This window comes from Schistocerca gregaria, chromosome 3 (genome assembly GCF_023897955.1).
Source record: "Schistocerca gregaria isolate iqSchGreg1 chromosome 3, iqSchGreg1.2, whole genome shotgun sequence".
NCBI lineage: Eukaryota > Metazoa > Arthropoda > Insecta > Orthoptera > Acrididae > Schistocerca > Schistocerca gregaria.
The window spans coordinates 408648873-408720961 of record NC_064922.1 but is presented as its reverse complement, the minus strand read 5'-3'; the positions used below and the strand labels follow the sequence as shown (position 1 = coordinate 408720961).

Below are 72089 nucleotides of genomic sequence, written 5' to 3'. Positions count from 1 at the left end.
AGTAGAAGATTCTCTACGACGTTGCCCCTTTGTAGGACGTAACAGTTCCCGGAATTCTTGAGAGCGTAATCGTAGGAGGTCGAGACCAAGCACACAGTATACCAAACAGAACGTTCTGTCGTTCCGTTAAATTTTCCGCTCCTGCAGTTTGACGGAGAAATGTATCTTTATTTTTGTTTTCCCGTAAAATTTGACGTAAAGCAACCAATAATTTATATTTTGTATGACTCCAAGAGTCAGTAGGTGCCTGGAGAAAATCTCCATTGACAGACGCGAGGCATGCTTGGGTAGCTCTGACGCCGGTACTGTCACTCAGCGTGTTCGGTCAGAGAACTGGCTGGCCTCGGAAAAAAAAAGAAACTGAGTGCAGGGATCAACAACGAACTTCAACCGATGTCGTGTGACTTCCGATACGACCACATGCGACGAACAGTAACGAACAAAATGGAAAAAAAGACGGTAGAGCATTTGCCTGCGAAAGGCAAAGGTCGCGAGTTCGAGCCTCGGTGCTGCACACAGTTTTAATCCGCTAGCAGGTTTCATATCAGCACACACTTCGCTGCAGAGTGAAAATCTCATTCTGGAAAGTCTCCATTGTGAATAATGGTATAATCGTTACAGTGCGAAAGCGCTGTAACAAGTGAAAAGGGCCAGCGAAGAATCGCCGTTAGGAGGTTATCTTCGCGGTCGGTTCCCATTTGAGCTGGGAACTTGGGGTAAAATGTTTTTACTTCAGCCCGAACCAGCTGCCTTTCGTATAGCCATCCCGATATACATATTTCTGTAGCTGTGTTTTACAGTATATTAAACAAAGGTTCGAGCAACCAACCGGAATTGGCGCTAAGGCAGTTCATGCGAGTCTATTAATTTCTTTTGCAAAAGAGGTTAATTGGGGAAAAATAATGCTCAGTTAATGGCACCATTTTTATATGCGCCGTTTGGATATTATGCCCTCAAATAGCCACACTTTTAACTCAGGACTGGAGAGAAACCGATGGTCCATATTTGGTCTACCGGTGTATCGGACTTTGGCCTCAGAAAAGTTTTAACGGTTTGAAGAAATCATTAGTCCTTTGGATATTACGTGAAAACACAGGTTTTTCTGGGAGGTTTTTGAAGCGTGCCACTTCTATGTTTCAGACTTGTGCGAATCGTTTCAAATTTTGTTAAGATTGTAGACGAATACATGTAACTGATAGTCGGCCTGTTGTTTTGTGAAAGCCTTATCTGTTGCCATCATGTAAGCAACGCTGTTCGAAAGTCAGTAAAAAAACTATACCGGAGTCAACAAAAATCAACATCGATTGTCAAACTTTGGCTGGATAGTGAAAAAATTATGTTAAAGTGAAACTTGGGAATAAAGAATGGAAAATGCTCCTCCCATAGCACAGGAACGTCGAATATATTCTGGGCAATGTCAGGGATGTAGAAGAAGGGTACTAGCTTTTCGACTGACAAAAATGTAGTTCATGTCCTGCGACTATATGCCATAGTAACATTAGATTTCTGACAAGGTGACTGTCAGATAGTCTCTTCAACCAAACGTTCCATATCTAAGCTCCATTTCATTTACCAGATCCTTTTACGATTTTGGTTCAACAACTTGTATTATACCGGAGAATGATTATTATTAACGTTACAAGTGCGTTATCACAGCACACCACATGGATTAGACCATTATGGCACTCAACGCCTATTTGCATAATTATCCAGTTCCCCCAGGTTGCACCTGATCGTTTTAACAAAGGTGTACGAAATTCTCAACATAAGTTAAATGCTGATCTACGCCAGTGTCTCTTACTAGCTGTAAGGTTTCCATAAGTTTTCTGTCACGCCGTTTACATGGGTCTCCCAAACCGAATTTCGTAAATGGATTTCCCAATACTCCTTCTGGGCGGTCATCTAAATACTTCAAAATCGATTCTGGACATCCGCTCATTAGCCGAGCGGTCTAAGGCGTTGCAGCCATGGACTGTGCGGCTGGTCCCGGTGGAGCTTCGAGTCCTCCTTCGGGAATGAGTGTGTGTGTTTGTCCTTATTATAATTTAGGTTAAGTAGTGTGTATATTTAGGGACTGATGACCTTAGCAGGTAAGTCCCATAAGATCTCACACACGTTTGAATATTTTTTTTTTTATATCCGCTCCTGGTTACCGGTTTTCCAAATCCACAATTAGTTTTCCCTCCCATGTAAGTGCAACCGGTTTTTAAACGTGGTTGGGCTGTCAGGTCTCGTCTTGTTTTTACAAATTTTCGGCTAATATGGACGGAATGGCGTTTTGTGCAGTGAAGGATAAGTAGAAATATTAGACTGAAGCTGTTGCACCTCGTCTAATCGAAGGTAAATAGCGATTGTGCTGACAAAATCAGAAACTGTAACAGCTGTTTTCCAGGTGTCATATTTAACTGGGCTAGCAAATCCGCTTCATACCTTAAGGTGTAAACACAACAGTGAAAAATGGTTTCCGAAATTCGGTTTTTGTCTTTTGGGAAATGTGTCGCATGTTAACGTGGTGCGTCATTATAAATATTTCACCTATACTGTGATGGGACATAGATGCATGTGCACGCTGCACGAACAACGGATAAGATCTTTAACTCTGTTTTTAATGTAATCTGTGGTGCGCTTGATCGCCAGTCAGTTGTGAAGCACTAGGGAGTTCTTAGTAGCGAGCAGTTGAGTTTTTGAGAAGCTGGGAGAAGTTGTCTGGATGCCTTGTTATGGAGTTGAAAACCTGTTTGTAAAGATATTTTCTTGACTGTATGCATGGAGAAGATTTCTGGAAGAATCTTTGAAGATAACCAACGCACGTGCAAGAATTAACTATTAATTGAAGGAAGTCTTTGTCGCTTAGATAACTAATAATATTCATAATTATTATGAATTTGCTTTCCTTGTTTCAATTACGTCGTAAATAACGCAAATGGTTTAAATATCTACACTTTTTACAATGAGTGAATTTCGTGATTGTTAGTCTTCTTTTGGTGGACAGTATTCTTTGACAATAATCAGAAATTAATTTTTCAAGAACCCGTTCCCATAATTTTTAGGCACATTTAAAATATTTTGTTGTTTGTGCATTGTACCTTACGCCACACACGGCAACAAATTGTTTCTGACAAGCAAAGAAAAATTTAGTAGTGACCAGATTATTTTTCTTTAGCTGCTGCATTTGCTGATTTCAATTTCCTTTCGTGAACATCAGTACACTACACGTAATTTGGTATGTCCAACAGGAGTTAAATTACTTTACTTTTGGGTTTGATGCCATTCTGCATTCTTGTGAGCAAACAATACGTAGAATTAATTTTCAGATGTTGCGCTAAGTAAGCAGAGCAATTTACAGCGAACAGTGAAGGTAATTTCAAACAGTTATTTTCTTCAGAGCTGAGCAGTATTTTACTTTGTTAATATTTCAAGACATTGCACATCATGTTATGTAACTTTCATAATGTACTTCAGTACTGAGTTTCAGTTGAAAGCTTTCACTAAGTACACAATTAGTTTCTTTTGGGATTTTTTCCATTATTTCAAATGCATGACTTCACTAAAATGAAAATCTTCATTTGCGTGGACATGTTGTCCGTAGTTGCTTTACAATTTTGGAGGGCATTTATGTTCTGTCGTTGCAACTACAAAAATTCGTGGTTTTTTCAGCAGATACGTTTCTCTTTATTGAGGTAAAGCATCAGTGGTGGTATTTTCTCTTAATTTCTCGATTACATCGGGAAATGACGTCTGCTAGCACATCGTTTATGTTTTTCTGCTTAGGCGCTATTAGTTGTGGTCTAATTTTTAGTTGTTCTGCAGCAGTATGCGTTTCTTATGTTTTTCACACCACACTTTTTCGTACACCACTGTTTACAAACTAATTGGTATACTGTTTCTTCTAATATTTAGTTTTTCCGGATCACTATGCATTTCTTAGGTTTTCCACACCACACTTTTTCGCACATCACTGTTTGTAAACAGTAGCGTACGAAAATGAGAGGTGTGAAAAACGTAAGAAACGCATAGTGCTCCGGAACAACTAAAAATTGGACCACTACTGACAGCGCCCAAAGAAGACGAACGTAAACGATGTGCTAGCAGACGGTATTTGCCGGCATGGCTCAGGAATGTGTGATGAAACCCTTGCTGTCCATGGTTTATATTAATAACTATGAGACAGTATTAATAGTTATCTGTAATGAAATACAGTCTGACAAAATGCTGCAGAAATGTCGTCATTCCTTGATATTAAATGCAAGCGGTGCACGCTTTGACATCTCGTTTTGAATGTTCTTAAATTTAAAATTGTGCACATCACAAAAAGAAAAATACGTAGTACAGTATCCTGTGATTATAACATCCACACAAATACGAGGGGCGTACAGTACGTAATGTAACACTACCTTTTTTTTTTTGTAAAAGCACGTTGGTTTATACAGGATTCTTGTTGTGGTTGGCAGGAGAGCCAACCGTATGGTTAAAGGAGGGCGAAATACAAGCGTCTCAGCTCACGCAGGCTGGCGTGAGATCTGGAACATGACAAGGGAATTAGAATTGAGAAAAACGGACGTAGCTGGTGGAATACTTAACTTTAATCCATTAATGGAGAACGTCGCTCTTTATGGTACATGATTCACAATATGAATAGTACGGATACTGGCGCCTTGCTAGGTCGTAGCAAATAACATAGCTGAAGGCTATGCTAACTATCGTCTCGGCAAATGAGAGCGTAGAAGTCAGTGAACCATAGCTAGCAAAGTCGGCTGTACAACTGGGGCGAGTGCTAGTAAGTCTCTCTAGACCTGCCGTGTGGCGGCGCTCGGACTGCAATCACTGACAGAGGCGACACGCGGGTCCGACGTATACTACCGGACCGCGGCCGATTTAAAGGCTACCACCCAGCAAGTGTGGTGTCTGGCGGTGACACCACATTCCTCCCCCGCAAATCGGCGTACGGTTGTGGCATAAGGCTTCCGCCCGCCGTGGGGAGGACCCCATGTTGACGTATGCGACGAGGTGGGGAGCCTAACAACACGCGAGGCTGTGCCACCCGCACCCTGCCATTCGGACCGCGGGGAGCTAGGAAACGCCTGAAAACCTGCTCCAGGGTGCACGCAAATATGCGGTGTATGCGCCCGTAGAGAGACAGGAGGGGCCGAAGGGTCGACCTCCATCGGGCCGGGGCACCCGAAGGGCGAAGACGACATATGGTGCGTAGCGGGCAAGAGTTCCATGTCGGAGGACAGCTGGTCACGGGAAGCGATCGGCGGCGTTTGACCCAGGGAGGCGCCCGGCGGTTGCAGCGACGCGTCCACTGCGTTCATCGCCGGCGGAAGAACAGGCGGCGGCGGCGGCGGTGGCGGCGGCGCGTCGCCATAGGGCAAAATGGAAGGCAGCGTCGGTAACATCGGGGCTGAGGCGAGCCAGTAGATGGGTCCCCAGGGCGCTGACCGGACGGCACCGTCGCTGAAAGCAAACGGCGAGCGGCAGATCCCGTGCGACGACAGAGGAGCAGCTGATTGAGATGCCGACGCACCTCACCAGAGGCCCCCAAAACCAGATACATAGCGCTTCCGAGGCAGCGAAGAATGCCCCCTTCGAGACAACGCCGTGAACCTCGATAGTGGCGATAGTAGACAACGTCGCCTGGAGCAAAAGCAGGTGTCTGCCGCTGCACAGGAACCTGATGCGGCGGATGTAGCAAAGACATCAAGGTTCGATGAGGGCGACCGTGGAGTAACTCAGCCGGCGAGCGACCATCTCGGGGCTGAGAGCGATAGGAGGACAAAAAGAGCAATAACGCGTCCTCCCGAGAATGCGACTCTTTCAACTTCAACATCTAGGACTTGAAAGTCCTGACCAATCATTCAGCGGCACCGTTTGACTGTGGCGAAAACGGTGCGGACGTCAGATGTTGAATACCATTGGCCTTGCAGAATGACTGAAATTCTGCGGACATGAATTGTGGGCCATTGTCGGAAACAATAGTCTGTGGAAGACCTTCAATGCAGAAGATAGCGGATAACGCTTAGATGGTTGCAGATGACGTCGTGGAAGACATCCGGACAACAAAAGGAAAATTACTGAATGAATCTACCACAACCAACAATCGAGCTTTCCAGAATGGACCAGCAAAACCGATGTGTAAGCGTTGCCAAGGGGAAGTGGCAAAGAATTTCCGCGGTGGCGCTGATTGTTGTTCGGCACACGCCATGCAAGAAGAGCACATATTCATATTCGCGGGATCGATTCCGAACCAAGTACAGTGCTGACGAGCAAGTTGTTTCGTTCTCACTATACCCCAATGTCCTTGGTGAAGAAGCTGTAAGACAGAGGACTGTAACGAACGTGGCACCACGACCCTGGACTGATCATTATCAGAACGCAACAGCAAAACACCACGTCGTACAAGAAGTCTCTCCTTGTGAGCAAAAAATCGGCGAACCAACGGGTCCCCGATCCGTGACTTTGACAAGGGCCATTGCGTAGCAACAAAACGCAGAACGGGAGCAAGAACAGGGTCGGCATCTGTGTCTGTAGCTACACGACGAAAATCAATCGGAAACGATTCGACCACGTCATCGGTTTCCGCATCAATGAACATGCAAGCAAGTTCGGAGGAATCGAATGCCCTATCCTCAGCAACAGCGAATGAATTTCTGCGCTGTACGTGGAGGTACAGGCTTGGTCGGATGAAACAGCGATGTCAAAGGTTTGTCGTCTGTGATTACGGTAAAGTGACGACCATACAAGAAATCATGAAACTTTGTAACACCAAATACGAGAGCCAATGCTTCTTTTTCGATCTGTGAATAATTTCTTTGCGCAGACGAGAGCAATTTGGACGCAAAGGCAATAGGGCGATCGTGCGATCCATCTTTGTGCGCAAGCACAGCACCGATCCCGAAATCCGATGCATCCACCACCAACAAAATGTTCTTTTGGGGATCGAATGGCGTAAGGCAAGTATTGGAAAGCAACGCCGATTTCACTGGCGAAAGGCGCGTTCGCATTCCGTCGTCCAGACGAACGGAACATCCTTACGGCGTAAGCGATGAAGCGGAGCTGAAATGGAAGAGGCGTGTGGAATATATTTATGATAGTAGTTGATTTTTCCCAGCACACTCTGTAGCTGCTTCAAATTCTGCGGCGACGGCATGTCTTGTATGGCACGGAGGTGCGTTGGACTGGGATGTATGCCTTGGGCATTGAGTACATGTCCCAAATATGGCAAGTCCCGAGCAAAAAACACACATTTGTCCTTTCGCAAGCGGAGACCATTTTGTCGCAAGACCTGAAATAATGTTCTGAGATTGGCCAAATGTTTTTCTTCCGTCTTTCCAGCGATCACAATATCGTCCAGATAATTAGCTGCAGTAGGGACCGACGCACAAACAGTTTGTAGATATTGCTGAAACAATGCAGGGGCGGATGCACAACCGAATGGCAGTCGTTTGAATCGATACAAACCAAGATGCGTGTTAACCACCAAAACGCGCTGGGATTCTTCGTCCACCGGCATTTGCAAGTACGCATCTGCGAGGTCCAACTTCGAAAAATATTTACCCGGGCACAGTTTGTCAAAAAGATCTCCCGGGCGCGGTAAAGGAAAAATTGCAATCACTAGTTGTGGATTCACTGTTGCCATGAAGTATACACAAAGTCTCAACTTTCCGGAAGGTTTTGGCAAAATTACTAAGGGTGATGCCCAGAGAGAAGCCTGCACACGTTCAATTACACCTTGTGATTCCAATTCGTGCAATGTTTTTGCGACCTCATCACGCAATGCGTGGGGGACATTGCGCGCTCTGAAACATTTCGGTTGCGCGTTTACTTTCAGTTCCAAATGTGCTTTATAGTTCTTAGCGCAACCGAGGCCCGGTGCAAAAATGTCTGCAAATTCTTCACATAGACGAGAAACACTGTCTGAAGGCACAGTTTGGTTCACTGATAGGACCTGATTTACTATAGACAAGTTAAACAACTGAAATAAAGCGAAACCAAACAAGTTCACTGCAGAAGAAGAACGAAGGACGTAAAATGACATAAGTTTTGTTTGTCCTTTGTATGTTGCAAGAAGGCTGCACTGTCCTAACACAGGGATACGTTGCCCTGAATAGCTTGTTAACTGAACATTTGCGGCACGCAACGGAGGTGTGCCCAGCAGTTTGTAAGTGTCTTGAGTGATCAATGAAACTGCAGCTCCGGTATCGAGCTGGAATGGTATCACTTCGCTGTTAATGTCCAAGTCTACAAAAAGTTTATTGTCCTGCTGACGACAAGAGCGACTGTCTCGTGCAACGTGAACTGACACTGGTACATAATCACTTGCGACTTGACGGGAGTTCCGGCGATGTCGACGCACACTATTTTTGGGACGAACACAGGAACTGTTAGAGAGAGTGGCACTGGGCGGAGTGAAATGAACTACATGAATTTCCATGGGCGAAGTTTCGCGAACCTGAGTATCCTTGGTTCGATCCCGATTCCGGCGCGAAGCAAAGGGCCTGGATTGGTTCTGAGCTTCCGATCTGAGCTTTTTCTGGCAAACACTCTGAACATGTCCTTTTTTATTACAATAAAAGCAAATAGCTCACGCGAATGTCTAGTAGCACATCGCGGGCATGATTTGATCACTGCATTTGTGTACTTACGCGGTACACGTGGCTGAGAGCCTGGCGGCAGCGGCTGGGCCGGGCGCGAGGGCTGTTTAGTGCTCCGTTCAGCTCGCCCGGCAGGCCAGTTAACCTGACACACTGCTGGCGAAGTTTCAAATGATTCCTGAGCAAAGTCAAGTGCGTCCTGCCGATCCAATATGTCCATCACTTGTTGAAGGGAGGGACTGACTAGTTTCAAAATCTGTTCCCTTATACGAACATCAGAAACGTTCTGTGCAATTGCATCACGAACCATAGTATCTGAATAACGGAGTCCACATTGACACTCAAAAGCACAGTCCCTAGTAAGGCCATGCGATGTTGCAACCCACTCCCGATTAGTCTGACCTGCCGTACGTTTTGTACGAAAGAAGATAATGACTGATTCTTTGAAATATGCATCTAATGCAGACAAAATTTCTTCGTAGGACAGAGTTGTTACGTCGCGTCGGGGAAATAATTTGACTATCACACGGTACGTGGTCACACCGACCGCCGATAATAAAAAAGGCTGCCGCTCGTTACCTTGAATTCTGTAGGCGGCGAGATGGAATCCAAATTGGCGTGACCACTCCGTCCAGCTTTCCAGTGCAGCATCAAAAGGTCGAAAAGTTGGTGCAACAGCGTGTTGTGGCTGCGTTAGCGGTAAGCGGCTGCTACCGCATTGTTTTGCATCGCACGTTGACCCTGGATGAGCTGTCCAAGGGCATCCAGTAAGACCTGCTTCTGCTGATTCTGTAAGCGATAGAATTCGGACAGTACATCTGGAGATTGTGGAGAAGCCATTACACAAGTAAATCAGGGCAATATCGATACGAACGCGGTTTTGCCTCGTCGCCAATGTTGTGGTTGGCAGGAGAGCCAACCGTATGGTTAAAGGAGGCCGAGATGTACGCGTCTCAGCTCACGCAGGCTGGCGTGAGGTCTGGAATATGACAAGGGAAATAGAATTGAGAAAAACGGACGTAGCTGGTGGAATACTTAACTTTAATCCATTAATGGAGAACGTCGCTCTTTATGGTACATGATTCATAATATGAATAGTAGGGATACTGGCGCCTTGCTAGGTCGTAGCAAATAACATAGCTGAAGGCTATGCTAACTATCGTCTCGGCAAATGAGAGCGTAGAAGTCAGTAAACCATAGCTAGCAAAGTCGGCTGTTCAACTGGGGCGAGTGCTAGTAAGTCTCTCTACTGTAGACCTGCCGTGTGGCGGCGCTCGGTCTGCAATTACTGATAGTGGCGACACGCGGGTCCGACGTATACTACCGGACCGCGGCCGATTTAAAGGCTACCACCTAGCAAGTGTGGTGTCTGGCGGTGACACCACACTTCCAATACGCCATATTTTCCTCCCACTATTTTGGATACAAAACCCTACTTTTCAACATTAATTCCGTTCAGTTCGAGAGATTTACACCACCTTACTTGAAGGGCATATAGCCAGCCGCGGTGGTCGAGCAGTTCTAGGCTCTTCAATCCGGAACCGCGCGACTGCTACGGTCGCAGGTTCGAATCCTGCTTCGGGATTGGATGTGTGTAATGTCCTTAGGTTAGTTATGTTTAAGTAGTTCAATGTTCTAGGGGACTGATGACATAAGACGTTAGGTCCCATAGTGCTCAGAGCCATTTGAATCAATTTGGAGGGGCTAAATCCCCGCATGATAACACTCTAATGGTCAACGTCGGAGCAAACGTTATGCTGTATCAATAACGCCCACATCATCTACGTACTGTTTCCTGTAGACTGCGTCCTTCATTGAGCCAAATATATGAAAGCCAGGAGGTACGAGGAAGGTAGGGTGGATGAAGAATAATTCTCCAGTGAAGTTTTGTCAGCTGCTCTCGGATGCGCAGACTTGTTTAAGGCCTTGCGTTGTCATGAAAAAGGAGACGGTCGTTTGCGTTTTTGGGACGACGAATAGGCTGAAGTTGTTTTTTCAGTTCCCTGAGGGTAGCACAATCCACTTTAGAGTTGATATTTGCACGATGAGGGAGGAAAACAAACAAAATAACCCCTTCAGACTTCCGGAAGACTGTCGCCACAACTTTACCGGCTGAGAGTGCGGCTTTGAATTTTTTATTCGCAGGAGAGGTGATGTAGTGCAACTCCACGGATAACATTTTCTTTTCCTATTCGATGTGACGAGCGCATATTTCATCACCTGTGATGATTTTCGGCAAAAATTGTCGCGATCAGTCTCGTAATGCGTAAGCTACTACGCACAACTGGTCATTCTTCGAATTACTTGATACATCCACCAGCAATTTTATGAAATTAATGGACCGTATCTTTGTCGCCCTTCGTTTGTCGATATAACGTAGACAACATTCACTGAATAATATATCTTGACTAGCGGCAATGAATACATCTATGACCTTTCGAATTTGTGAGTATATTTTAGATATCATCTTCATTAATTTTTATTCCACGAAGTTGAGACGCCGTATATTACTCTCGACCAAGTAGGTCGCACATGATGGTGCGATTTTCGGTCGCAAAACCGATTGTGTGTCAATAAAGCAAGAATTTTACCAGTTTTCGGCGGAATACTTAGCATCACGCTTTTCAACAGCTGCGGATGCCCAAAATATAAAATACTTTCTCCTTTATTTTATTTTCGTTGATTTTCATCCCCTAACCTCTTTTCGAGATACTACTCAGTCCGGTGAACCGATCTTCATACTTCTTTGCCGTCTCTGATAGAAGTACAATGCCATAGACTTTTCCCAGTGTTTTTATTTCCTCTCTCTCAACTGTAAATACCCTAATTCCAAATTTTTGTTTGGTTTCCTTTTACTCTCGCTCAATATACAGGTTGAATAACATCCGGGACTATATTTACACAAACGTCACGGGATACGAGGTGCATTCAAGTTCTAAGGCCTCCGATTTTTTTCTAATTAATATACTCACCCGAAATCGACGAAACTGCCGTTACTTCTCGACGTAATCGCCCTGCAGACGTACACATTTTTCACAGCGCTGACGCCATGATTCCAAGGCAGCGGCGAAGGCTTCTTAAGGAGTCTGTTTTGATCACTGGAAAATCGCTGAGGCAATAGCAGCACGGCTGGTGAATATGCGGCCACGGAGTGTGTCTTTCTTTGTTGGAAAAAGCCAAAAGTCACTAGGAGTCAGGTCAGGTGAGTAGGGAGCATGAGGAATCACTTCAAAGTTGTTATCACGAAGAAACTGTTGCGTAACGTTAGCTCGATGTGCAGGTGCGTTGTCTTGGTGAAACAGCACACGCGCAGCCCTTCCCGGACGTTTTTGTTGCAATGCAGGGAGGAAAACATTTTCGTAGGATACACCTATTACCGTAGTGCCCTTTGGAACGCAATGGGTAAGGATTAAGCCCTCGCTGTCCCAGAACATGGACACCATCATTTTTTCAGCACTGGCGGTTACCCGAAATTTTTTTGGTGGCGGTGAATCTGTGTGCTTCCATTGAGCTGACTGGCACTTTGTTTCTGGATTGAAAAATGGGATCCACGTCTCATCCATTGTCACAACCGATGAAAAGAAAGTCCCATTCATGCTGTTGTTGCGCGTCAACATTGCTTGGCAACATGCCACACGGGCAGCCAAGTGGTCGTCCGTCAGCATTGGTGGCACCCACCTGGATGACACTTTTCGTATTTTCAGGTCGTCATGCAGGATTGTGTGCACAGAACCCACAGAAATGCCAACTCTGGAGGCGATCTGTTCAACAGCCATTCGGCGATCCCCCAAAACAATTCTCTCCACTTTCTCGATCACGTCGTCAGACTGGCTTTTGTGAGCCCGAGATTGTTTCAGTTTGTTGTCACACGATGTTCTGCCTTCATTAAACTGTCGCACCCACGAACGCACTTTCGACACATCCATAACTCCATCACCACATGTCTCCTTCAACTGTCGATGAATTTCAATTGGTTTCACACCACGCGAATCCAGAAAACGACAGATTGCACGCAGTTCAAGTAAGGAAAACGTCGCCATTTTAAGTATTTAAAACAGTTCTCATTCTCGCCGCTGGCGGTAAAAGTCCATCTGCCGTACTGTGCTGCCATCTCCGGGACGTATTGACAATGAACGCGGCCTCATTTTAAAACAATGCGCATGTTTATATCTCTTTCCAGTCCGGAGAAAAAAAATCGGAGGCCTTAGAACTTGAGTGCGCCTCGTACTTCCTAATGTCGTGTCGGTCCTCCTTTTGACCACCGCAGAACATCAGCTCGACTTGGCATGGACTCACCAACTCAGTGGAAATCCCCTGCAGAATTACTGAGCTATGCTGCCCCTATAGCCGTCCATAATTGCGAAAGTGTTGCCGGTACATGATTTTGTGCACGAACTGACCTCTCGATTAGGTCCAAACTTTTTTTTTTTTTTAATTTATCAGTCTTTCGACTGGATTGATACGGCCCGCCTCGAAACCCTCTCCTGTGCCAATCTCTTCATCTTAGAGTACCAGTTGCAACCTACGTCCTCAGTTATTTGCTTGGTGTTCTCCAGTCTCTGTCTTCCCCTACAGTTTTTGCCCTCTACAGCTCCCTCTACTACCTTGGAAGTTATCCCCTGATGTCTTAACAAATGTAGTATCACCCTACCCCTCCTTCTTGTCAGTGTTTTCCACATATTCCTTTCCTCTCCGATTGTGCGCAGAACCCCCTTGTTCCTAACATTATCAGTCCACCTAATTTTCAACATCTGTCCGTAGCACCACATCTCAAATGCTTCGATTCTCTTCTGTTCCTGTTGTCCCACAGTCCATATATCACTATCATACAATGCTGCCCTCCAAACGTACATTCTCAGAAATTTCTTCCTCAAATTAAGGCCTATGTATGATACCAGCAGACTTCTAGTGGCCAGAAATGGCGTTTTTGCCAGTGCTAATCTGCTTTTGATGTCCTCCTTGCTCCGTCTGTCATTGATTGTTTTATTGCCTACGCACCAGAATTGCCTAACTTCATCTACTTCGTGACCATCAATCCTGTTGTTAAGTTTCTGACTACATTCTTTGTCGTCCATTCTTATTATTTCGTTCTGACTTTCCCTATAGCTTACCGCTAATTTTTTTAAAATTTCGAACACCTTGCACCATTTTACATCGTCGAACGCTTTTTCCAGAAATTATTTCATTCTTCAGAAACATGTATTTATGTGTTCCTGAATTCCCTGAACATTTTTGTACTTCCTTCTTTCACCTATCAACTGAAATATTTATTCTGTTACCCTTGGTTTCTTTGCAGTTACCTTCTTTGCGCCTATATTTTTTCTTTCGAGCTTCTGTGACTGCCAGTTTGAGGTATTTCCATTTATCTTCAACTGTAACTGCTGCTAAGCTACTCCTCATGGCTGTATACATAGGCTTAGAGAACTTCAATCGTATTTCTTCATTCCTTAGTACTTCCGTATCTCACTTGCGTGTTGATTCTTTCTGACAAATCTCTTAAACTTCAGCCTACTCCTCATCACTACTAAATTGTGATATGAGTCTGTATCTGCTCCTGGTTACGTCTTACAATCCAGGGTCTGATTTCGGAATCTCTGTCTGACCATGATGTACTACAACTAAAATCTACCCGTATCTCCTGGCCTTTTCCAAGCATATCTCCTCCACTTGTTATCCCTGAACAGAGTATTTGCTATTACTAGCTCAAATTTATAACAGAACTCAAGTAGCCTTTCTCCTCTCTCGTTCCTTGTCCCAAGCCCATACTGTCCTGTACCAGTTTGTTCTACTCCTTCCCCTACAACTGGATTCCAATTCCCCTCGACTACTACAATTCCATCTCCCTTTACGTACTGTATTACCCTTTCAATATCTTCATACACATGTCTTTATTTACTTTATCTATCTCTTCATCTTCAGCTTGTGACGTCGGCATGTATACCTGAATTACCTTTGTCGGTGTTGGTTTGCTGTCGATTCTGATAAGAACAACCCTAGCACTGAACTGTTCACAGTAACACACTCTCTACCCTTCCTTACTATTCATAACGAATCATAGTCCCGTTATAACATTTTCTGCTGCTGTTGATACTACCCTATACTCATCTGGTCAGAAATCCTTGTCTTCTTACCATTTCAAATTACTGACCTTTACTGTATCTAGATTGAGCCTTTTAAGATATTCTAGCTTCTCTACCTCCTTCATGATTCCGATAGTCCACGCACCGACTAGTAGAGCGTTATCCTTTCGTTGGTTATTCAACCTTTTTCTCATGATCACCTCCTCCTTGGCAGTCCCCTCCTGGATATCCAGAGGGGGGGGGGGGGGGCTGTTCCGGAATCTTCCGGCCAATGATGTTTATTAACCAAACATTAAGCGGTGGCGGGATTCGAACTCGGGACCGAAGGCGTTTTTAGTACTAATCAAAGACGCTACCTCTAGACCACGGATAGAGACAATGTGATTCATCTCGGTTCATCTGGCCTGCCGAACCATTCACTCGAAATGTCCAGAATACTCTTCAAACCAGTCGCGAACAGTTGTGGGATTGTAGCCCGGTGGTATGGCGCATTGTCATCCATCAAGATTCCATCGTTGTTGGGAACCTGAAGCCATGAATGGCTGAAAATGGTTGCCGAACATATTTCCAGTCAGTGATAGGTACTGTCGGACGAGACGACTCAGTCCATTCCACATAAACACAGCCCATACTATTATAAAGAAACCACCACCCCTTCACTTTTCCTTCCTTGTTGACAAATTGGGTCATGGCTTCGACGGATCGGCGCCATATTCGAGCCCTACCATCAGCTCTTACCATCTGAAGTTGGAATTCATCTGATCAGGCCACAGTTTAACAGTCGTCAAGAGTCCAACCGATAGGGTCATAAACCCAGGAGAGGTTACACAAGCGTTGTTGTTGTTAGCAAAGTTGTTAGCAGTCGTGTGCTGCGATAGTCCATTAACGACACGTTTCGCCCACTGTCCTAGCATATACGTTTGTCGAACGTCCCACATTGATTTCTGCTGTTGTTTCACGCAGTGTTGCTTGTCTGGTAGCCCTGACAAAAGTAGGCAAACGCCGCTGCTCTCGGTCGTTAAGTGCGTTGTCCATGGTGAGAGATAATGCATGAAGTTTGGTAATGATATTCTCGGCACTCACTTGACACTGTGGTTCTCGGAATATTGAATTCCGTAACGATATCCGAAATGGAAAGTCGCATATGACTAGCTCCAACTACGACTCCGCCTTCAAATTCTGTTAATTCCCATCGTGTTACCGAAATCACGTCAGAAACCCCTTCACATGAGTGCAAATTACAGCTGTACCAGTGCACTGACCTTTTATACCTTGTGAACGCGATGTTACTGCCATCTGTATAAGTGCATATCGCTATCCCACGGCTTTTGTCACCTCAGTGTATTTCGTAAAATAACGTTTCCCAATCTAAGTACCAACTGAACGAATCCCAACAAATGTACAAATTCATCCAGCAACAAGTACTGTAGAACAGGAATTATGTTGTTGTTGTTGTTGTGGTCTTCAGTCCTGAGACTGGTTTGATGCAGCTCTTCATGCTACTCTATCCTGTGCAAGCTTCTTCATCTCCCAGCACCTACTGCAAACTACATCCTTCTGAGTCTGCTTAGTGTAGTCATCTCTTGGTCTCCCTCTACGATTTTTACCCTCCACGCTGCCCTCCAATACTAAATTGGTGATCCCGTGATGCCGCAGAACATGTCCTACCAACCGATCCCTTCTTCTGGTCAAGTTGTGCCACAAACTTCTCTTCTCCCCAATCCTGTTCAATACTTCCTCATTAGATATGTAGAGGAATTATAGTAGTAATAATAAAAGAAAGTTACAAAATATAAGGGAAAAACTGAAATTCGTCTCAATACGCAATATTAATCAGTTACGTGTACGAATGAAAAGAACGGCACAAGAAAGATATTACGTTCATAGATTTCTTCATTTTTACGTGCCACTAAAACTGCGTTGTCGCCTCCGATGAGAGGTATTTGGCTGTTGTGTCACGTCCCGCCGGCAGTTGACTCTACCGGCGATTAGCCGAGAGAAGCAGATAACTGCCTAGCGCATTCTGCCCTGGGCGTCTCCGCAGTGGACCAAACTTCGTCGCCGTCGGCATGCCGTTTCATCGACTGGCTACAGCGTGGTTGGTCTGCGCGCTGGCGCTGCAATCGCCAAATTCTCCGGTCCGTTTGCAGATGAATATCGAGGAGGTGAATTCCGACAAGTCACGAGATACCGGTGCTGGCCACCTCGATGAGGACCAGTCGGGTTGTGTGCGCTTCACTTATGGATATAGAAAGGAGAAGGTGCTTCGAGAGTGTTACCGACCTTGGCGAGAAAAGTCATTCGCAGACGCGGGAACCTCTGACGAAAACGGCGCGAACATTCGCCACATTAGACGGTCAATCACGGACAAGTTTCCTTGGCTCAAGAAATGTCCTGTTAATCAGAGACTCGACAGACAGCGGAAATGCAGGCCAGTGATCAGCGCTACCCGAGGTACGTAACAACAAAGATTTATCTCCTCGTGTTATTCCGTGACGCTGATACAAACTTCCACGGAGGTAAATTGTAAATGTATCAATCTAAGGTAAGAACCTCTGGTCCGGAAACACCAGAGTCGAAAGTCATAAGGGGAAACCGTTCTGATAGCTCTGATACTGGAATATACGTGCCGCTGCTGCTGCTAAGATTGTAGGGTAGCCTAGTTCCAGAGGTGGCAGTAAGGAGCAGAACAACAAAACAAGTGTAGTTAATATTGGCTTTTAAATGCATATCTTAAGAACTAGGAGCACCTGTTCAATATAAGAGACGTATCTTACAGAAGCGAAGATAAAGTGTTCATAGCTTTTGAGGTATGCATTTTAGAGCCACTGTTTACTAGATATTTTTTGATTGTTTTGATCCATATTGCCACCTCCGAAAACTGCGTACGCTACAATTTCAGCAAATACAGTAAGGGAATATTTATTCTACTCGCGGTGGATCCAGAGCGAATTTTACTTATATCTTTCGACTCGGTGGTTTTCGGACCAGGTTCTCTTGCTGCAAATTGATATATTTGCCCTTCTCCACCAATCTTGAAACTTTGTGACATCATCACTGTATCTCTCTTTATAAATGTACGATTACCAGCAGGATCATTTATTATCTTGCAACAAGTCTCCTCACAATGATTTAAATTTGACATCAATTCGAATCACATTCCTTCATTGAAAGAATCTTGCCTTTATCGTAGTGTGAAATGTTCCAGTGAACGGGACTCAGTTGTATGTTGTACGTAGACCTAAATGAAATTCACAATTTTTTGAATACTGCTATTTGGTTTTGTTTGTTGCTAAATTCATCAGACCAAAGATATTAATCACTCTCTTGAAAGAACGCCCTGGTCACTTTGACGCGTTGTATGTAAAACACGTAACAGGCAGTCACTCAACTGAACCGGTCGGGAGCTAGGAACTGCGAGTAGTAAAGTACTGAGCGGAAATAAAGTGATATTAGAAGTAAAATTATTTACGCCACAGGCTGAATTTTAATTACAGAAGCAATTAATATTGGCTCGCCACATTAAAGAAACAGATGAGACAGTCGTCTGAGTGCATACCAACAAAATTTAAAAAATTATGTACACAGCTGAAAGGACAGGCAAAAAACAATAGTTATTTAACCGGTTAGGACAGTCAGGGAAGGCAGAAATTTGAGTTTATGTCAACGTCTGTGAATCAGACTTTTACTCCAAATGAAATCAATCCTCAGATAGGAAACTTAATATTAAAGTTTTAAAACTTTATGTACTCTACTATGAAGCAGCCAAGCGGAATTGCGGTTTCGCTGATATGCATATAACATAAAATACACATTTGTGAAGAAGACTTTACACATACAACTTTAAAACAGCCTATTTCATCGATATGTGTAATCATAGAACATGAAAATTTAACATGTAGTCGCCTGTGAAGCAAACTGGGGTTTCTCTGAGTACGAGCGTCACTCCAAAAGAAGTGCACACAATTTTTTTTAATCCATCTTTTATTCTACGTGTTTGAAAGTTTTACAGTGTTTAGATACATCCTTTAGGAACAGTATTTTCATTTCTCCATATAATTTCTATCTCTCTCAACTAGCTTACACCATCTTGGAACCAGCGCCTGTATACCCGCACAGTAAAATTCTGGACCAACCTGTTGGAGCCACTGTTTGGCAGCATGCACAAGGGAGTCATCATCTTCAAACCTTGTTCCACGAAGAGAGTCTTTCAGTTTCCCAAAGAGATGATAGTCACATGGAGCCAGGTCGGGACTGTAAGGCGGGTGTTTCATTGTTATCCATCCGAGTTTTATGATCGCTTCCATGCTTTTTTGACTGACATGTGGCCGCGCTTGTCGTGCAACAGCAAAACATTCTGATTTTGCTGATGTGGTCGAACACGACTCATTCGAGTTTGAAGTTTCTTCAGTGTCGTCACATATGCATCAGAATTTATGGTGGTTGCACTAGGTGTGATGTCCACAAGGAAGAGTCCTTCGGAATTGAAAAACACTGTAGCCATAACTTTTCCAGCTGAAGGCATGGTTTTAAATTTTTTTTTCTTGGGTGAATTTACATGATGCCAATCCATAGATTGCCTCTTCGTCTCTGGTGAAAAATGATGGAGCCATGTTTCATCACCTGTCACAATTCTTCCAAGAAATTCATCTTGTACTGTTCCAAAAGTTCGCTGCATACCTTTCTTCTTGTTTTTTTGTGAGCCACTGTCAACATCCTGGAAACCCACCTGGTACAAACCTTTTTTAACGCCAACACTTTCAGTATCCTGCAAACACTTTCTTCCCTTATCCCAGCGTAGCGTGACAATTCGTTGACTGTGATGTGTCTGTCAGCAGTCACCAATTCGTTAACTCTCTGCACATTGTCTGGAGTGTGTGCAGTACGAGACCGGCCGCTGCGAGGACAATCCTCAATATTGCCGTGCCCGCTTTCATCACGTAACCTGCTTGACCACCGACTAACTGTACTGCGATCGACAGCAGCATCTACATAAACCTTTTTCAACCTCTTGTGGATGTTTCCTACGGTCTCGTTTTCACAGCACAGGAATTCTATGACAGCATGTTGCTTCTGACGAACGTCAAGTGTAGCAGCCAGCTTGAAGACATACTGTGACGGCGCCACTCATGGGAACAGGTTGAACTAAGTTTGAAAACAAGTGGGAAGGATGTATCTACACACTACAAAACTTTCACACGTGCAGAATGAAAACTGTATTTTTACAAAAATAGTGAGCATTTGTTTTGGAGTGACCCTGTAACATTTATGAACAACAAACTCTCAGGCAAACGAAGGGCTTGAGGTATATAAAGTAGGCAAATATAGTAACGTCGCGAATTCGGCTAACATCCCAGGCAGCTGCCATGTTGTTGTTGCCTTCAGTCCTGAGACTGGTTCGATGCAGCTCTCCATGCTACTCTATCCTGTGCAAGCTTCTTCATCTCCCAGTACTTACTGCAACCTACATCCTTCTGAATCTGCTTAGTGTATTCATCTCTTGGTCTCCCGCCATGATTTTTACCCTCCACGCTGCCCTCCAATGCTAAATTTGTGATCCCCTGATGCCTCAGAACATGTCCTACCAACCAGTCCCTTCTTCTAGTCAAATTGTGCCACAAACTCCTCTTCTCCCCAATTCTATTCAATACCTCCTCATTAGTTATGTGATCTACCCATCTAATTTTCAGCATTCTTCTGTAGCATCACATTTCGAAAGTTTCTATTCTCTTCTTGTCCAAACTATTTATCGTCCATATTTCACTTCCATACATGGCTACACTCCATACAAATACTTTCAGAAACGACTTCCTGACACTTAAATCTATACTCGATGTTAACAAATTTCTTTTCTTCAGAAACGCTTTCCTTGCCATTGCCAGTCTACATTTTATATCTTCTCTGCTTCGACCATCATCAGTTATTTTGCTCCCCAAATAGCAAAGCTCCTTTACTACTTTAAGTGTCTCATTTCCTAATCTAATTCCTTCAGCATCACCCGATTTAATTAGACTACATTCCATTATCCTCGTTATGCTTTTGTTGATGTTCATCTTATATCCTCCTTTCAAGACACTTTCCATTCCGTTCATCTGCTCTTCCAAACCCTTTGCTGTCTCTGACAGAATTACAATGTCATCGGCGAACCTCCACGTTTTCATTTCTTCTCCATGGACTTTAATACCTACTCCGAATTTTTCTTTTGTTTCCTTTACTGTTTGCTCAATATACAGATTGTATAACATCGGGGAGAGGCTACAACCCTGTCTCACTCCCTTCCCAACCGCTGCTTCCCTTTCATGCCCCTCGACTCTTATAACTGCCGTCTGGTTTCTGTACAAATTGTGAATAGCCTTTCGCTTCCTATATTGTACCCCTGCCACCTTTAGAATTTGAAAGATAGTATTCCAGTCAACATTGTCAAAAGCCTTCTCTAAGTCCACAAATGCTAGAAATGTAGGTTTGCCTTTCCTTAATCTATTTTGTAAGATAAGTCGTAAGGTCAGTATTGCCTCCCGTGTTACAACATTTCTGCGGAATCCAAACTGATCTTCGCCGAGGTTGGCATCTACCAGTTTTTCCATTCGTCTGTAAAGAATTCGTGTTAGTATTTTGCAACTGTGACTTATTAAACTGGTTGTTCGGTTATTTTCACATGTGTCAACACCTGGTTTCTTTCGGATTGGAATTATTATATTCTTCTTCAAGTCTGAGGGTATTTCGCCTGCTTCATACATCTTGCTCACAATATGGTAGAGTTTTGTCAGGACTGGCTCTCCCAAGGCCGTCAGTAATTCCAACGGAATGTTGTCTACTCCCGGGGCCGTGTTTCGACTCAGACCTTTCAGTGCTCTTTCAAATTCCTCACGCCGTATCGAATCTCCCATTTCATTTTCATCTACATCCTCTGCTCTACAAATTCTAAATCATGCACCAGAGTAAAAATTAATTTTCCACAGTAACTGAATAAAAGAGAAACAATGGACTGAGTTGGTTCGCCAGCATCAAAAGAATTCTTCTGAAAAAACCAAGGGCCCACTGAAACTGACTCCCTCTCGTAATTAAAACAATATTTGCCTTAGACGGCTTCTTGTCGCCGAGATACTGATGCACACAAAGGCATCGGACATGAATTTCAAAATAACACACGACCCTCATAAATGACTGTACAGGCAGGGGAAGTTGTCTCGTTGATCCCTACCAACATTCAATAAACAATGTTGCTCGCCATAGTTCCTGTATCAGTTCGATGCAAATCAAGGATAGTGTATGAGGCCACATCAACCACTCAAGGCAGCAGGACAGACACGGTAAAGTTACAGCCCCTAATAGGCGACAGCTCGGCCCGCGAAGTAAACATCAACTGTGCAGACGCAATAAGCAACCATCCCAACTACGAGATACAAGACGGAATTTTACGCAAGGTTCGATCTCTACAGCAAAGCCACAGTTACCCTTGATTGAGCGGTGTGCGGGCTTAAGTCCCTTGGGGAGCAGAGCTTCATTACGGAGCCGCCCCGAGGCTGTGGTGGCCACCGGGACACGAAAAAAGCCGTAGTTTTCGATATCGTCACACGCTTCTCTCAATCCCTCCCCCTCCTCACACATACAGAAATACACCAGTGCAGGAGGGTGACGTGTACAAGACGCTGGACACCTTGTGCTTTAGCATAATTGCTATATCTAATTTTCCTCACAAGCGACTTCTAATCAAGCTGCGGAGCTATGGGGTATCGTCTCAGTTGTGCGACTGGATTCGTGATTTCCTGTCAGGAAGGTCGCAGTTCGTAGTAATAGACGGCAAATCATCGAGTAAAACTGAAGTGATATCAGGTGTTCCCCAGGGAAGCGTCCTGGGACCTCTACTGTTCCTGATCTATATAAATGACCTGGGTGACAATCTGAGCAGTTCTCTTAGACTGTTCGCAGATGATGCTGTAATTTACCGTCTAGTAAGGTCATCCGAAGACCAGTATCAGCTGCAAAGCGATTTAGAAAAGATTGCTGTATGGTGTGTCAGGTGGCAGTTGACGCTAAATAACGAAAAGTGTGAGATGATCCACATGAGTTCCAAAAGAAATCCGTTGGAATTCGATTACTCGATAAATAGTACAATTCTCAAGGCTGTCAATTCAACTAAGTACTTGGGTGTTAAAATTACAAACAACTTCAGTTGGAAGGACCACATAGATAATATTGTCGGGAAGGCGAGCCAAAGGTTGCGTTTCATTGGCAGGACACTTAGAAGATGCAACAAGTCCACTAAAGAGACAGCTTACACTACACTCGTTCGTCCTCTGTTAGAATATTGCTGCGCGGTGTGGGATCCTTACCAGGTGGGATTGACGGAGGACATCGAGAGGGTGCAAAGAAGGGCAGCTCGTTTTGTATTATCGCGTTATAGGGGAGAGAGTGTGGCAGATATGATACACGAGTTGGGATGGAAGTCATTACAGCATAGACGTTTTTCGTCGCGGCGAGAGCTTTTTACGAAATTTCAGTCACCAACTTTCTCTTCCGAATGCGAAAATATTTTGTTGAGCCCAACCTACATAGGTAGGAATGATCATCAAAATAAAATAAGAGAAATCAGAGCTCGAACAGAAAGGTTTAGGTGTTCGTTTTTCCCGCTCGCTGTTCGGGAGTGGAATAGTAGAGAGATAGTATGATTGTGGTTCGATGAACCCTCTGCCAAGCACTTAAATGTGAATTGCAGAGTAGTCATGTAGATGTAGATGTAGATGAGCTGACTCAAATGCGTCCTGAGTTGCCTCTTAGTGGCTCGCTCCTAGATCAGTGAATTCTCTGTGGAGGTAACCATACCGACGTCACACGGTCCCAGAAAACGAGGGAGCACCTTAGTAGTAACCTTTTGCCTGGGCTCACACTGTGCCCAATATTTTGTTAAAATAAACCGCGCCATCCGTCTTTAGCTAGGCGGTGCACTAGCCGAATATCGTTCCTAGGTGCTTTCCAAACTTGGATTGATAGCCTCATGAAGGAGGTCGTTTATTGATCGGTGGTCCGGTCACTGTGGCCAAGCAGTTCTAGGCGCTTCAGTCTGGAACTCCGCGACCGCTACGGTAGCACGTTCGAATCCTGCCTCGGGCATGGATGTGTGTGATGACCTTAGGTTAGTTAGGTTTAAGTAGTTCTAAGTTCTAGGGGACTTATAACCTCAGATGTTAAGTCCCATAGTGCTCAGAGCCATTTGAACCATTTGATCCCAAACGCCGCAATCTCACATGGGAGCTTGCCGCAACATTAACTTGTTTTGGTAATTTGTGTGCGCTGCTGAGTTATGAAACAAGCGCAACTCCGGTAACTTTTCTCAAAATATATACACTGAGGTCACAAGAGTCATGGGATACTCACAATATCTTGTCGAAACTCCTTTTTGCCTGGATTAATGCAGCAACTCCACGCGGCCTGGACTCCAAATCCAAATGGCTCTGAGCACTATGAGACTTAACATCTGAGGTCATCAGACCCCTAGAACTTAGAGCTACTTAAACCTAACTAACCTAAGGACATCACACATATCGATGCCCGAGGCAGGATTCGAACCTGCGACCATAGCGGTCTCGCGGTTCCAGACTGCAGCTCCTAGAACCGCATGGCCACTTCGGCCGGCCACCCGTGAGAATGTAAATATGCTTGTACCAGCTTCTGAAAAAAGTCTTCCAGGATAAGTCCTCGCCGTCCTTGGTCTTATATTGCCCTGTTGTTGGGATTGTAAACAAGCTGCAGGTTATAATTTAACGTTAGTTATGGAATTTTGTCAGTTACTAAGCTTAAGGCACACAGATCCATTGAAAGGAAAGTTCTGAATGTTTGTATTGTCTGTTTTGCACATTGACGTCTTTAAAAACTATTGAGGTTACAGTATCTTACTAAGTTTTTAGGCTCTTAAATAATTTAGTATTTATCTTACGAGTCCTTGACTTAGTAATCGAGAGTGTTGAGTTTACCAGCGTGTGTCTGATCTAGAACGGGCAATCAAATGAAAAAGAAACAGACGGAAAAAAGTAAGTTAGTTGTTTGGCTGAAATGGCTCTGATCACTATGGGACTTAACATCGCTTAGAACCGCTCGGCCACAACGACCGGCGTCAGTTGTTTATTACGTCAAAAGTCAGCGGCATAACTGTTAATTATCTTATTGTTATGCAAGACGGTCATGGGAAAATGTTGTGCTTGCCCACGGTACCGTTTGTAAAAGGGTTTCCCTGAGAAGATTCTGCAATGTGTCAGAAACAAACTTGGCAAGATGTGGTCTTACCCGAATCACGAGAGGCAGTGCTCGTACAAACCTGGAAAATTGCATGGAACCTGTAGATACACTCGACACATGCAGCTCAATAAATCGGCTGTGGCAGAGCAGTGTATCGACACCGGACACACTATGCGGTATGAAAATGTCGAAATTCTAGCGTCGACTTCGCTGCTTAAGTATTCGATTGTGAGCGATGCAGCTGAATTCGTTTGACGAAGAATTTAATTAACAAAGATACCGGTTTCCACCCAGACAAATTATGCAATCCGATGCATTCTCGAATAAACGCACAAAGCCATTGGTAGAAGGCAGCTAATAATGACACATCGATATACCAACAAGATCGAGCGCGTAGCCACAGTTTATGCATACCGTGTGCCACCGGCCAACGTCTCTGGTCCTTGTTTTCTTGCTGTGTTTTAAAGCGACGGGACAGGTACTGTAGCGTACGTAGCTTCAGTGGGGCCACTCTGGAGGCGGGTGCAAAGTAGACGGCAGAAATACTAGAAAAAGAAGAAGTAAAGTTGGGTAGCAGCGCACCCGAAATTTAATTGAATCCTTGACACTTTTTTTGCACAGTATATCTTTCACCCTGTGAAAGACAAGCGTCCATGTTCGAATCCTGCTCCGGCACACAGTTTTAATCAAATAAGGAGTTTTCAAAACAGAGAGCACGCCGCTGCATCATGAAAGATCCGTTGTCGACACTGAAGGCTGCCTTTATCTCCGCCGTTGTACGTACAGCCTACACTCGCTTCCTCCAGCAATGAACTCCACGAAGGGTCATCGTGTGGGACCGGCGATAACTTTCTGACTGCTGCTCCTGAGCGACACGGTCTGTAGTGCGACTCGCCTTCGGAAGTGGGCAAGTTACGCAGCCGATACATGGCTGTTTGGCGCCTGGCACCGCTGCTCTCGATCTGTGCGCTGGCGTTCGTTTCCGCGTCGCTGGCCTCTCCCAACCAGCTTCTGCAGGTGTTTATCGATCTCGTGGTGGCTGCGTCAGGGAGTCCACGGTCGAATGGCACCGGCTGCAGCCCGCCGTACCACCGCCACCACGAAGCGGAGAAGACGGAGTACCTTCAGATGTTGAAGGCCTTGTCGAAGGTAGCCAAGGTCGTGGATCACGAGGGACGACGGCTCGAGGAACCGCTCGAAGATGACGCAGGGTCTGGCAGCGAGGCGACTGCGACGACTCGTCACAGCAAGTCGTTTATCAATCGGATTCCAAGTTTCAAGAAGTGTCCTCCAGGTCAGCAGATTGACAGGATAGGAAAATGTAGGAAAGTGATCAGCGACTCAAAAGGTAGGAGCTTCGTTTACAGGAGGGTCTGCTTCTGTCAATTCACTTGCTTATCCATCTAACTGTACAAGATATACACCCGAAACTTCTACTTATTTTATTTCGTGAACGATTCATGGTATACAAACGAGGTTTTCGGCAAACATATCGGACAGAGACACACGTAACTCTGTCGTAAAGATAATATTCTTGTATCTGCAGGGACTTGAAAACACGGCTATCCACATTACGTAACTGCTCATCATATTCTTGGTCCATGGTGCGCGGTCCTCTTGCCTGTCTAGCAGCTTCCAGGGGCAACAAAATTCAGATTACTAATATCTGATGTAGTTTCTACATCTATTGCTACGTGGATACTTTGCAAATCACATTTAAGTGCCTGGCACAGGGTTCATCGAACCACCTTCACAATTCTCTGTTATTCCTATCTCGTATAGCGCGCGAAAAGAACGAACACCTATATCTTTCCGTACGAACTCCGATTTCCCTTATTTTATCGTGGTGATCGTTTCTCCCTATGTAGGTCGGTATCCACAAAATATTTTCGCATTTGGAGAAGAAAGCTGGTGATTGCAATTTCGTGAGAAGATTCCGCCGCGACGAAAAACGCCTTTCTTTCAATGATGTCCAGCCCAAATCCTGTATCATTTATGTGACATTTTCTCCCATATTTCGCGATAAAACAAAATGTGTTGCCCTTTTTTGAACTTTTTCGATGATCTCTGTCAGCCGGCCGCGGTGGCCGAGTGGTTCTAGGCGCTTCAGTCCGGAACCGTGCGACTGCTACGGTCGCAGGTTCGAATCCTGCCTCGGGCATGGATGTGTGTGATGTCCTTAGGTTAGTTAGGTTTAAGTAGTTCTAAGTTCTAGGGGACTGATGACCTCAGATAAGTCCTATAGTCTCATAGCCATTTGTACTCCGTCAGTCCTATCTGGTAAGGACCCCACACCTTGCAGCAGTATTCTAAAAGAGGACGGACAAGCTTAGTGTAGGCAGTCTCCTTAGTAAATCTGTTACATTTTCTAAGTGTCCTACCAACAAAACGCAGTCTTTGGTTAGCCTTCCCCACAACATTTTCTATGTGCTCCTTCCAATTTAAGTTGTTCGTTACTGTAATACCTAGGTATTTAGGTGAATTTACGGCTTTTTGGATTAGACTGATTTATCGTGTAATCGAAGTTTAATGAATTCCTTTTAGCACTCACATGGATGACCTTACACTTTTCGTAATCTAGGGTCAACCGCCAATTTTCGCACCATTCAGGTATCTTTTCTGAATTGTTTTACAATTTGTTTTGATATTCTGATGACTTTATTAGTCGATAAACGACAGTATCATCTGCAAACAACCTAAGACGGCTGCTCAGATTGTCTCTCAAATCCTTTACATATATAAGCAACAGCAAAGGACCTGTAACACTACCCTGGGGAACGCCAGAAATCACTTCAGTTTTACTCGATTACTTTCCGTCAATTACAACGAACTGTGATCTCTCTGACAGGAAATCAGAAATCCAGTCACATAACTGAGACGATATTCCATAAGCATACAATTTCACTACAAGTCGCTTGTGTGGTACCGTATCAAAAGCCTTCCGGAAATCCAGAAATACGGAATCGATCTGAATCCCTTGTCAGTAGCACTCAACGCTTCATGTGAATAAAGACCTAGTTATTAAATAAATTTAGAAACTTAATATGTTCTCATAATTTGCTCATTAAGAGATATAATTTTATACCAAAGAAGTAACACAGTAAGACAAGTATTATTAATAGTAACTGTCTATACGTCTTGAGGAAAGGTAGCACACGATGAGCAAATTACCCAGACTTTAGGCGACCAGTGTTTGAGAACGAGAGTACTTAGCGACTTTAAATAAACTTCAAACATAATTTCAAACCTTTTCTGAACTTCTGTCTTACACGCTTAACGTCAAACATTTCATACATTAACCCATCTGAAATCAGATATTTAACCCATATATTTCTAGAAATTATTTTTAAGAGTTTATGATTTTCACATATCCCATTTACTAGTGACCACAGACAATAGCTGAAACAGTAATTTGTTGTTGTGACTTCTAAAAGGAGCTTTCTTCAGTGATCGACAATGACCCCACGGGCACATAAGATCGTACACTACTGTAGAACAGGAGTAGCCAGAATCAAACATATTGTATTCTAACCAGTGTTTATTATGAGGAATTTAATAATCAGTCGTTATTATTGCTAGTTATGATCTATTAAGTAATCTTATTAGATAGACAGGCCTTTCGGCCTTCGTGGCCTGTTCGGACGGAGTTTAGAGTTTGAGTTTATACATAGAAGGTGGATTCTTTAAGAAATCGGGGGTTTACTAGTAGTGATATAATGCTTGCTAATGTTGGCGCTCTAACTAATCGCAAAAGTATCCGGAAAACTTAGCCTGGCTTCGTCATTGTATACAGCAAGAAGATAGGCATATGCTTCCAACATAAAATGTATTTCCCATTTTAAAAATCACCGCAGATTGTCGGCCTTATTACGCAAAGTGTCTTTATTGCACAATGTATATGTTTTAGATTACTGACCAGTTTTGGTCTTTCGCTATTATTAAAGGTATAGCATTGATAATGAGTGAGCCACATTTAAAATCCTTTCCGCGCCGTTTGGGGACGACCCTTGTTCCCACACACACACACACACACACACACACACACACACACACACACCAATCGAGCATTATATGACACAACGCTAGATCTCAGTAAAAACACTATTAACAGCTGGCTTACTGATCATTGTAAATATGTTTAACGGTGCAACGTGTCCTTTTTCTTCCTAGTACATAAACATATTCAAGAAGGCGGGAGACAAGCATCATCAAAACATTATACACAGACACGCTATTTTGCAGGAAGTCTAAGTTTATCGAAAGAGAGAGAGCTACAGTCACGTGATCACAGCATAATCTTAATAAAACTATTACACGCATTACAGCCGTTACTAGTGTAATGAAATATTCGTTTCTGTTATACAGAAGTTTAAATAAATAAAAGGGTTTAATATCACCTCGAATCATCTGTGTAGCAGTAATCAACATGTGATTTTTCGAGCAATGATTGTAAGTAATTTCAAAGTTCAATGCGCAATATATTTAAGGATTAACGGAAAGTATGCAGTGTTGTGGTTGCTTGATGGGAGCTCGCTCTGTCGATAAACTTTGACTCTCTGTAGAATAACTTTTCTGAGCATGGTCTTTGGGTCATGCAGGATTACTGAGTTTTTGTAACAGATATGTTACATATGCTGAGAGAGACAGAGAGAGAGGAAGAGAGAGAGAGAGAGAGAGAGAGAGAGAGAGAGAGAGAGAGAGAGAGAGAGGGAGAACAATTGTCAGTCCCCACATAGTATGGAACAGGTTTCAGATGTGACACACACACATCACCAACGCTGCAGGTTTTAAATATGACACACACATCATCAGCGCTATGTACGTAATTTAACAACATTCTCGTGTTGCCCTTCTTAAGGACCGGAGGCAGAGGCTGTTAAGGCAATTGTTATCAAAATTTCAGCATGCAACCACTAATAACATATGTTTCTAATGTTAGTGGGTGCCCGCAAAAATATTTATAATGAGTAAAAATTACAAACAGTTGTAATATGCAAGCGTAGTGATGTTCACCATGGATCTAGCCTTTTAGTGTTCTTTTGGTACTATATTTACAGACATTTTCAAATGGTCAAAAGGGTGAAACTGGCCAGTAATGTGAGATATGTACGTTGTGGAAAAAAGACACTTTACATAATAAAACCGGCAGCTTACGGTGGTTTTTAAAATGGTTTCACTATTTATAAACTTCTAGTGTAACAGAAGGTCCCCAGGAAGGCTATTTGCTGACGTTTAGTCGAAGAGCTTTTGTGGAAAGAAGTGTTAAATTGAAAAGCTTCATAAATGACGGATCTGACATTAAAGACTCAATTGACGGTGTTTACAACACATTAGCCGATTCCGACGTCATCGCCTTTCAATTTTAGAACATTAATTCGGTATTTTTGCGAAGACATTCAACACCATCATTAACAAGCTTTGTAGACCAGTACTCAGGTTTTGAAGAACTTTCTCATGACATTAAAGAAGTTTCCCTGATAGATACTCGAGCTAAGAGTTTTACACATAAATCGAAATTAAGAACCTCTGTAGCTACTATCATTTGCCGAAAACCTCGTTTCGATATCTTGTATCGTTCATGAAAGAAAACAGGATCACATTTCAGGTGATTCATGCTGTATACCTATTCAATTACGTAACTTGTACAACCGGAATGCTTAGTAAACGGTTTCGAGTACAGAAACTAAGTTTCTGGGGAGTGGTGTCACATAAAAGGTGGAAGTACTTGTAATTTGTTGCGTTGATAACTCTTGTATTTCTTTTATCTACCAAGGTACTGAAACAACTTCGTTTTACGGGACGATATAATTGTTTATTAGTTTTGGAAATTTCTTGGTAAAAGGAATTCACTGATGTAAGATTTATTAAGGCTTGCAGTAGAATTACAGCAGAAAACATCGAGGTAATTCAGAACACAAGTACCACGATAGTTATTAATAAGAATTTGCAGGTGTTTGTCAAAACATGACATAAGATTGTGATTTGTTGGTTGCGCGTACCCTGTCTACGAACCAACAAGAACTCAGAAACGTTTGGATATGAGACATATATTATACTCTATAGGCAGACACTCATATCTCGTAGAGTCACATGCGAATTTTCTCAAATGTGTAAAACCAATTAATCATGTGAATATATACCTGACACACGTTGCGTATCACAGAGATTTTGTGGAGGATTCCTTATTTCGTTAAAATCATCACACCCTGTTGTCTTTTTCAGGATTTGTTCAAGTCTCGTGGGTTTTTCCTCTTCCGTGACCTTTACGGCTTATATATGCTAGACGCTTACTTCAGCTGAACGGAGATCAAATGTGGTTTTTAAAGTAACTGATTTCTGATCTTCAGAAACTGGCGCTCTTTGTGCATTTATTTATTTAATACAGTTTGACCTTTACCATACCTGCAGATTACTTACTCGAAGAACAAGTGAAAGGGACTGTCAATCGCGAAACAATAACAGTGTCTGAGTGTTCTTGTGTTATTTTATTCCTAATCATGCTGTCCCTCCTCTAAGATTCTTCACCGGCCGCGGTGGCCGAGCAATTCTAGGCACTTCAGTCCGGAACCGCGTGACTGCTACGATCGCAGGTTCGAATCCTGCCTCGGGCATGGATGTGTGTGATGTCCTTAGGTTAGTTAGGTTTAAGTAGTTCCAAGTTCCTGATGATCTCAGATTTAAGTCCCATAGTGCTTAGAGCCATTTGAACCGTTTTTTAAGATTCTTCCGGTTTTACGAAGACATCTCTGTCACAGAAATAATTGTATTACTGTAAAAGATACTTAGGCTACTACTGCAAATCACTTTTTATGTACCATATCAAATTTTCTTACGAGTGGTATGTTTTCAGACAATGTACCTTTTTTTAGCTGCAAGAAAATTTACTTGTCTTGGATCTGTGTCTCTTCAGCACGCATATCATGCATGTATTGTTCGCCATTTAATTTATTTATCGATTGAATCCAAAAATTGTTCAAATGGCTCTGATCACTATGGGACTTAAGTTCTGAGTTCATCAGTCCCCTAGAACTTAGAACTACGTAAACCTAACTAACCTAAGGACATCACACACATCCATGCCCGAGGCAGGATTTGAACCTGCGACCGTATCGGTCTCGCGGTGCCAGGCTGTAGCGCCTAGAACCGCTCGGCCGCTCCGGCCGGCCGATGGAATCCCCTCCAATTGTTAGGTAACAAAGGAAATCTTTACGCTGATTCTTAATCTCTCTCCTCTGCGTCCTCCCTTTTTTTTTCTTATAACGCAGTCCACGATTTCGCGAAAAAGCGTTCGTCATATCTCGTTTTTACTGTGACTGCTGTGCTAACTTTGCTGCAGTACCCAGAAGTTGTGTAACTATGCAAGAGGAGAGCGCCGAACAAGCGAGCGTATTCACTGCCTTGTGCGTCATGGGGCTTCTAGAGCGGTGGCTCATTTACACGGAACTTGTTTTCCACAGTCGATGAACTCCAATGAGGGTCATCAGTAGCGACAGCGATAAGTGTGCCGCGTCTGCTGCTCGGACTCAACTCGGCACTGCAGTACGTTTTCGGAAGTCACCGCAATCCCTAGATAAAGCATGCTCGCTCGTCGAACGGAGACCTATGCGCTCTGCGTGGTGCTGCTGAGTTTCCTGACGCTGACATTGGGCGCCCACCTCCGCCAGTCGTCCACAGATCTCGTCGGGGACAGCGAGGAGTCCAGGCTAGATGACGCACCTTCGAGCGACGCAGAGTCTAGCAGCGAGACTGCGCTCACTGACCTGGTCAGCAGGTCGTTCATAGCCATGCCGGGCATCAAGACGTGTCCGCCCGGTCAGCAGATGGACTGGATAGGCAAGTGCAGGACGGCGATTCGATCCTCCAGAGGTACTGTCTCCCACCCCCAGGAAGAAGCTCCTATTTTACTAATTCCTGCTTCGACTAACATCATATTGTAGGCCTTATTAAACGTTTGCGGCCTGCTGGGGCCCAGTCAAAAATGGTTCAAATGGCTCTGAGCTCTTGAGATCACCAGTCCCCTAGAGCTTAGAACTATATAAACCTAACTAACCTAAGGACATCACACACAGCCGTGCCCGAGGCAGGATTCGAACCTGCGACCGTAGCGGTCGCGCGGTTCCAGAATGTAGCGCCTAGATCCGCTCGGCTACTTCGGACGGCTGGGACCTAGTCAAATGTTTGATAACTTTTATTAGAGCTGTAAACTTTAACTCATAAAGTTAGCTTAGTTTCACACCACCAAACAACCCCATTCTTTAAAGATTGGAACTCACACGTACAAAACAGCTTCATGCTTCTGATTACTAGTTACCTTACCAATGAGTTAGTATATTAAGTATCTGACGTTAAGCTTGTAAGCGAGAAAAATGTTAGAAAGGTTTGAAATTATATTTAAAATTCGATGGAAGTCGCTGAGTCCTCTCATTATAATTTATAATCCAAGAAACGTGCACTCCTTTTTCAGCAAAAGCTAGTTTTTCACTTATTTCAATGTTTATGACGTCATATCTCTTGCACAGTGTGTCGTATAATGATGTTATACGACATGTGGACATGTGGACACTGTCTGCAAAATGTGTTGCGAATAGAGTTAGTAGTAGAGAAGAAATAAATAATGTCTTAACCCTGAAGTGTCAATTTTACTGCACGCGGGCCGAAAACGTAGTGAATGATAAACGTTTTACCTTTCATCATTCTGAGGTTGGTATGAGCTAAAGGTTTGAAATTATGTGTAAAGGTTGATGGAAGTCAGTAAGCGCTCTCGTTCCCAAATATTGGATGAATATAGTCTGGGTATTTGCGCGCCTTGAGTTACGCTGCCTCAGGCTGTATACATAATTTATAACTGTAATATTTGTCTTACTGTGCTCAACCTCCCATATAAGAAAGCACTTCTTAATGAGTAATTTATGTCAGCGTTTTCAATTTTTAAAGTCATATGTATATATAATAGTGACTGGGCCAAATATCTCACGAAATAAGCATCAAACGAAAAAACTACAAAGAACGAAAATCATGTAGCTTGAAGGGGAAAACCAGATGGCGCTATGGTTGGCCCGCTAGATGGCGCTACCATAGGTCAAACGGAATCAACAGCGTTTCTTTTGAATAGGAACCCACATTTTTTATTACGTATTTGTGTAGTACGTAAAGAAATATACTTTTTTCACTTTCTGATAGATGGCGCTGTAATAGTCACAAACATATAAGTACGTGGTATCACGAAACATTCCGTCAGTGCGGACGGTATTTGCTTCGTGATACATTACCCGTGTTAAAATGGACCGTTTATCAATTGCGGAAAAGGTCGATGTCGTATTGATGTCATCCAAGTGTCCGGACCGTTCGCCGGATAGTTACGTTATTTAAGGAAACAGGAAGTGTTCAGCCATATGTGAAACGTTAACCACGACCTGCAACAAATGATGACCAAGTAGGTGTTTAGCTGCTGTCGCGGCCAATCCGCAAATCAGTAGCACACAAATTGTGCGGGAATCGGGAATCTCAAAAACGTCGGTGTTGAGAATGTTACATCAACATCGATTGCACCCGTACCATATTTCAATGCACAAGGAATTGCATGGCGACGACTTTGAACGTCGTGTACAGTTCTGCCACTGGGAACAAGAGAAATTACGGGACGATGACAGATTTTTTTCCCGCGTTCTATTTAGCGACGAAGCGTCATTCACCAACAGCGGTAACGCAAACCGGCATAATATGCACTATTGGGCAACGGAAAATCCACGATGGCTCCGACAAGTGCAAGATCAGCGACCTTGGCGGGTTAATGTATGGTGCGGCATTATGGGAGGAAGGATAATTGGCCCCCATTTTATCGATTACAGTCTAAATGGTGCAATGTATCCTGATTTCCTACGTAATGTTCTACCGATGTTACTACAAGATGTTTCACTGCATGACAGAATGGCGATGTACTTCCGTCATCTTGGATGTCCGGCACATAGCGGTTGAAGCGGTATTGAATAGCATATTTCAAGACAGGTGGATTGGATCGCACGTTCACCGGATCTGACGTACCGGGATTTCTTTCTGTGGGGAAAGTTGAAAGATATTTGCAATCGCGATCCACCGACAACGCCTGACAACATGCATCAGCGCATTGTCAATGCATGTGCTAACATACGGAAGGCGAACTACTCGCTATTGAGAGGAATGTCATTACACGCCCGCGTCTCGTGGTCGTGCTGTAGCCTTCTCGCTTCCCACGCCCGGGTTCCCGGGTACGATTCACGGCGGGGTCAGGGATTTTCTCTGCCTCGTGATGGCTGGGTGTTGTGTGATATCCTTAGGTTAGTTAGGTTTAAGTAGTTCTAAGTTCTAGGGGACTGATGTTAAGTCCCATAGTGCTCAGAGCCATTTGAACCATTTGTCATTACACGTATTGCTAAATGCATTGAGGTTGACAGAGGTGCAACCCTTCCTCATATTTCTGCAGATTTCAACGCTGGGACATCAGAAAATGTTAGCGTGAGAACCATTCAACGAAACATCATCGATTTGGGCTTTCGGAGTTGAAGGCCCTCTCGGGTACCCTTGATGACTCCACGACACAAAGCTATACGCCTCTCCAGGGCCCGTCAACACTGAAATTTGACTGTTGATAGCTGGAATCATGTTGCCTGGTTCGGATGTTGATTTGGATTGGATTATTTGGGGGAAGAGACCAAACAGCGAAGTTATCGGATTAGGGAAGGACGGGGAAAGAAATCGGCAGTGCCCTTTCAAAGGAACCATTCCGGCATTTGCCTGGAGCGATTTAGGGAAATCACGGAAAACCCAGATCAGGATGTCCGGACGCGGGATTGAACCGTCGTCCTCCCGAATGTGAGCCCAGTGTGCTAACCACTGCGCCACCTCGTTCGGTGGGGGTGTTGATGCTGTGTCCAATTGGAGTGATATGGGACCCGCAATACGTCTAGATACGACTCTGGTAGGTGATACGTACGCAAGCATCCTGTCAGATCACCTGCATGCATTCATGCCCATTGTGCATTCCGACAGACTTGGGCAGTTCCAGCAGGACAATGCGATACCCTACACAGCCGGAATAACAACAGAGTGGGTCCAGGGACATTCTTCTGAGTGTAAATGCTTCCGCTGGCCACCAAACTCCCGAGACATGGACATATTGACCATATCTGGGATGCCTTGCAACGTGCTGTTCAGATGAGATCTCCATCTCTCGTACTCTTACGGATTTATGGACAGCCCTGCAGGATTCGTGGTGTCAGTTTCTTCCAGCACTACTTCAGATATTAGTCGAGTCCACGCCGCGTCGTGTTGCGGCACTTCTGCGTGCTCGCGGGGCCGTAAAGACATTAGGGAAGTGTACCAGTTTCTTTGTCTCTTCGGTGTATTTCATCGATTATTTCAGTGTTTCCAAGCACCTGTATCACAATTTATATTCTTGTTTTATTAATGTACAGTGGAATATCATATGCAGCAGCACACAGCTACACTTTCGGTTTCATTTATTGTATTTAAAAATACACAGCTTACATAATTTTTTGTTCAAAACATTTATTACGTTGTTTTACAGGTTTGTTGCATTCAGATGACTGCCTGGAATATTTTTTTTGAACCTATTTCGTGACTTAATAATATTCATATTGTCTTTGAGATGTACATCATCATACCAGTGGTCCTATTACTGTCCACCTCTGTTACATGCTTTCTGGAAATTGCACATAATGACTGTCATGGTATAAACAAAAATTTACTTAATTCCATATTGGACTTCGCTGTGAACTGAACGCTAACTGTATGTAGCGGCCCAATATCCACATCTGGGAGGGTAGAAAAAATGATTGGGTCACCAACGTTTGGATCTCGTGCGTACTTCCGTCTTTCGCCAGCTTCGTTTTATTTTTGTGTGGCGTGTAGTGGTGATTTATTAGCACTGACTTGATAGTCTGATGTCATAAATGATGATGATAACTGATCTGCTGAAAATGCAGCCAGTAACTCACATCTGCGCTAACACTTTTATGAATGTCCGACGACGAGTGTGTTGAAAGCGCCTTTCCCTGTTTATTAAGGCTGTGCTTTATCTACATTGCCACTCGTTCAGACCGCACTTGTTTTCTCCATCGGTGAACCACAAGCAAGGTCACCACCGATAAGATGGCCGTCGCTCGTCAGACGTTCTCGACAGAGTAGTTTGCTTGGGGAAGTAAGTAGTCAGAATTCGCGTTCAGCACATGCAGCACCCGCGCGTATCGGTGGCGTGTATGATTTGTTTTCTAGCGCTGGTTCCCCAGACGCTGACGTCACCGGACCAGCTTCTCCACATATTCATCAGCGTGGTGGAGACGGTCTCAGGTAGGCCGCGATCGAATGGTACCGGCTGCAACCCACCGCATAATGAGTCAGACGACGCGTTGATGGAAGAGTTCCTAGAGCTCGTAAGAAACGTCTCGGAGGTGGCGGTCGTTCTCGATGACAAAGGACGCCGACCACGACAGGAGCCTCCGAACGCTGCAGATGCCGGGAATGAAACGGAATCTGGCCTTCTGGACAGGTCGCTGGTAAACGCGACACCGACGTTGAAGACATGTCCTCCTGGTCAGCAACGCGACCGGCTGGGCAAATGCAGGACCGCAATACCTTCCGCTAAAGGTAACTTGTAGCTGTTCAACACGTGAGTTCTACTTCCTTCTTGGCGGTTCCCGGTACATAATTGCTGCACACGGAGCGGATATTCCGGAACTCCACGTTTCACGCCATCCCATTCAGTGTCTTCCAGTTGGCCCGGCTGGAATAGGGTGAGCCGCAAGCTGTTTGGTGACGACGCTAAGTTGTTGTTGTGGTCTTCAGTCCACAGACTGGTTTGATGCAGCTCTCCATGCTACTCTATCCTGTGCAAGCTTCTTCATCTCCCAGTACCTACTGCAACCTACATCCTTCTGAATCTGTTTAGTGTATTCATCTCTTGGTCTCTGTCTCTACGATTTTTACCCTCCACATTGCTCTCCAATACTAAATTGGTGATCCCTTGATGCCTCAGAACATGTCCTACCAACCGATCCCTTCTTCTAGTCAAGTTGTGCCACGAACTTCTCTTCTCCCCAATCCTATGCAATACCTCTTCATTAGTTATATGATCTACCCATCTAATCTTCAGCATTCTTCTATAGCACCACATTTCAAAAGCTTCTATTCTCTTCTTGTCTAAACTATTTATCGTCCATGTTTCACTTCCATACATGGCTACGCTCGATAGAAATACTTTCAGAAACGATTTCCTGACACTTAAATCTATACTCGATGTTAGCAAATTTCTCTTCTTCAGAAATGTTTTCCTTGCCATTGCCATTCTACGTTTCATATCCTCTCTACTTCGACCATCATCAGTTACTTTGCTCCCCAAATAGCAAAACTCCTTTACTACTTTAAGTGTCTCATTTCCTAATCTAATTCCCTCAGCATCACTCGACTTAATTCGACTACATTCCATTATCCTCGTTTTCCTTTTGTTGATGTTCATCTTATACCCTCCTTTCATGACGCTGTCTATTCTGTTCAACTGCTCTTCCAAGTCCTTTGCTGTCTCTGACAGAATTACAATGTCATCTGCGAACCTCTAAGTTTTTATTTTTTCTCCATGGATTTTAATACCTAGTCAAAATTTTTCTTTTGTTTCCTTCACTGCTTGCTCAATACACAAATTGAATAACATCGGGGATATGCTACAACCCTGTCTCACTCCCTTCCCAACCACTGCTTCCCTTTCATGGCCGTCGACTCTTATAACTGCCATCTGGTTTCTGTACAAATTGTAAATAGGCTTTCGCTCCCTGTATTTTACCCCTGCCACCTTCAGAATTTGAAAGTGAGTATTTCAGCCGGGTGACTGTAGGAGGATACAGTGTGGCTGGGAAGGAATTTCGATTTGGTGTAATGAATGGGAGCTTGTTCTAGATGAGGAAAAATGTAAGTTAATGTAGATAGTAGAAAAATCAAACGTTTAATTTTCGAATACTCTATTCGAGATAATCTGCTTGAAACAGTATAGTCATATAATATCTAGGTGTAATGTTGAAAAGCGGCTTAAAAGAGATCGTGCATATGACGCTTGAGTGTTTGGAATTCCCATCAGATCCGATTAAGGAAAGACATCGAAGAAAGTCAGAGGCGCCGTAGGATCGATCAATATGCGCGTATTACTGAATTGCTACTTGAACTCAAGTGGTAAACCCTGGGGTGACGCGGGCGGGAGGGGGGGGGGGGGGGGGGAGGGGGGAGGAAGAAAATGTTCTTTCGCACCAACATAAGAGTCACGTAACGGCCACAAAGACAAGATCTATCAGAGCTCGAACACAAGCATCCGGACAGTGGTTTCTTTGCGCGCTGTGTTTGTGAGCGGAATGTGTAAGAATATGTACCCCGGAAGTCTTCCAAGTTCAAGTTCAAGTTCGGACAATCGAGCTGACTCGACTATGTTAACGTCAAAAATTTTTTTGGTGTTTCTCTCAAATTTTTTCTTCAACTTGCAGGTTTTGTGCTCGTTCTGTAAAAATGGTGCTACCTCCAAAACAATTATTTTTTTGTTTCTACTGATGAATTAATACATTTTACTTAATAAATATTAAATTATTTTCGACGGAGCTAATAAAGATGTGAACACTTCTTCCCTTCAAACTTTTATCAGTGAAAATAAAAGTTATTGTTCGCAAAGCAAAGAGAAGCAGCTGCACGAGGTCTTGTAGCGAGTCTTCTTACGGTCTTTGGCCGGCGTGGCAGTCATAATATTGGTGAGTTTGCGGACCGCAGTGAGCGGAATTCAGTCGGCTGCGACACTCGCTCGCTTCATATGAAAATTACATTAGCGTATAATCAATCCTTATAAAAATAAAGACTTAAGAAAATTAAAAAAACAAGTTTATTATAATCTTAGTGCTCTCAAATAGAAAATGTATAAATTTCAAAATAATATACTGAATTATAAAACATGACATTGCATAAGCGACAGAAAATCAGCACCAACATATTCGCGACTCTGTATTTTGATACATCTGGGGGCAAAGATCTTCAGTAGTTATCATATTGGTGCGTATTTAAGAGGGATTAGAAAACCAAAGCAGAAGAAAACCGTTGAGAATCGACCAACAGTCTTTGGATTACATGAGACTAAACGTCCAGATTCTTAATACTGAATTGCATATTAGAACTCTCTTCGTCTTTAGCACGATTTAAACAGATTAAGATGATGAAATTGTTGGAAGCGTATGGAGAGGCTTGAAGTTCGCGATTGAATTTAAAGTAACATGAATAGTGTTCGCTTTTAAGCGTAAATCAGGAAAATTAAATTAAGAACAATGAAATGCATGTTTGTGTGTGGGATTCCGCAGACAGTGTCTGTGAACGTGAAAGGTTCCGGGGTGAAGGAGGTCGTCATATTGTAGTAGATCTGTCACCGACGCTTCGGCCCCTGTTGCAAAGACCGTCCTGTGGTTCTGCTGGTGTGCTGTGCCGACGATGGTCCGCTCGTATCTCGTCGCAACCCATGTACTGGCGATGGTATTACGTCACAATTTAGAAAAAAAGATATTATTGGTCTGCTGTGGTAGAAGGAGTGGGAAGATTTAACGTAATTGGTCTCTCTGGAGTGGAAATAGTGCGGATCTGCTGTTATTTGTTGCCCTTGTAGCGTTGGTCATGTGGGATAACTGTGCACGGAACTTCGGTGACAGCTATCTTACTGTGCAATGCGAATCTAAGCCCAGAATAGTGTTTTTCTCTGTGGCAATAAAGAAGTATTCGTAGGTTAGGATAAAACAATTTACTAAAATTATACTTGTAATAAGTCATACAGGCAATCATTTACACACAAGGAAGAAAAATTATTTCTGCTTTGATTTTTGAAAATATCTGCTACACATCTTATCTTCATTTTGAAGCTAGCAAAGTAACTCTGTCTTCAGTTTGAAGGATGACATGAACACCTCAGTGTTTAGCAATTCATGTATTTCAACGTCTCCACGACACTCTCTCGTGAGTGAAGCAAACCGGTAACCATTCGTGACGCCCTTCTTCATGTACGTTCAGTGCCCCCGTGGGCGGTCTGTCTTGACAATCCCTATGGTGTATCGAGTGCAGTAAAACACATATAATTTCTTCGAATTATCGAGGTTTTTTCAGGATATCGCACGACTATTTCGATTTACCGAGGTTTACATGCCACTACATTTCGTATGTTTTACTAACAATGTCAGTGCAATTCATATTTTAAACTTCCCAGAAAATGTAGAAAAAATAGATTTATGCTTTCAAAGGACAGGCAACCCAGTAAGTTTAGACTGACTGTGTTAGTATACTGAGAGGCCAATAAATAATAATGGCAATAATAGTAATTATTATAATTATTATTATAGTAATAATAATAATAACAATCATCAACATCTTCACTTCATGGAGTAGGCTGCACAGCCTGTTTCGCAGTCCAACCATCTTCTCCTTGGACAGTCAGCACCACTATCCAGTGGACTTGTAGTCCATCTCGATCCTAGACAGACGGTCTTGCTGTAGTCTTTCAAAATGGTTTCACCAATTGGTTTTGCATTGTTTACTTTTGTTTGCGATATCGACAATCTGTCGTTCTTGTCTTATTTCTGTGTTCCTGTGTAATAACAGTAGTAGTAGTAGTAAAGGTGAAAGAATGCAGTAGCTGACCGTCTCAATGACAACCACTGCTCTACATAAGAATCTCATTCACATAAATGTAACGTTATTTACGAAGGCTAACCGGAACGCAAACTTAGTTAAGCTGTAAACAAATTAACGAAAGAGTACAAACACGTTTATAAGAAAAAAAGTTGTACTAGACCTTCGTATTACTTCTCTACACAATCACCATTCATACAGACGGATTATTATACCTCTTAACGGGCTGACAAATTCCCTCTGCTTAATATACTATCCATCGAGGTTGGTGAAGCCGTGAGAGCATTCTGAAATTCTTGACCGGATTCAAAGGCTTGGGAGGAAAGATGCTTAGATTACATCAGATGATTTTCGTACAATAGATCCATAATGAGGGCATTCTTAATGACGTAGAACTCGCCAGAAAAACAACAACATACAGTATGGACTTACAAAGGAAAAGATATATGCTAAATAAATGGAAATGTCGTGTGACTAGGGCCTCCCGTCGGGTAGACCGTTCGCCGGGTGCAAGTCTTTCGATTTGGCGCCACTTTGGCGACTTACGCGTCGGTGGGGATGAAATTATGACGATTAGGACAACACAACACCCAGTACCTGAGCGGAGAAAATCTCCGACCCAGTCGGGAATCGAGCCCAGGCTCTTAGGATTGACGTTCTGTCGCGCTGACCACTCAGCTACCGGGGGCGGACAAGATATATGCTACATAAGTTCCACAGACAGGAACTGGAAGGGCAATCGTGGCTATGGAGTAAGTAAAAATGAAAGGTAAGAACAAATTAGTCACAAAACGAGGAATTGTTAAATACACTGAGGTGCATATTGTAATTCTTACTCTGTTATAACCAAGGATTCTCAACGAGAAAAATCAGTATGCAATATTAATTTACTTTCATCGCATTACTGCAGTGAAATCGCACACAAGTCAGATTTTACGTGTACTCACATTATTTGATATTATTGGTAATGGATACACAGCAGTCGCCTCTTCCAAGAAGTTTGCCATTGGAGTAGAAGGAGCTGGCCGCCAACAAATCCCCTACGCTACTCCCAAAAAACTCATCCACAACGTAGTCAGATTTATTATGGTCGCTGGCAAGCCATTGAATATGTGCGTCGCTTTATATTCAACACTTTGGCGGACCAAATTAAGTGAATTTCAATCTTTGTGACTTCTAGTATCGATGCATGAACCGAGCTGTTGGCCCGAGAAAGAGCTATACCACTAGTGACAAACATCATTAACAAATAAATACACTCAGTTCTTTCATGTGATTGAACAAATAAATACACTCAGTTCTTTCATGTGAGTGAAGAAATGAAAGTTACCAGGGGCCAACTCCCGGCTGCAGTGCGGATATTCAAAAGCCACCCACCTGAAATGACGCAACAATGCTTGTATTTTTTGGGCAGTGTGCGGCCGGGCATTATGCTGAAGCGAGCTGAGACTGGTAGGTCAACAGCTCGGGTCACTTCTCTGGAATGGCTCCCTTCAGTATTCAAAATGTCACTGAGCAGGCCTCGGAATCAGTTATCCGTCTACCTTCCGCAAAATCGACGAACTGGCGTAACGCCAGAAGGGGAGCCCCAATTGCACAACCACCTCGCCCCTTACTCTGATGCCTTCTGGTCTTTTTGTCAAGGCAGATCAAAAGCCTCGTATACGTGACAGAAACTCCCGACGAAGAAACGTTTCTCACCGAGTTACTTGCACCGCCTGATGAGATTCGTGCGAAACGGGGTGGTGTGTGCCAAAGTGTTCTACGAAGATGTTTTGCCTGTGCTGAAAGAGGTGGTCGCCATTTTGAACACCTTCTGAAATGTAAGACATTATTGAGTAAACAGTACATTATGTTTGCGAACTTAACCCTAACAATACCAACGAATTTTGCGTAATGCGCCTCACCAACAGGGAGGGGGTTGGGGCGTACGGGGGACTTTATACCCACCTTAAAAAAAAAAAAAGAAAATAAAATTCGTTACTTGACGTTCACTTAGATTTACGACATTCTTTTTAAAGAGGTACTGATGTTGATGTGTTGACAGGTATAGTACATGAATATACTTTTTATCACAGTCTTTGCAAAATCAGCTCACTTTCAATAACTTGTACTCGTTGTACGTTATGCCGACCCTAGACAAATTGAAAATTACAAAATTGGTTGATTTTTGTTGACTTTTTCTCAAACCATTATTTTTAAAGAACTATTGATGTGCGAGTAAGATTCTGAACTTCAAAAATTTATGTAAGACGTTCACTGGGGAAAATAACATCTAATAGGACTTAAATTTTTGGATGAAGTCTAAATGAAAAATTTAAGACATTTATGGAATCTGGTAGAAGAATTCATTAAAGACAATAAATACTTTATCCAGAATTTTAAAATATAGGGTAACTGATTAGATTAAAGTATGTTCAAAAGCTTAGCATAGAGAATCTTCTCTTGCTCCCTTTTGTATTGTAAGGTTTAGGTTGCGAGTGCATCGATTGTCCTTGGTACACCTAACACTACAAAGCTTTCACTGGCCCATAAATTCCTGATCCAAAGTTGTACTTCGGCCACTGTATCAGGTCGTTCAGTTTGAAGGGAACATTTTGTACCACCCTGTATTCTTCTAGAATTCTGATGGAATTTGCGTGTCTTATACATCGTTCGTACTAGGTAGAATAATTTTGATGTGGTGCTTCTTCCAAGGATCTTATTAACTCTTAGGGAATTTCGGTTGCTCTAGGTCATTTATCAGGCATTAATTCTTTCATTGTTATCACACGTTTAAGATATCTTATGTAAATCGACCACATTATGAACACGACTTACCTTAGAGGAAAAAAATGGTTTAAATGGCTCTGAGCAGTATGGGACTTAACATAGGTGGTCATCAGTGCCCTAGAACTTAGAACTACTTAAACCTAACTAACCTAAGGACATCACACACACCCATGCCCGAGGCAGGATTCGAACCTGCGACCGTAGCAATCACGCGGTTCCGGACTGAGCGCCTTAACCGCGAGACCACCGCGGCCGGCTCTTAGAGGAAAGATTAAGGACAGGCAAACCTACGTTCCTAGCATTTGTAGACTTAGAGAAAGCTTTTGAAAATGTTGACTGGAATACTCTCTTTCAAATTCTAAAGGTGGCAGGGGTAAAATACAGGGAGCGAAAACCTATTTACAATTTGTACAGAAACCAGATGGCAGTTATAAGAGTCGAGGGACATGAAAGAGAAGCAGTGGTTGGGAAGGGAGTAAGACAGAGTTGTAGGCTCTCCCCGATGTTATTCAATCTGTATACTGAGCAAGCGGTAAAGGAAACAAAAGAAAAATTCGGAGTAGGTATTAAAATCCATGGAGAAGAAATAAAAACTTTGAGGTTCGCCGATGACATTGTAATTCTGTCAGAGACAGCAAAGGACTTGGAAGAGCAGTTGAACGGAATTGACTGTGTCTTGAAAGGAGGATATAACATGAACATCAACAAAAGCAAAACGAGGATAATTGAATGTAGTCGAATTAAGTCGGGTGATGCTGAGGGAATTACATTAGGAAATGAGACGCTTAAAGTAGTAAAGGAGTTTTGCTATTTGGGGAGCAAAGTAACTGATGATGGTCGAAGTAGAGAGGATATGAAACGTAGAATGGCAATGGCAAGGAAAACATTTCTGAAGAAGAGAAATTTGCTAACATCGAGTATAGATTTAAGTGTCAGGAAATCGTTTCTGAAAGTATTTCTATCGAGCGTAGCCATGTATGGAAGTGAAACATGGACGATAAATAGTTTAGACAAGAAGAGAATAGAAGCTTTTGAAATGTGGTGCTATAGAAGAATGCTGAAGATTAGATGGGTAGATCATATAACTAATGAAGAGGTATTGCATAGGATTGGGGAGAAGAGAAGTTCGTGGCACAACTTGACTATAAGAAGGGATCGGTTGGTAGGACATGTTCTGAGGCATCAAGGGATCACAAATTTAGCATTGGAGGGCATCGTGGAGGGTAAAAATTGTAGAGGGAGACCAAGAGATGAATATACTAAGCAGATTCAGAAGAATGTAGGTTGCAGTAAGTACTGGGAGATCCAGAAGCTTGCACAGTATAGAATAGCATGGAGAGCTGCATCAAACCAGTCTCTGGACTGAAGACCACAGCAACAACAACGCAATATATCTAACTTCTTGCTCGTAATCACTACCACCTTCTTTCTCTTCGACGTCATTTTACACTGAGAATTACAGTACCGTACAACTCAAGGTTAACTTGGTATCTGACACAGCGCAAGCATCAATGAATGGTGGTTGGCTAAATTTAAATTTAACGAGTGTTACCTTCGATTCTGGTTTATAAAATAGTGATGAATCGAATATCGGGATAAATGAGAGTCGGATAAATGAGGGTCGACTGAAGAAATTTTTCCCAAAACTGTTCCTCTAGGCATCTGGGTAGACCGGTCGGGTTGTAGCACACATCCGAAGGTGCACTGAGTCGCCGGCCGGAGTGACCGAGTGTTTCTAGGCGCTACAGTCAGGAACCGCTCGACCGCTACGGTCGCAAGTTCGAATCTTGCCTCGGGCATGGATGTGTGTGATGTCCTTAGGTTATTTAGGTTCATGTAGTTTTAAGTTCTAGGGGACTGAGGACCTCAGAAGTTAAGTCCCATAGTAGTCAAAGTAATTTGAATAATTTTTTTGAACTGCGAGTCGCTGAATATGGGGTCAGTTTGTTTCTGAGAATGCCACATGTTTCCTTTTGGTCTCTGCACATATATCTATAAATGAAATGACACAATTTCAGAAACTTCACTGGTCTGGTACAGATATTACTTTACAAGGCCAGGAATCGAACCCCGGTCTTCTGCTAACTAGGCAGGTGTGTTAGCCACTAAGCCACCTTGGTACAGAATTTTAATCCAAGAGAGAGCGAGTTGTTCAAGGGTAATCCGTGTGTTTATGTGAACACACCCGCCTAGGAAGAGGGAGTCCAGGGCTCGATTCCCAGCCTTGGTACAAATTTTCACGCGCCACGTCAGTCTATAAACATAGAAACGTATATTTCTTTTGTCTTCTTCTTCACTTCGTACATTAGGCAAACTGCCTGTTACTGTACTCCATTTCTTATATAGCCTTTATCGTGAGTGTTACTCCATTCATATGGTTACCCATTTTGTCTTATTTTACTTTATTTTTCGCTTAGCTTATACAGTCCTGGAAATTGAAATAAGAACACCGTGAATTCATTGTCCCAGGAAGGGGAAACTTTATTGACACATTCCTGGGGTCAGATACATCACATGATCACACTGACAGAACCACAGGCACATAGGCACAGGCAACAAAGCATGCACAATGTCGGCACTAGTACAGTGTATATCCACCATTCGCAGCAATGCAGGCTGCTATTCTCCCATGGAGACGATCGTAGAGATGCTGGATGTAGTCCTGTGGAACGGCTTGTCATGCCATTTCCACCTGGCGCCTCAGTTGGACCAGCGTTCATGCTGGACGTGCAGACCACGTGAGACGACGCTTCATCCAGTCCCAAACATGCTCAATGGGGGACAGATCCGGAGATCTTGCTGGCCAGGGTAGTTAACTTACACCTTCTAGAGCACGTTGGGTGGCACGGGATACATGCGGACGTGCATTGTCCTGTTGGAACAGCAAGTTCCCTTGCCGGTCTAGGAATGGTAGAACGATGGGTTCTATGACGGTTTGGATGTACCGCGCACTATTCAGTGTCCCCTCGACGATTACCAGAGGTGTACGGCCAGTGTAGGAGATGGCCCTGTGTGCCTCGGTCGTATGCAGTCCTGATTGTGGCGCTGACCTGCACGGCGCCAAACACGCATACGACCATCATTGGCACCAAGGCAGAAGCGACTCTCATCGCTGAAGACGACACGTCTCCATTCGTCCCTCCATTCACGCCTGTCGCGACACCACTGGAGGCGGGCTGCACGATGTTGGGGCGTGAGCGGAAGACGACCTAACGGTGTGCGGGACCGTAGCCCAGCTTCATGGAGACGGTTGCGAATGGTCCTCGCCGATACCCCAGGAGCAACAGTGTCCCCAATTTGCTGGGAAGTGGCGGTGCGGTCCCATACGGCACTGCGTAGGATCCTACGGTCTTGGCGTGCATCCGTGCGTCGCTGCGGTCCGGTCCCAGGTCGACGGGCACGTGCACCTTCCGCCGACCACTGGCGACAACATCGATGTACTGTGGAGACCTCACGCCCCACGTGTTGAGCAATTCGGCGGTACGTCCACCCGGCCTCCCGCATGCCCACTATACGCCCTCGCTCAAAGTCCGTCAACTGCACATACGGTTCACGTCCACGCTGTCGCGGCATGCTACCAGTGTTAAAGACTGCGACGGAGCTCCGTATGCCACGGCAAACTGGCTGACACTAACGGCGGCGGTGCACAAATGCTGCGCAGCTAGCGCCATTCGACGGCCAACACCGCCGTTCCTGGTGTGTCCGCTGTGCCGTGCGTGTGATCATTGCTTGTACAGCCCTCTCGCAGTGTCCGGAGCAAGTATGGTGGGATTGACACACCTGTGTCAATGTGTTCTTTTTTCCATTTCCAGGAGTGTATATTCATAACTACTTCCTTATATCCTCATCCCTTTTACGACCTTTTGTTGTTAAGTAAAGGTTTATACTCCTACAATTTTGTAAAACTTCAACTCGGTTTTTTCCTGACTTTATTCTGCATATTTTGTATAACCGTTCCATTTATGGAAGTAGATATATTTAATTTTTGGTCCACGTCATAGTTGTATTCATAAGTGATGTCGCAACCTTGGTATTTGAAACGTATAACTTGTTCCAAGATTTTATTATTCGAGATCACCTTTGGTTTTACAGGTTGTATGTCTTGAAATGTCATCCGTTTCGTTTCATTTACAGACCATTTTTGGTTTTAGTCTGATGCTTACTACTGCAACTTATAGACTCAAATGTAAACACCATCTTCATTTTCTGCAATCAGTGTTAGGACATAGGCACATGGAACTGCTTTTGTCCTAAAGTCAGGATCTAAAGTTGTTCCTTTTTTTTATTCACCATTTTCCATTTACTGATCACTTGATCTACATGTATATCGAACAGTGTGTAGGAAATACAGAATCCTTGTCTTACCACTTTGTTAGTGTTCATTGTCTCGGGTGATTTTGTTTCCCATATCTATAACCATTTCGGTGTTTGTGTATAGACTGTTAATAGCTTTTGTGGGATGAGTAGATAACCTCTTTCAGTCATTATATTCAATAGCATATATCTTTTGTGTCGAATAAATGAGATTACGATGATGGCATGTGCGATGTTCTTTAAATTTTATCTTGAACAAATATCCACCCGCGGACAGGACATTATTTAATATTTCGAACCGTGTGGGTCATACGCATGATTGTAAGACCACGATATGAATTTTCTTCGATATATTATCCCATTCGTATATCGGGTCTTTCATTTCAGTGAGGTTTCCTAGGCAGAGCTACCGAGCTATTCACCTAAATTTCACATATATTTGTGAAATTATCTTGCTAATACGTTTCGGTGTCTCTGATGTGGTATCAAACGTCCATTAAAAAAAAAAAAAAAAAAAAACGGCGCAGTTCAGTCGCCAAGAGCTTCTAATACAATCTTCTTTATTCACAACTGGTTCCGATCCTCTAATCGTCATCAAGTAACTGGACGCCATTTACATCAGCTTGTTGTTCTTATTGTGGTGATCTTCAATCCGATGACTGCTTTGCAGCAGCTCTCTATCCTGTGCAAGCTTCTTCATCTCCGAATAACTACTGCATCTTATGTACTTCTGAATCTGCTTACTGTATTCATCTCTTGGTCTTCCTTTACAATTTTTAAATACCTACCTCACACACTTCCCTCCATTACTAACTTATTGATGTCTCAGAATGTGCCCCATCAACCGAATCCATCCTCTAGTCAGGTTTTCCAAATATTTCTTTTCTCCCCAGTTCTCTTCAGTACCTTCTCATTCGTTACGTGATTTACTCACCTAATCTTCAGCATAATTGTGTAGCACAACATTTCAAAAGTTTCTATTCTTTTCTTATCTAAACTGCTTATCGTCCATGTTTAACTACCATACACGGCTACACTCGACACAAATACTTTGAGAAAAGACTTCGTAGCTCTTAAATGTGTATTCCATATTAACAAATTTCTCTTCTTTCGAAACCTTTTTCTTGCCATTGCATTCTGCATTCTGTATCCTCACTGCTTCGGTCATCATCAGTTATTTTGCTGCCCAAATAACAAAACTCATCGCATACTATGTCTCGTTTCCTAATCTAATTCCCTCTGCATCACCTGAATTAGTTAGCCTACATTCCATTATTCTTGTTTTGATTTTGTTGGTATTCACCTTACAAACTCCTTCCAAGACGCTGTCCATTCAGTTCAACTGTTCGTCCAAGTCCTTTGCTGTCTCCGACAGAATTACCACGTCATTGGCAAATCTAAAATTTTTGATCTCTCTCCCTGAACTTTAATTCCTGCTCTACATTTTTCACTGGGTTCCTTTACTCCTTACTCAATCTATAGAGTGCATAACATCAGCAATAGATTACAATCCAGTCTCACTTCTTCTCAAACACCGCTCCCCTTACGTGCCCTTGTACTCTTATAACTGCCGTTTGGTATTTATACAAGTTGTCAATAGCGTTACGGTATCTATAGCCTATGCTATACTCAGGTTTTCAGAAAGCGTATTCCACTCAACAGTGTCAACAGCTTACAAAGCAATATTAAAACCATGAAAGCCGAGAGAATCTAAAATACATCCTCCGTCACTGCCACAGTTTTAACATGGACGTGTAAGCTATTGTAGATGACTAAGACACCTAATTAGCTAAAGATGCAAGCCGGTTGTGGATAAAGAGGTATTAATTAGTATCAACAACTCTTGGCGATTGACTTACGTCGTTCTTAAATGTTTACGAACTCCGGGCTCCACCTTCACTAAATATATTTAAATAAAACCTTTCGTCGATTTATTTTCGCAGTGGTTTGTTCGCGTCTATCGTTGTTAACTTTAAAAGGAAACTAAGGTACTGCGTCATGTCAGCAGCGAGGTCAGCAACAAACGATGCTCTATCTCGGTATGGACAAGAATAACGCAATAAATGAGTTGTAGCTTTTCTAAGGTACCGTCCTCACCCTCTCTGTAAGTGGTTTGTACAGATCACGGAAGACAAATCTGGAGGACCATTAAGGAGACCATTCTACTCTGACTAGCGTTTATAATGTTTCCTTCTTATTCTATAAGCTTCTGTATCTCCGTCTGTACTTTATTTATGTTACACCACAGATGCGTGGTCAAACATATTTGTACGTGCCTGTGGTGCACACATTATCTTCCCGCAGCTCCTTCTGTGATACCGAAATACGAGATTAATTTCGGTAGCTGCCACCTAATTGCAGAGCGGAAGTTTACGTTGGCTTCCGCCACACAATTACCGCGCGGAAGAAGATAACCGAATCGATAGTCGAGCGCCGAAAGCTGCGAAGACCGCGATACTGAGCCTCCTGCATCTCACACGTGTCCAATCCCCACATAAAACTCTGAAGGTCAGCGGCGCTTTGCTTGTGTCACCGCTGGCCATTCCGGGAACATTTGATTCACCGTTAGTCAGTTGCACTGAGCCTGGATTTTCTGCCTGGATGTGGGCAACCCCTATAAAAGGCGACCATTCGACCCAGACATATTGTTTTCTGTAGGGCAGCCATCCAGTCCGTCAGTGCAGTATACTACATCTGTTCGCAACAGCAACGGTAAGCTCACCTACGTAGTAAGTTCACAGTAGTTCTTTGCTATTCAGCGGTTATCTAACAGAAAAGACAGAGGTGCTAAATCTCATCCTATCCCTGATAAATGTCTGTCTTCCAGTGATATGATATCACGAAACTCTAGCGGTGTAGAATTAGTTTTAAGGCTACGTACAACATACGAATTGGCTGGTTTCTAATCATCGACGTTCGGTCAATATTATGCCTTTGTTTTGTACAGTTTTTCTTAGAAACGTTTGAAATAGCTTTTCTTAGTGTTTCCGCCGATGAAAATTGTGATCGAATGAGTCACATAGCATAAACAGTATCCTTTTGTCTACTTATCCACGACTTTTATCAGGGATGCATTTAGTCGTGAAATGTCCACTATCTAAATAGTGTTAAGACTGAACTTACATTGAAATGAATGTAGCCTCTAGGAAAGAACACCAGTTTCCAATATGCTCAAATAGAATAATCCTGATTTAGAATGAAAATAAACTTCGAATAAGTGTCTGGAAACTTCAGTGGTAGGGACGTTTTGTTGAAAGATCTCTTCCATGCCGACTAACAAATTTTAAGGAATAAAGAACTACGTTCAACAGAGAGCTGAACAAGGATGTGGAAAATAATCCTATACTAGATCTGCACAGGCAAATTTGAAACGTGTCATTCTTACCAGAGCTTGGTGTTTGCAGCAATTAAACGATTCTGTTTCATTTACTGATTTCTTCTTTCAAAGACCCAGTAACACCTTGGGAACATTGATCACAAATACTTTCATTGAAATCAACTCAGCCAAGATCCCAATAATTTTTTATGTTACCCTCATCAGCCTGAAACAGATTATTTTGAAATAAAATGCTACAGAAGCTTTACGTCATACACTTCATTAAGACGCATGCGTTCAACACTGAAGCTACCTTTAAGAGCACACGACTTAAGACCTGTAGGTTTTGACATCAAGATGTTCTGTGTACCGGACTGAAACCTTATGATCAACTATAAAAAGTGTGGTGATCCTAAGTAGACGATTTAAAAAAAAACCTCTTAGTTCTTGCTTGTGTTATGTAGTCGCAGGTGCTTGTACTGAATCAGATGGATTACACTGATCAGTCAAATATGCAAAGGTGGTACGATCATCTACCATCTGGGGACGGATGTGACTATATGCTCTTCTTAATGATTATTGTAAATTTTGGTGTAGTAAAATCCTCGAGGGACGTTACCAATACGCTCACGCAAAACAAACTGCTGCAAACATATAGACTTGTTCTACGCTGGCCGCTCAAAACAATAGATACAGCTCTATTTAGAGTTATGTGAATGTTATTTTCATCTCTACGATGTATCTGAAATTAAAAATAAGGAGTATAAAATCAAATTGGTAGATACTGTTTTCATTCATTAAGAATACTACATTTGTTTAGGCGAAACATAAGGTGAAACATCTTTCCAGTATATATCTGTTATATGAAGCACGTATTTATATTGTTGGATATCAGCCCACAGGCTGTCGGGTTAGAGATGCCGGGTTGAAATTTCACTGGCGCTATGATGTTCTCTGTAACACTGCTCTCCGTTGTCGCATTGAGCTTCGAGACCTCGGTCAACTCATGTTGCAGTAACGGAAAGCATTAATGCTGCTTTCTTGGTCGTTCTTATGCGTCGAAATGGTCAAGTCTGTATGCATAATGAGAGGCGTGTTTCCGTTGATCGTAGTCTCGAAATCAAATCGGCCTGTTTGTGGACAAAAATCAGTATTATTACAGGAGAAAACAATGTAGGAACTTTGGGGTAATCATTTCATAAAATAGCACTCTTCTTTCACAAATTCACAGCTTATCAGTTAATCATAATAACGTGCAGATATGCAGAAAAAAGCAGTCTTCACAGTAACAGAATACGGTCATAGGTGTTCTGAAATACAAATCGTACTGATAGCACATCTACTTGGTACAGGTGAATTAGCGAATAAATTTAAAAAAATACAGTTGTCGTCATTATCATCACCACGATTTAACAAACTGTAGTTTCCCGGTTTCTGTGTGTATTCCTCCTTCATAACTTGCTATGTGGTGTAGGGGCGAAGCGCATACCCGCAAGTCGCAGAATCGAGTCCCGTTCGGACCACGGATTTGTTAACTAAGTATTAAATTTAATCTTCACTTCTCAACGCTGCAAACATTTGCAAGGAGTGAGACGTGGTTCGGTTTCTACGTAAAATGTAGTTCCTCTTTTCCCGGCACGATTACTTGAGCAGGTTAGGGGCATAGAAGTCCCCGATATCCAATTTAATGGGTCACACCAGCCACCTGAGCCGGAACAAATTATTATTATTATTATTATTATTGTCAGGATGAACCCTACTGCTCACGACATCGTCCAATGCCCCTTCTCTTCCTGCAACGTCCATCTGTATGATATACGTTTATGGTGTTCTTGTTCTTCGTGCACGCTGAGCTCTTCAGCTTCCCTCTCTAGATTTACTCGTTGGTTTCGTCTTTAACGTGTGCTCACACGACTTAAACCTAGGTGGAATGTTATCTGAAATACCAGCCCACTCTTTTGCCTCTTCATTTCTAAATTCATGAGGAAGTCCAGGTCACGTCAGGATGATCCTGCCACCGTGTGTGACAGTAGATGTTGGCAACGGCGAATGTATGGCAGAGGGTCACACGACCGTTGACAAACGTGTCAGATTAAAAGACGACCAACGGTTGCAAGCCGAGGAATTCTCATTTAGATGTTCTGTTGGGTAGAAAATGACACACAGATTCAACGAAAAATTGCTACCTTGTCAACAGAACAGATGATTGTTAAAGACATTTAGCCATACCTGATAAATTATCCAGTCTGTCATTAGACGTAGCAAACCCGCTAGAAGGTCTGAACTGGCTGAGTCGAAAAGTAAAGCGAACTACACTACTGGCCATTAAAATTGCTACACCAAGAAGAAAAGAAGATGATAAACGAGTATTCATACACTCCTGGAAATTGAAATAAGAACACCGTGAATTCATTGTTCCAGGAAGGGGAAACTTTATTGACACATTCCTGGGGTCAGATACATCACATGATCACACTGACAGAACCACAGGCACATAGACACAGGCAACAGAGCATGCACAATTTCGGCACTAGTACAGTGTATATCCACCTTTCGCAGCAATGCAGGCTGCTATTCTCCCATGGAGACGATCGTAGAGATGCTGGATGTAGTCCTGTGGAACGGCTTGCCATGCCATTTCCACCTGGCGCCTCAGTTGGACCAGCGTTTGTGCTGGACGTGCAGACCGCGTGAGACGACGCTTCATCCAGTCCCAAACATGCTCAATGGGGGACAGATCCGGAGATCTTGCTGGCCAGGGTAGTTGACTTACACCTTCTAGAGCACGTTGGGTGGCACGGGATACATGCGGACGTGCATTGTCCTGTTGGAACAGCAAGTTCCCTTGCCGGTCTAGGAATGGTAGAACGATGGGTTCGATGACGGTTTGGATGTACCGTGCACTATTCAGTGTCCCCTCGACGATCACCAGAGGTGTACGGCCAGTGTAGGAGATCGCTCCCCACACCATGATGCCGGGTGATGGCCCTGTGTGCCTCGGTCGTATGCAGTCCTGATTGTGGCGCTCACCTGCACGGTGCCAAACACGCATACGACCATCTTTGGCACCAAGGCAGAAGCGACTCTCATCGCCGAAGACGACACGTCTCCATTCGTCCCTCCATTCACGCCTGTCGCGACACCACTGGAGGCGGGCTGCACGATGTTGGGGCGTGAGCGGAAGACGGCCTAACGGTGTGCGGGACCGGGTAGTTGACTTACACCTTCTAGAGCACGTTGGGTGGCCCAGCTTCATGGAGACGGTTGCGAATGGTCCTCGCCGATACCCCAGGAGCAACAGTGTCCCTAATTTGCTGGGAAGTGGCGGTGCGGTCCCTTACGGCACTGCGTAGGATCCTATGGTCTTGGCGTGCATCCGTGCGTCGCTGCGGTCCGGTCCCAGGTCGACGGGCACGTGCACCTTCCGCCGACCACTGGCGACAACATCGATGTACTGTGGAGACCTCACGCCCCACGTGTTGAGCAATTCGGCGATACGTCCACCCGGCCTCCCGCATGCCCACTATACGCCCTCGCTCAAAGTCCGTCAACTGCACATACGGTTCACGTCCACGCTGTCGCGGCATGCTACCAGTGTTAAAGACTGCGATGGAGCTCCGTATGCCACGGTAAACTGGCTGACACTGACGGCGGCGGTGCACAAATGCTGCGCATCTAGCGCCATTCGACGGCCAACACCGCGGTTCCTGGTGTGTCCGCTGTGCCGTGCGTGTGATCATTGCTTGTACAGCCCTATCGCAGTGTCCGGAGCAAGTATGGTGGGTCTGACACACCGGTGTCAATGTGTTCTTTTTTCCATTTCCAGGAGTGTATATTATACTAGAACTGACATGTGATTAGTTTCACGCAATTTGGGTGCATAGATCTGAGAAATCAGAACCGAGAACAACCACCTCTGGGCGTAATAGCGGCCTTGATACGCCCAAGCACTGAGTCAGACAGAGCTTGGATGGCGTGTGCAGGTACAGCTGCGCATGCAGCTTCAACACGATACGACAGTTCAAGAGAGTGACTGGCGTATTGTGACGAGCCATTTGCTCGGCAACCATTGACCAGACGTTTTCAAATGGTGAGAGATGTGGAGAATGTACTGGCCAGGGCAGCAGTCGAACGTTTTCTGTGTCCAGAAAGGTCCGTACAGGAACGGCAACATGCGGTCGCTCATTAACCTGCTGAAATGTAAGGTTTCGCAGTGATCGAATGAAGGGCAGAGCCACGGGTCGTAACACATCTGAAATGTAACGTCCACTGTTCAAAGTGCAGTCTATGAGAATAAGAGCTGACCGAGACGTGTAACCAATGGCATCAAGCCGGGTGATACGCCAGTATGGCGATGACGGATTCACGTTTCCAGTGTGCGTTCACCGCGATGTCGTCAAACACGGATGTTACCATCATGATGCTGTAAACAGAACCTGGATTCATCCGAACAAAGACGTTTTGCCATTCGCGCACCCAGGTTCGTCGTTGAGTGCACCATCGCAGGTCGTCCTGTCTGTCATGCATGCAGCGTCAAGGGTAACCGCAGCCATTGTCTCCGAGATGATAGTCCATGCTGCTGCAGACGTCGTCGAACTGTTCGTGCAGATGGTTGTTGTCTTGCAAACGTCCCCATCTGTTGACTCAGGGATCGAGACGTGGTTGCACGATCCGTTACAGCCATGCGGATAAGATGAGTGTCATCTCCTCTGCTAGTGATAGGAGGGCGTTGTGATCCAGCACGGCGTTCCGTATTACCCTCCTGAAGCCACCGATTCCATATTCTGCTAACAGTCATGGGATATCGACCAACGCGGGCAGCAATGTCGCGATACGGTAAACCGCAATCAGGCTACAATCTGACCTTTATGAAAGTCGGAAACGTGATGGTACGCATTTCTTCTCCTTACACGAGGCATCGCAACAACGTTTCACCAGGCAACGTCGGTGACCTGCTGTTTGTGTATGAGAAATCAGTTGGAAACTTTCCTCATGTCAACACGTTGGCCCGCCGCGGTGACCGAGCGGTTCTAGGCGCTACAGTCTGGAACCGCTCGGCCACTACGGTCCCATAGTGCTCAGAGCCATTTGAACCATCAGCATGTTGTAGGTGTCGGCACCGGCGCCAACCTTGCGTGAATGCTCTGAAAAGCTAATCATTTGCATATCACAGCATCTTCTTCTTATTGGTTAAATTTCACATCTGTAGCACGTCATCTTTGTGGTCTAGCAATTTTAATGGTCAGCAGTGTAATTCTCAAACTAGGCAGTAGTACCTTCATACACAAGACCGGTACGATGGTACAAAACTGAATAATAAGCTGTATCTTGCGCTGATGTAAAGATCACGAATACAAGAAACACGAGCAGGGACAATAAATATTATGACGCTGACTGGGAAAGTTCAGACTATTACGCAGAAATTATGTTCGGAGAAAGTTTTGCGGAAACATGAGTGACGGAAGGCCTACGTAGGTTCCTGTCTCGGCAAGCGCTCTGGCGAGCGGAAGCCGTGTCACGCGGAAGGCAACTGTCGGGAAGTCAAGGGCAAACCGCGAAGGCTACTCCCAGGGGCGTTTTCCACGGACTGAGCAGACGAGCGTGAACTGAAAAGAATCTTCTACGCTTCAGTAATAAACATAATATGGTACTTCTTACATATCAAGACGAGGCGTTAGGCAGGGCGGAATGGAAGGCTAAACTAGAAAAGATAGATTTTTCTAAAAAGGGAATCGCGAATGACCTTTCTGGTACGGTTCGACTCTAATGTCATTTATGTCTGCAAAACGCTACAAATTATTTGCGATTAATAATGTATGCACGATGAACATAGCGTTCACGTTTAAGGGGTAACGTTCCTTTTTATTTTCTTTTAGAGATGCATACGCTGGGATCTTAAATAGAACATCACTTAACAACTTGCTATGAGAGGAACTGATGGCTATTCTGGTAGGAGTATGATTATTGCTCATCGTGAGGAATCAGAAAAATTCCTGGATAAATTGTAAATTTGGCTCCCAGTCTGTTAAAGCCTTTCGATTTTAGAACACTGTGGTAGTTAATAGTTAAAGCGTCACACTAGCTGATTACTGAATCGAGTTGTTCCCCTTCGTGTCTTCACATACGATAAATAATTTGTCGTTAGCGGCAATCAAACCCATGGCTCTGACGGCGGTAACAAGGGACGCAAATTCCCCAGACAAGCGCTGCTATTTTTCTGAAAGAACCTTACAGAAGAATGTGCGTTGGATCGGGACTCGAACCTAAAATCTTGAATTCCGCGTGCAATGCTCTTACCGACTTTTTCTCTCTGTTTCTTCGTCGTCTGAGTAGGCTACTCTGGTACAAGTCACAATGCGCCCTTATTGTTTATTTCTGCCAATACATCGCTCCTACTATCCAAACTGTGCTTAAGTTCTCCTGCATATCTTCTGGGTCTAACACTACTGGAAGAAAGGATATTACGTATACATGGCTTGTTTTCAAGATAACTCTTTCACAATGCAGCTACTTTATCTTCATTCAGCACATCGGACTACTGTCACTAGTTTTATTTTTATTTATTTTATTTTTGCAGTTACTAAGTTTTGCTAAATTTGTTCCTTAATTATAGATTGAAGACGAATTTAGATCACAGCTGAATTTGGTAGTTATAAAGATAAAACTAGCGATATTTGGCTACCATAACAATTCAATCTCGACATTCTCTATAACGACAAATTATTAAGCAGCATTTCAAAAAATATTGTTTTATTTCCAGTAGTATAGACAACGTTTTGGAGAGTGAAACGTCATGTGTCTGCCCTCGCTGGGACCATTGCATTCTATCTTACCACACTTCACCACTTGTTGGAAAACTATACTTACTTCCTTATGACCGGTTTCGGTCTGATGGGCGTTAATGTTACAACCTCATGCTTGATACCATTTTTTTGTGATATGTTACAATATAGCATCACCGGTCTATTGCGGTCTAACCGTGTTGGTGAGGCAGTCAATTATCCATAGGGCAGTGACGCAGTCACTGCAATTCACTTCGGAGGTGTGGCGGTGGGACTTGTAGTCCCGTACCACCCTCTGACGGTGACAGCACTACATGAGTCAGGTAGAAAAATTTAGCCTAACGTGGGCAGGTATGATTGAAAAGTATTGGACGTAGAATGAGGGCTAGTCCTGCCAAACGATGCGTCCGTGGTAGGCGTGCCGGACCTATCGTTAGCCATGGTCGGAATTCGATTCCTGTAGGATGGTTAGGGGAACCGGATGTCGATGCCAGGGGCGTGGAAGTGTGGTCCCAACGTGGCGTAACCCATGGACAGTGTCCCGCAAGGCATCCACTTTCTCATAGAGCCGCCGCGCGTTGTTGCGTATGGTCGTCTTTAGGGGGACGATTTCCGCTTCCTCGTGGAGAGTGACAATTGTCGTGAGTGGCGGGGCGTGCAGGCTCCACCTGAGCACCTTGTTCTGCAGGCGCTGCAATGTCCGCATCCTGGTGACACTAATCGTGGCCCATGCAGCAGATCCATACGTGAGGGCAGGCAGGATAACTGGTCGCTAAATGCGGCGCTTGGTATGCAGGTTAAGTTCCCTACTGCGAAAGAGCGGGTACAAAGCCCTGGTTAGCTTTTGCCCCTTGTTGGTGACATACTCCGCATGACAGTGGAAGAGCAACTTGTGGCTCATCTGGACCCCGAGATAGGTGGTTGTCGGGGACCAGGGCACCTGCCCACCCGCAACCGAGATATTGCGGCGGAGGACTGGGCGCCGTTTCGTGAAGTAAACTGCCGTAGTTTTGGCGGCATTGAGAGCTATTTTGTTTGTCCGGCACCAGGTGATCGTGGCGTCCACCTGTCGTTGGAGGCGGGCGACGACGGCGTCAGTAATGCGGCCAGTGGTGTGTAGTGCTGTGTCGTCAGCGTATTGTGCAAGGTGGCACTCGGGGATGACCGGCATATCATTGACATAGATATTAAAAAGGATGGGAGATAGCACCGATCCTTGCGGAGTGCCTGCCGATAATTCGCGAATGCCAGAACGGAATCCCCCTTTGAGCCACTAGGAAAGTCCTACCACGGAGGAAGTCATCCACGATCTTGACATAAATATCCGGTATAGGGATCTGTGTCAGCATCTTGTGTACGAGGTTGTCTTTCCAGATCTTGTCTTAGGCGTTTTGCAAGTCCAGAAAAACGGCAGCTGTCGACTTGGCAGTGTTGAAGCCTTTGCTGATGGGTTCAGTGATCCGTAGGACCTGAAGTTCAGCAGAGAGGTGCGGAGTGAATCCAAACAGTTCAGGACGGATCGTCCTAGCTGGTGCTAGAGGTTGGGAAAGTCGGTGAAGGATCACAGATTCGAGGACCTTCGCCATAGTGTTTAGGAGGCTGATGGGCCTGTTGTTGGTGGGGACTGTAGGGTCCTTGAACCTCTTGGGGATCGCAATCAGCTTGGCTTGTTTCCACTGAGAGGGGAAAAGGCCAGATGTGAGACAACAGTTTAAAATCTTGGTGAACAAGATGAGTGGTGTGCGGGGAAGGTGGCAAAGATGTTCATTTAAAATTCCGTCCAATCCATGGGCCGACCGGCCACGTTTCCGTCGAAGGATGCACTGAATTTCTGCCATGGACGTAAGAAGGGGAGCAGGCTGGGGTGGGCGGTTGCGGAAAGCAGCAACAGCTGTCAGGACTTCATGTTATTCCTGTAGGTCGTTCGGAGAAAGGTCCTGGACAAGAGGGCGGTTTTGGGCCTCGAACGCATCTGCCAGCGTTTCCACAATTTGCAGGGTATCATATGACAAGCCCTCTGCTGTGCGAATAGGATGGCAGTCGCTGGCTTAGAACGCCGCAGGGTGCGAATGACAGCCCATTTAGATTTTTGGTGGAGCAGGAAAGTGGACATCCTGTCCTCCCACTGTTCAGACCTCCATTCGGCGAGCCGGTGGCTGAATTCGCGTTGGAGGCGTCTCATTTGGCGTTTGTCCTGAGGGTCACGAAACTGCTTCCACCTCCGGCGGTAGCTGTTGTTTTGCACCTTCAGCTGGGTGCTTGGCATTGAGATCTGCCCCAATGATGAGCCTGTCGAAGGATAACAATGTGTGGAGGTCTGCTTCCAGCAGTGGCTTGTTTGGGCTCAAATACGCTGCTGCAAAGGTAATGGCACCAAGGCGTGTGGAGATGGTAACCGCTGTGGCCTCTATGTGTTCCATTGGCTGGAGAGGGGTATGGACAAGAGCTTTGTTGAGGAATACAGCTCTGCCTCCACCATGGCGGTCAAGGCGGTCAGAGCGGTAACACACCATGTTGCGAAGGCGGAAGTCGTCTGCCGGTTTGATGTGTGTTTCTGTGACCAGTAAAACATCCACACGATAGTCATGGAGGAAGGCGTTCAATACCGTCTTCATACGTTTTATGCCATTGGCATTAAAAATGCAAGTGACAAGATCCCGAGGGTGCTGGTGGTGGTGTGGAGGTCCATTCGCCATTACAACAATATCTGACTAAGCCCTTCCACTAGGGCGATGACCTTGGAGAGCCCGTCCTCCGACTGACGGATTTTTTGTGCAGTGTCACGAATTTTGTGCACAAACTGCCTTTTGCAGCACTGCAGTTAAAAACGATCTGCGAGAGGAAGCCATACAGTTTTAATTACACATCAGTTAAAGAAAGTTACATAATTAATTTTTTATTTATTTGTAGCCACATATCTGCATTCCTGGTACACATTAAAGTCCCCACGACCCTCGAGGTTAGCCGAGACCACTGCTTCTTGGCTAGGGGTGCCAGCCCCGAACCGAATCCGCCTGGCGGCTTAACGACGGAGGCCGGTGTTCCGGTCAGCCTGGATGTGGTTTTTAGGCGGTTTCCACATCCCACTAGGTGAATACTAGGCTGGTCCCCCGTCCCACCTCATTTCCACGGCTCGCAGACATCTGACCACATTCGCACTATTCCATGGATTACACTAGACACAGACAGTTGGGGTGCACAAATTCCATCCTGGGGGGTACGAGGTGGGGGCAGAAAGGGTTTCCGGCCACCCCTTCAATTAACCTTGCCAAATCTGATTAACCATGCCGACCCTGCGTCATTGTGGGATAAAGTCACAAGCAAAAGAAGAAGATTAAAGTCCCCACGACACACTACTGTATCACACTGCTAGAGAGTCCAAAACAAAATGGCCCAGCCCAATGATAAAGTGAAGACGCTGTGCGCCATTTTATAGTGGGAGTGAGACGGAGCGTAGAATATCGTCGACGTACCGCTAGGCTGTAAAGTGCAGCAGTTGACATCTGAAGGACTCCTGGTATGATATGAAATAGCACCCGAGACCATCAGGGAAGGTATGGAGGGGCGTCAGGCAGATTGATATCCCACTGGTGTCCGGGGCGTCTTCAGATATGTTTTCGGCCTAGAAACTCGTGGGTTGGAGTAGAACTGTCGTCAGTGATGAGTCCCGCTTCTGAATGAGCCCCGATGTCCAGACGTGTCTGGAGACGCCGTGGACGAGGGTGGAGTACCAAATTGATTGTCAGTCGCCATAGGGCCCGACAACCAAGAGTGATGGTCTGCGGTCCCGTTTCATTTCTCTAGCAGACTCCTTTGGTTATCATCCGCTGCACCTTTACAGTACAGTGGTGAGTCGACGATGTTCTACGTCCCGTTTTGTTGCACTTCATGACAGGAGACCCTGAGCTTACACACACGGCGAAAGTTTCTGCTGCTTGTCTTCCTGCTTGCGAAAGCCTATCTTGGCCAGCAAGGTCACCGGATCTCTCCTCAACTGGGAACGCTTGGAGCTCGGGAATTTGACGATCTAAGGCATCATTTGAACAGAATTTGGTACGATATCGCTCAGGAGAACATCCAATAACTCTGTCAATCCTATGTCAAGACGAATAACAGCTTGCAGAAAGGCCAGAAGTGGACCACTGCATTTTTAACTTGCTCAATTTGTCAAGCTCTTTTTCTTGAATAAATAATCCGATTTTTGTAAAATTGTAATGATTTGTTTGTCTGTGAATTTACATCATATCTACCGATTTCCGTCCCATTCAGATAATTCCTTCGTGGTGAGTCCTCTTTTGTGTCCAAAAAATGGTTCAAATGGCTCTGAGCACTATGCGACTTAACTTCTGAGGTCATCAGACGCCTAGAACTTCGAACTAATTAAACCTAACTAACCTAACGACATCACACAAAACCATGCCCGAGGCAGGATTCGAACCTGCGACTGTAGCGGTCACGCGGTTTCAGACTGAAGCGCCTAGAACCGCACGGCCACACCGGCCGGCCCTCTTTTGTATATTTGAGTGTATGTGTGTTATATACATCAAAATGCATGTCTGTCTGAATGTTCACCAAGATCTTTCCCATCTATATATTACATATACATTTATGAACTATATGTATTTAAAAATGTATGTATAGCCTATGTTCGACTGAACGTTCATTAGAATACTGTGCAAAAATTTGAACTAAATCGTTCAAGTACTTTTCAATAAATCGGTCATGAACTTTTCGAGATTTTTGCAACAACATTTTCACTTTATATGAGACATGTATATTTAAATTGATTAGCCAGAACTTAGTAACCGCCAAGCTGCTAGTTATATAAATCCGTCTAGGCGACAGCAGCTTCACCTGGCGATGAATGAATGCTAGTCAGACACGGTGCATGCAGTATCAGTCAGCGTGCTGGCCGGCAGTAGGCGCCGAGCGGTTCTAGGCGCTTCAGTGTGGAACCGCTGGACCGCTACGGTCGCAGGTTCGAATCCTGTCTCGGACATGGGTGTGTTTTATGTCCTTAGGTTAGTTTGGTTTAAGTAGTTCTAAGTTCTAGGGGACTGATGACCTCAGATGTTAAATGCCATAGTGCTTGGAGCCATTTGCAGTCAGCCTGCTGTCCTTGGATTGAATGGGAAAGGAGGGCAATCTATCTGAGTGTGATCGAGGGCAGATTATGATGGCCTGGAGGCTCAACACGAGCGTTTCGGAAACTGCACGACTTTGATAGAATGGTCTTTCAGCAGTGCTGTGGTGAGTGTGTTCAACACGTGGCGAAACCAAGGTGAAACAACTTCCAGACGTCGTGGCGTTGGGCGGCCACCCCTCATTACAAATTTCAGGCGTCGTAGGCTGGGCAGGCTGGTGAAACAGGACAGGTGGCGCCTCTGGCGGGACTAATATCTGACTTTAATCCTGGGCAGAGTACAGGTGTGCCTGAACACACTGTGCACCGAAAACACGTAGCGATGGGCCTCCGTAGCCGACGACCCATGCATGTGCCAATGTTAACACCACGACATCGGCAACTACGACTGAAATGGACACGTGGCCATCGGTACTGGACGTTGGCGCAGTGGCAGAGAGTCGCTTGGTCCGATCACTCCAGATACCTTCTTCATTATGGTGATGGGAGAGCACGAATCCGTCATCTTCCAGGGAAACAGCTCTTTCACTCCTATATTGTAGGCGGCTCCATTATGCTCTGGGGAACATTCATGTGGGCACCCACAGGTCCAGTGGAGCTCGTGCAAGGCACCATGACGGCCAAGGAGTATCTACACTGGTTGCAGACAATGTATGCCCCTTTATGACGATCACGTTTCCCGTCGGAAGTGGTATTCTTCAACAAGATAAAGTGCCATGCTACAAGGCCAAGAGAGTAATCAACTCGTTCGAGGAACACAGTGGTGAGATCTGAACCTAATCGAACTCGTTTGGAATGTGACTGAACGTGGCGTCAGAGCTCATCGCCCTCCTTCCCGGAATTTACGGGAATTAGGTGACGTGTGTGCAGATGTGGTGCCAACTCCTTCCAGCAACCTACAAAGGTCCTACTGCTTCCATGCAATGACGTGGCGCAGCTGATATCTGTGCTAAAGGTGGAAATACCTGCTATTAGTCCGCAGCTCGTGGTCGTGCGGTAGCGTTCTTGCTTCCCGGGTTCGATTCCCGGCGGGGTCAGAGATTTTCTCTGCCTCGTGATGACTGGGTGGTGTGTGATGTCCTTAGGTTAGTTAGGTTTAAGTAGTTCTAAGTTGTAGGGGACTGATGACCATAGATGTTGAGTCCCATAGTGCTCAGAGCCATTTGAACCATTTTGAACCGGCTATTAGTTAGGTAGTCATAATGATGTAGCTGATCAATGTATATATTATGTATGTTAAAATTCATAGTCGAGATCTATCAAAACAAATGGCTCTGAGCACTATGGGACTTAACATCTATGGTCATCAGTCCCCTAGAACTTAGAACTACTTAAACCTAACTAACCTAAGGACATCACACAACACCCAGTCATCACGCGAGATCTATGCAAATGTTTGTTAGAGTATCGTGCAAAAATTTGATGTAAATCGGGAAAGTTCTTCTCAAGATTTTTGGTAACAACGTTTTCCTTTTGTATGTTGTTGTTGTTGTGGTCTTCAGTCCTGAGACTGGTTTGATGCAGCTCTCCATGCTACTCTATTCTGTGCAAGCTTCTGGATCTCCCAGTACTTACTGCAACCTACATTCTTCTGAATCTGCTTAGTATATTCATCTCTTGGTCTCCCTCTACAATTTTTACCCTCCATTCAGCCCTCCAATGCTAAATTTGTGATCCCTTGATGCCTCAGAACATGTCCTACCAACCAGCCCCTTCTTCTGGTCAAGTTGTGCCACAAACTTCTCTTCTCCCCAATCCTATTCAATTCCTCATTAGTTACTTGATCCACCCATCTAATCTTCAGCATTCTTCTGTATCACCACATTTCGAAAGCTTCTATTCTCTTCTTGTCCAAACTATTTATCGTCCATGTTTCACTTCCATACATGGCTACACTCCATACAAATGCTTTCAGAAACGACTTCCTGACACTTAAATCTATATCCGATGTTAACAAATTTCTCTTCGTCAGAAACGCTTTCCTTGTCATTGCTAGTCTACATTTTATATCCTCTCTACTTCGACCATCATCAGTTATTTTGCTCCCCAAATAGCAAAACTCCTTGCCTACTTTAAGTGTCTCATTTCCTAATCTAATTCGCTCAGCATCACCCGACTTAATTCGACTACATTCCATTATCCTCGTTTTGCTTTTGTTGATGTTCATCTTATATTCTCCTTTCAAGACACTGTCCATTCCGTTCAACTTCCCTTCCAAGTCCTTTGCTGTCTCTGACCGAATTACAATGTCATCGGCGAACCTCAAAGTTTTTATTTCTTCTCCATGGATTTTAATACCTACTCCGAATTTTTCTTTTGTTTCCTTCCTTTGTATATCACATATGTTTTTATATTACATACATTTAAAAAAATCGTAGGCTGCGTCTGTCAAAACGTTCTTTAGAATATGCTGTAAAAATGTGAAGTAAATTGGTCAACCAATTGTGGAGAATTTTGGTAACAAAGTTAAACAACGACTTGTTTTTAAGAAACTTCCTGGCAGATTAAAACTGTGCGCCCGACCGAGACTCGAACTCGGGACCTTTGCCTTTCAAGGGCTAGTGCTATACCATCTGAGCTACCCAAGCACGGCTCATGTCCGGTACTCACAGCTTTACTTCTGCCAGTATCCGTCTCCTACCTTCCAAACTTTACAGAAGCTCTTCTGCGAACCTTGCAGAACTAGCACTCCTGAAAGAAAGGATATTCTGGACTTGTTTTTATATTGGGTGATTCAGCTGCTACTACAACTGGTTCTTATGCAGCCCACAACACCTTCAAATACCACTCGCAAGATTTTCTCGCTCGCTACGTGGAAACTATTAGTCATACAAAAGTAATTAATGGGAGCTTTTGTAGGAAATTTAATGTCGCTAAATTTTATACTGCTATACGTTTTCCCTGGAAGACCACAGCTTTCGAGTTATTCAAGAAAAACGCATTTGAACGTAACTTTTATACGTTAGTCTTCAATAACTCGAGAACTACAACTTCTACCAAAAATGCATCCCAGTACAAAATTAAACTACATTAATTCTGATACAAAAAGGTAATTTTCTTTTGTGGGAGTAATTTTTTGCTCGTAGTGAGTGAGAGAATATGACAAGTTTGCACATGGTATTTGAAGGTGTTGCGGATTGCATTAAACCCAGCGGTAGGGGCAGCTGAATCACCGTGTATACATTAGTGCTTTGTAATGAAGGTGAACTGTTGATCACCTTTAAACTGGTCATAAAAAAGTTAAATATGGTGAATGTGATGAGATTTTAATTTTTTCTTTCTTTTATGGTTTTGGGAGCAGTCCTTCAATGACAGGTAATCCTGTGACAAACCTCGTCTTCTGTGTGACAGTGTGGGCGACATGAGCTGCAGTCGTGGGCGTATCCCCGCGTCGGCGCTGGCGCTGCTGCTGCTGCTGGTGGCCACGTCGGTGCTGCCGCCACCGGCAGAGGCGGGCTTCTTCTTCGGCAGGCGGCAGCAGAGCCCGGCGCTCAGCTGGTGGCCGCAGCGTTCGCGGGTGGCCCCTGCCGCCACCGCCACCACCACCGGCGCACCCCCTGCGTCCGACCAGCCCGGGAGTAAGGCCATGCTGAACTCGATGCCCAGCTTCAAGTCCTGCCCGTACGGCCAGCAGCGCGGACACGACGGCAAATGCCGGAGACAGATCTTCGGATAGTCCCACTGCACAATACACCTGCTCCCCCCTATCCGTCTCTTGTCGTTTTGCGTCCTGAGCCACAGTCGCGTCTCTTCCGTTATACTGTCAGTGAAGTGTCTTGCTCACTTTTTGTACAAATTATTTTTAACTCGCAAATAAAACGTGCTGTATTGAAACGAGACACTCGTTCGTTTCTCTTCCCACATCTCAGTTACTGCCCTGTTAAAATACCTTTACAGGAATATCTTTGCTAAGTGGTACCACACAGCTGATTCATGCTGTATGAAGTTCGAAGTGTATACACACGACGATGTCTGCTACGTGAACTGTTTCTATTTTACACTGATCTTCGGTCTTTGAAAATGCTTTTGGGTACAAAAGATACACTGGCTGCACATATCTATGTATTTATACGCGATCATGCCAAAATTTGTAACAGCCGAAGGTGGTGTGTCTATACGTTTTTTCATGCAGTTCCTTCTATAGGAATAAAATATTTTAGGTTTGCTGATGAGGTAATTCTGTCAGAGTCGGCAAAGGACGTCGAAGACCAGCTGCATGGAATGAACAGTCTTTTGGAAAGAGATTATAAAATGAACATCAATAAGAGTAACACTAGGGTAATGGAATGTAGTCGAAGCAAAGGAAGCTACGCTGAGGTAATTAGATGAGCAAATGACACACTAAAAGTAGGGATGAGTTTTGTTATTTGGGCAGCAAAATAATTGTGCTGGTCGTTGTGGGTAGATACAAAATGCATACTTGGAATAGCAATAAAAACATTTTTGAAAAAGAGAAAATTATTAATAACTACTGTAAATTCAAGTGTTAATAAGTCTAGAGTATAGTCTTTATGGAAGTGGAATGTGGACAGTAAGGAATTCGAACAAGAAGAAGCTGTGCTATGAAAGAATGCTGAACATTAGATGGGTTGATGGAATAATAAAAGGGTACGTATTGTATCGATACTGAGAAAAAAATTGCTGCACAACTTGACTAAAAGAAGGGAGCTATTGATAGGACACGTCTTGAGGCGTGCTGAGGAGTGTATAAATCGTCAATTTGGTAATGGGAGGGAAGTGTGGGGAAGGGGGAAAGGTTGAAAACTGCAGAGGCAGACAAAGGCTTGAATGCAGTGAGCAGATTTAACACTAGACTGGCGGACTTTCTGACATCCTAAAACGGCGGAAAGGGGCTATTTTCACCCCACATAAAATATTTTAATATTTGACTTAAACAAGTACTTTTTTAAGTGTTTGTTAATCCATACTTTATTTAATGTAGTCACAACGATGATTGACAATTATAAATAATAATTAGTAATTTATTTGAACAACAATCCATCATACAAATGTATTGTTGCTACTGCTAACAAGTTTCGTAACTATAGCTTTTAATTTATTAACTATTCATACAACCTTCTTGACACACGTAGTGTACTTGGTCCATTTGACTCTCACATGTGTTTTACAAAAAGCTCTGTGTTATTTTTCACTCAGGTCATTTGAAGCTGCTAGACGCACTTAGCACAGGTGATTTCTGTTTTACGCCGACATTTTCCGCACACGGCTTTGCGTCATCTTACACAGTTTTCGCTGATTTTGTTACCTTTTCAGAGGCTGATTTGGCACTTTCTCCGCTTTCTAGATGATTTCAGTCCCATATCCTCTTTCTTTGCCTGATGTTCTTGCTCTTTCGGTCCCTTGAGTTCATTTGCCAGTTGAAGTATGAGCTTCTTCCTTTCCATTTTCTTGTTTATTACTATGTTATAGATGACCCATGCATTTATTGCCGCCATGACCAGTATGTTGTAGAAGACATGCATAGACCATCTCCTACATGCAACCTTCGTAGTATATTTACGGGTCTCTTGATCAACCACTTCCACCCTGTACTTTGTTGCACTGTCCGTAGAATGTTACGGTTTTAAGTTTTTTCTTTGCTTCCTTGCTTATTGTTACTTCAGCATGCAGCGTACTCAGAAGAATGATTTTTTTATTCTTCTTTTCTTTGTATAGAGTCAAGTTGCAGTCTGCGTTACTACTACTGCTCAGTATCGCACAGTCTGTGCGGCTTCCTTACATCATCGGGGATGTCAAGGCGGATCTTGTTCATTGCACCAAGTAATGAAGTTTTCTTGTCTTTGAGTTTTTTAGCAAGTTGAAGAGACGTAAAGAAGTTGTCTGTATTCATATTTCTTCCTTGATTTACAAAAGGCTCCATGAGATGGAGAACGACACTCTCAAAGTGGTTGTTCCTCTATATGCCTGTCCTCTTTGCCGAGGCATGAGAAACCATAACATACATACTTCGTCAATACATCAACAGCCAGCCAGAATTTTAGACCATATTTGTCTGGTTTGTTGGACATAAATTGAGTGAACCTGCATCTTGCTTTGCTTGGTAACAGTTGCTCGTTAATGATTATATTTTGTGCAGGTCGGTAAGCGCCAATACTGTTTTCAATGGACTTTCTCCAAATTTCAGATCCTAAGCGATTTTGTTGGCTGCCAGGCGTTCAGCCGGGGTTGATTTTTCATCAAAACGGAGAAATATGAGGAGCTACTGAAATCTGCCCCTTGGCATAATGTCCTTGATAAATGCAGGCCTCCAAGAGTGCGACCAGAGATCATCTGCAGACATACCTTTTGTGCACAAATCACGCTGAACATACATGATGGCTATAGCTTCTCCAGTTCCTCAAGTGACACAATTAAAAAAATGGTTCAAATGGCAAGGAAAGCAGCATCACTCCAGTTTTCGGTAACAAGATCACAACAACAACAATAACGACAGTCCTTTTAAAGGATTACCACTCCGAATTTTATGTTGTCCAGGCATTGTCTTATTTTCAGCGAATGTAGGATTGTGGGCATTGCCATAAACATCCACAAAAATCACCATTTAATTTTGAAACAAAATCATTCTTATTTGATTTATATTCGTAGGACATGATAAACTCGATGACAGAATATTTACGCAAGTTTATACAATTTTATACACCGTGATACGTATTCAGTTAATCGATGATTTTTTGGTTGCAATATGATCCACGTCACAACAAACCGTCTGAGTGATACGAGGGGCGTTCCATATAGATCTACACTCGTGACCTACCTCGCTTTTGCCCTCTGTAGGTCCTCTGGGAACTACTTTTCTCGAGTCTGTCGCATCGTTTTCAGCACAACTGATCGCACTTCCTGGAAATCTGGGAAACGATGTCGGTGCAGAAGTTTCTTCAGATCCCCGGGCAGGTGGTAATCAGAAGGGCCAAGCCAGGAGAATATGGTGGGTATGGCTGTACCTGGAATCCCGTTGCAGCGATTGCCGCCGTGATTATCTGACGAGAGTTGCCCTGTTGCAACAACACTTTTCGTGGCGGTGCACACTCTCCACACACCGGCACAAGTTGCCATCAGCCACCTGTGAATATCCGCACTCTTTGCACCCTCCTTCCATAGAAACCAACCGAGCGAGGTGGCGCAGTGGTTAGCCCACTGGACCCGCATTCGGGAGGACGACGGTTTAATCCCGTCTCCGGCCATCCTGATTTAGGTTTTCAGTGATTTCCCTAAATCGTTTCAGGCAAATGCCGGGATGGTTCCTTTGAAAGGGCACGGCCCTTCCCAATCCTTCCCTAACACGAGCTTGCGCTCCGTCTCTAATGACCTCGTTGTCGACGGGACGTTAAACACTAGCCACCACCACCGTAGAAACCACGTCGTCCAGCGCTGCACCTGACGATCACATTGCATGGCTACTGTTCACTTAATGACAATAATTGAGAAATTGGTCTGTACTGTACAGAGATTACACTTCTAGTGATTGTCCTACTACCTACAGTTACACCAACGTACTGGGTAGCTATAGTTAAAACTATTCAGAGGTCCAGCGAGGGCTCATTATCGTATGGCAGGGACACATGGTGGATGTTCTGACCCATTAATGTGGAAACTATTTACGCTGAAAAAAAAAATTCCAGTTTTGACCAGCAGGAGCAAATCTAGCGCTTGAATGCAAGGGAGATATATACAAATGTTTTCAAATCTAATGGATTAGGAATGGGACGTGGGCAGATAATGTCAGGCAAGCGAGGAAGGCATAATTCTGATTATATTATTAACCGCCGCTTACAAAACGTGTTCAGTGTGGGCACTCGAGTCGCAGACGAGATCCTGCACAGCGCCAGATTTGCACTTGGTGACGAAAATTGGAACTAATTTTCTTCCATCGTAAACCGGTACCGCATTACCATGTCTACCAAGTTTCGCTGCCATATGTTAGTTACACGGCACTCTGGATACCTATGAGTAGCTGCACTTTAATTAGAACCATCTGGTACTAAATACTTGTAACTATAATGATGAGTCAAATGGCGCACTATCAAAGATGTTAAGAAATAAAGTATAAATCAATGTGGAACGCCGCTCGTAAATTCTGCCACATTAGTTATCGCTGGGTCGATTAAAGTATGCAGGGTGAAGCCGAAGTACATTGACAAAGTTTCGGAG

At 44.1% G+C, this 72089-nt stretch overlaps 1 protein-coding gene across 7 annotated transcripts; it reads left to right on the top strand.

Moving 5' to 3' along the window:
• Positions 1-16762: 16762 nt before the first annotated feature.
• LOC126355083 (uncharacterized) lies at positions 16763-67759 on the top strand. 7 transcript variants are annotated; one of them, XM_050005270.1, is made up of 2 exons: positions 16763-17128; positions 67272-67759. In XM_050005270.1, exons 1-2 carry the CDS (start codon positions 17100-17102, stop codon positions 67594-67596), a joined length of 354 nt encoding a protein of 117 aa, XP_049861227.1. In that variant the 5' UTR covers positions 16763-17099; the 3' UTR covers positions 67597-67759. The 7 variants fall into 7 exon arrangements, with proteins under 7 accessions (XP_049861227.1, XP_049861231.1, XP_049861224.1 ...); XM_050005274.1 differs by lacking the exon at positions 16763-17128 and adding an exon at positions 25756-26255; XM_050005267.1 differs by lacking the exon at positions 16763-17128 and adding an exon at positions 25771-26255.
• Positions 67760-72089: the final 4330 nt, after the last annotated feature.

Bases quoted from the DNA above. Each gene is read 5' to 3' on its own strand.
- LOC126355083 (XM_050005267.1), top strand. From the start codon at position 25,835: ATGGCTGTTTGGCGCCTGGCACCGCTGCTCTCGATCTGTGCGCTGGCG.